The 72,089-nt window shown below is 35.1% G+C and overlaps 4 protein-coding genes across 8 annotated transcripts; 1 reads left to right on the top strand and 3 right to left on the bottom strand.

The window, feature by feature from the left end:
- Positions 1-17,667: 17,667 nt before the first annotated feature.
- On the bottom strand, positions 17,668-29,329 carry LOC132616470 (transcriptional adapter ADA2-like). Of its 2 annotated transcripts, XM_060330881.1 has the most exons (13): positions 29,162-29,329; positions 25,686-25,741; positions 24,705-24,883; positions 23,441-23,506; positions 23,135-23,260; positions 22,991-23,051; positions 22,065-22,125; positions 21,943-21,986; positions 21,400-21,495; positions 20,751-20,973; positions 19,670-19,880; positions 18,564-18,881; positions 17,668-18,326 (listed from the first exon to the last, which is right to left on the bottom strand). In XM_060330881.1, the coding sequence occupies exons 1-13, from the start codon at positions 29,212-29,214 to the stop codon at positions 18,135-18,137; spliced, it is 1,686 nt and encodes a 561-aa protein (XP_060186864.1). In that variant the 5' UTR covers positions 29,215-29,329; the 3' UTR covers positions 17,668-18,134. The 2 variants fall into 2 exon arrangements, with proteins under 2 accessions (XP_060186864.1, XP_060186865.1); XM_060330882.1 differs by lacking the exon at positions 29,162-29,329 and having other exon boundaries at positions 25,660-25,719.
- A 2,318-nt stretch (positions 29,330-31,647) lies between these two features.
- On the bottom strand, positions 31,648-36,628 carry LOC132616781 (pentatricopeptide repeat-containing protein At4g26680, mitochondrial). 4 transcript variants are annotated; one of them, XM_060331436.1, is made up of 4 exons: positions 34,547-36,628; positions 34,329-34,422; positions 32,257-32,318; positions 31,648-32,102 (listed from the first exon to the last, which is right to left on the bottom strand). In XM_060331436.1, the coding sequence occupies exon 1, from the start codon at positions 36,216-36,218 to the stop codon at positions 34,632-34,634; it is 1,587 nt and encodes a 528-aa protein (XP_060187419.1). In that variant the 5' UTR covers positions 36,219-36,628; the 3' UTR covers positions 31,648-32,102; positions 32,257-32,318; positions 34,329-34,422; positions 34,547-34,631. The 4 variants fall into 4 exon arrangements, with proteins under 4 accessions (XP_060187419.1, XP_060187417.1, XP_060187416.1 ...); XM_060331434.1 differs by having other exon boundaries at positions 34,329-36,628; XM_060331433.1 differs by lacking the exon at positions 34,329-34,422.
- A 2,420-nt stretch (positions 36,629-39,048) lies between these two features.
- On the bottom strand, positions 39,049-40,182 carry LOC132619579 (F-box protein At3g07870-like). Its single transcript, XM_060334437.1, has one exon. The coding sequence runs from the start codon at positions 40,180-40,182 to the stop codon at positions 39,049-39,051; it is 1,134 nt and encodes a 377-aa protein (XP_060190420.1).
- A 10,561-nt stretch (positions 40,183-50,743) lies between these two features.
- On the top strand, positions 50,744-58,045 carry LOC132617288 (pescadillo homolog). Its single transcript, XM_060332259.1, has 13 exons — positions 50,744-50,897; positions 50,973-51,058; positions 52,312-52,560; positions 52,654-52,779; positions 52,866-52,950; positions 53,031-53,141; positions 53,660-53,753; positions 53,826-54,106; positions 54,902-55,009; positions 56,319-56,440; positions 56,543-56,762; positions 57,051-57,269; positions 57,759-58,045. Exons 1-13 carry the CDS (start codon positions 50,874-50,876, stop codon positions 57,834-57,836), a joined length of 1,803 nt encoding a protein of 600 aa, XP_060188242.1. The 5' UTR covers positions 50,744-50,873; the 3' UTR covers positions 57,837-58,045.
- Positions 58,046-72,089: the final 14,044 nt, after the last annotated feature.

Genomic DNA, 72,089 nt, shown 5'->3' with positions numbered 1-72,089 from the left:
TTAGGCTGACTAAGAGTTGGCTTCCTATGACACAAGGTTCCCCCAAGCGGACAACTTGGGAGTGGAAAGTCCGTGGCCGTCTATTGCACCGCCGATCCACTAAATCCACAAGATCAATCCAACTAAAGAGGTAATTTAGTAGTGCACGGGCGCGAACCGCGAAGCCATTTTAAGTGTGTGAATATGTGTGAGTTTTCCAGGAGTGGAAGAAATATGAACGAAATGACAGTTTTATCAAAGCAAGTAACACATAAACAATTTATATCAAACAAACAATTAATAGCATGTAAAAACAGTTAACAAACAAATAAGTAATTAGAATAAGCACACAAAGCCTATTTAAACTAAGTCCGTTATGGTTAGAACCTAATGATTCCCCAGCAGAGTCGCCAAGCTGTCATACCCCATTTTAACCGGGTTAAAGTAGAAGTATGACATATTGGTGATTCCTCTTTTGTTTATGTTAAGGAGTCGCCACCTAATTATTTATGGTGAATTAGGACACCTAAAGTTTATTAAAGTTATTTTCTAAAGTTAGCTCTGTTTAAAGTCTGCGAAACTTAAGATTCTAGGTAAGGGTTCAATTAGTCTAAAGGGAAGGTATTAGGCATCCTTTAAGACCCATTAACAATGGTTAACCGACCGGACTTATAATTAATTAGGCTAAGTGTAAGCATAGTATTATAAAAAGAATGTAGTCTTGTAAATATGCCTAAAGTGGTGAATAGCCATGTAAGAATGCTTATTAAAAATAAGACTTGTAGAAAATAATAATTTGCATAAAAGAAAAATAAATTGAAGAAAAACGCGGGATGGTGTAATGTTTTAAACATGTTTGAAAATGACTCAAAAGGGGAGACATTAGCTGATTTTGTTTTAAAAGTAAAGATAAGATGGATTTTTTTTCTCAGTGTACATGATTGATTCAAACTTGAAGAGTTGTTGATAAAGTATATATGAGTTCATACTTACATCTTAGTGGCATTTCAAAATTTTCTAAGATAATAAGAATAGGACGTACCCTTAATTCAAAATAGATGTTCGCGACTTCGCGTCTTTGAAGATCAATTGTGTAATATAAGTGAATACTATAAGTACTATAAACAATTTTAGAAATAGATAAAATAGATAAAAAAGAAAACGAAACTGATGGAATTATTAATAGTTCTTCCTTAAGATGACTACTTATTGTTTCTACAACTACCCGTACTAATTCTCTATAATTCGTATAAACTAAAAGGCAAAAATAAAGTGTTAGTCATACAAGGTAAATAAGAAATACAACAAAATAAGATAGAAGGAAAGAAGAGCAAATGGAACAGTCCATTTTTTGGACTGCTGCTGCAGCCTATTTTGTTATTGGGCTTCGGCCCAGAAAGCCCCCTTTTTTTGTTGTTGTTGCTGTGGGCAGGCTGGACAAGAGAGAAATTATGTTGGGCTTTTAGCCCAACGTCGAATGCGGAAGAATGTGAATCCCTCGGACTCGTATGCGATGTGTCATGTATATAAAAAAAATGAAAAGGATTAGTATATGGTCAACGAATAGTGTTAACCATACGAATTATGAACTCAAAGAAAACAAATTAACAGATTGTATACTCTGTGTATATTTTAGATATATCTCATGTATACACAATTCAGCCACCACACACTTACTACGCATAAACAAGGCAACAACCAAACACAACTGAATCAAAAAGTATAACATCTATTATGCATTAGACATGTGCAAAGTTCAAGACATATATAATGACTAATATATGCACAGTATTCAGAGTATGCCTGGTATACCTGAAAGGTATACACTGATATGCGGCTCTTGTATACACTTGATGTATACTAAGGCTCATATACTATGTATACTTCGAGGTATATCATACCACAAACAGAAAATCAGAGAGAGAATATGCGAAGATAAGTCAACATGAGTATTTGGAGCATAAATGTAACCAAACAGTCAGCAAGCATCAAGGATTAGATTCTGATGATTAAATGAGTGGCCATTTATCAAGAAGACATGGAGATTTCAAACCAATTTTTCAATCAGTGTTTTGAATCAATTTTTTTTTAAAATATGCATGCAATGACAATTAAGTTCAAGAAGGGATTATTGCAGACTTTGAGCATTCAAAGATTTAGGCATGAGTGGGAGGCGATGCACAAATACATACATATGAGATTCATTTTACAAAGTCCTTAATGACACAAAACAGTAATAACAAGTCAAACAAGCAGTAACAGCAGCTGTGAAGGGGCAAAGACAATCTCATGAGTGGACTTAGAGTCTCAGCAAAAGCAGGTAACATTGAATAGTAAAGGAAAGTATGGGCAGTAGATATATGGGATCAAAGGACAAACAGGATGGGTAAGGGTGCACTTTAAAGTTCAATGACAAACTTAATTACTCAAACCAAATATAACTAGACTTAGGCAGACATGCCAAGTATGCACACTAAATGAAAGAGGTATGTTTAACTTATTTAGAGGAATACAAACGTCAACCATGATCCTAAACTCAAACGAATTTAAGAGAGTCAAATGAGTACTACAGAGTGATAGTTATATCATGGCATCTCAGGAATGGGCAAAGGCAAGCAGATTGGCAACAAGATCAAAACATGATGCAAGCTGAATGGCATATGACTTCACACAGTAAGGATGCAAAGGTAAATGCTCTGAAGTATGAGGAGGCACAGCAGCAGGCTTATTATGGATTTAAAGTTAACAATAGCACTGCAGCTTGGTTAGGAGCTCAGCACATTCATGCGGGCAATTCAGGGGTAAAGCTCTAGTCATAGCATGCATGATCAGACGCAGGTCACAACATTTGAACACATGAAACCATAAACTTAATAGCATGTTCCAGATCCAAGCATGTAGAACAATAATGGACTTAAACTGCCATGTTAGCAGAAAAACTAAGCCTTAAGCAACCCAAGGAAGTTACCACATATTAAACTAGGCAAATAACCAGTTTGGACAGTCATGCTGAAGTCCTAAAATGTTACCTCAATTTCATTTCACATGCAGGGCTCTTTACAGTTAGTTTGAGAAACACATTGCACACCTTTGCTGAGTTTAAAAACTCTTATGAGTTCATTAAGAGGGCAGACAGTTATATACTTAAATGACTGTATTAAGGTTATTCAATCAATCGTACAAAGGACCAGATTATCCACGAAATAGCATAGGCATACCAAACTTAAGTTAGACAAGGACTGAACCAACAACCAACACCTTCTATTACCAGAGCCATTAATATGTTGGTTTAATTAAGTAAGCCTCTGAGTCATTTTTTAGATATAAATTGACGTCTGAACTGATTCACATAAGTCTAATGTAAGCTAGTAATTCTCAGCTGAAACCGAACAGAGCACATAGATATGTTCCTTCACTTGGCTATATAACAAGGAAAATCTATATTGAGATTGAAACTAATCCTTAATAGCATTTGTTATGCACAAGAGTCCAATATCAGTAGACAAACACGCGAGCATGTGGTTAACTTTCATTACTAACATATTCTTGACTAAGGCAGCAAATGAAGCAAAAGAAACTGAGCTATGCCAAGTTAACCTTAGCAATATGATTTGATTAAAACAGTAAAGAAAGCACACAGAGTATAAGATAAGCACTAACCGAGATCAAATCATACACAAGAGTTTTAAAGCTGGCAGTATAACAGCAATAATTCAAACCCAACGAACACAATCCTTGATTACCATACATCAGAACATCAACACATAAACATTATTTAACTAACATAGCCGGCAAATAATTTAGAAAACATCATCGATTAAAACAAATTACCCCTTAACTAATTACTCTGTTCGAACTGGGTAAAATTAACTTGGTAAACATAATTAACTACATTAAGCTCAAACTGATACTAAACTTATCAAAGCATAACTAAAATCTAATAAAAAAAAAGTAAAAGAGATAGGAAGTTTACCTCTTGTGGTCGCAGTGAACTGAGGTATGAGTCTCGGATTCGTACTCGAACTCGAAGAACCCGATTAAAGTAACAAAAGTTTCCAACCAAAAATAGAGTAATTGTTGGCTGTTCTTTTTCGAGTAAGGCTATCTTTTGATGGTTAAAACTTGTATTTGTAGGGGATTTTGGTTCCAGATCCTTGTTCCCTCCCCCCGAATGATTCAACTCGGATTACATTTATAGGGTTTCGTTTGTATTAGAGTAAAGAGAGGAGCGTGGGAGAGAGACGAAGGAGCGGCAGAGAACGTGGGGAACAGGGGGTGTGGAGGTGCAGAGAAAGGTGAGAAGAGAGAGAGGTGAGTGGAGAGGAACGTGGGCATGGGGGACAGCAAAGTATGGAGGTTCAGAGAGAGATGAAGGAGGAGAGACGAAAGAGAGGTGAGCGGCGTGAGGTGAAGAAGAAAGGGAAAGAGAAAGGGATTAGGGTAGAAGGGAATAAAGGGGTGGGCTGGACCGGGTCGGGTAATGGATAATGGGGATTGGGCTGGTCTGTTGAGTATTTTAGTTGGGCTAAAATGTGGATTGAAAATGTGGGTTGGGTATTAAAATGTGGGTTATTTATTTGGGTAGGAAAATAATATTGTTTTTTTATTTTGGGCCATTAATTTGGCTGAAAATCTTCCTCTATATAAATTCTATTGGGCTTCTAATTTAATGACTAGTACAATATATACTATGTGGAGACAATTAATAATTAATATATAGAAAAAAAATAAAGATTTTACAAAGTGTTGTCTTGTAATTAATTTAACGATTCCCAAACCCGAAAATGAAATGATGACGAACATTTTGAAAGTTGTGATAAAGTAGTGCTAGTAACGTTGAATAGTAAAATAGTAAAAAATTAATAATAGTGAAAATAAAGTGTTTCGCTAGCCAGTAAATTTAGAAGCCCGATTAAATAAAATTAAATAAAGGAGGGACAAAATTGAGTGTCAACATCAATCTTTCTCAAGCACCTAGCAGAAGTCTTCCTATTATAATGCCTAAGTAAATCATGACACATCAGGACATTATCCACTAAGGATCTCCCTTGTACAAATGAGGCCTGAGGTTACTTAGTAAGTAAGGCAAGACTGTTGATAATCTAGTGCATAGTAACTTAGAGATGCATTTATATAACATATTACAGCAGGAAATAGGCCTAAACTGGCTAGCATTAGTAGGATTGCTCACCTTGGGGATAAGAGAAATAAGAGTGGCATTGAGTTGTCTCAGCATTTTCCCATTACTCATGAATTCTCTAGCTGCTGCACATAGATCCTTTCCTATCACACTCCAGCTAGCTTTGAAGGATCCACTTCCATAACCATCCGAGCCTGGGCTCATGTTCATATTTATACTAAACATTGCCTTCTTAATCTCCTCATCAGTACAAACTCTCAACAAGTTACATTGTTGTTCCACAGTAAGCTTAGGACCCTTATCAAAGAAACCAGAATATGTCTTGCATCTTGAGTCCCCAGTAGTACATAGTAGTTGTTGATAGTATCGCACAAACACTCCAACAATCTTGTCTTGTTCATGCTGAGCTTGATTCTGTTCATCCAAAATATGGCATACTGATTAATGTACTAGCTTCCTCTGTTTGATAATAGAGAAGAAATACTTAGTGTTATCATCCCTTAGCTTAATCCATGTGGCTTTGCTCCTCTGAATTAAGAACATTTCTGCCAATTTGGAAAACTGTTTAAACTTCATTGTAAGCCTCTTTCCTCCTGTTGTAGGACAAGATCCTTTCTGCAAAGCCTGCTAACTTTCCCTCAAAACAGTCATATCCTTTCGTGTTTCCTTCACAATATTGCTGAAATTTTCCTTATGCAGCTTCCTTAGTTCCTTCTTAAGCATTTTTATCTTTTTTACCACCAAAAACATAGTGTATCCAGCAACATTTATATTCCATCCAGTTTCAATGATGTTGTTGAAATCTAGATGCTGACTCCACACATTACAAAACTTAAAAGATTTCCTCTTCTTTTTATCCTACTGCACCATGTGGACCACAATATGACAGTGGTCAGTAACCCCTTCTGGTAGAATATTTGCTTTAAACTCTGCATCTCATCTATCCATTCACCATTAACAAAAACTCAATCAATTTTAGAGAAAATCCTCTCATCTTGGTTGTCATTCCAGGTATACTTATGTTACACCTCGGGTTTTCGCATGTTAAAGTCGTATCATGAGTTAGTCGACGGAAGTTCAAAAGAAATTATCTTGAGGTTAAAAAGGGATTGAGCGTATTAATATGAATTGTTATAAGAGTCTATAAATAATATTAGTAAGTGGCGGAAGGTTTGGAGGGTGAATGAATCAAAGAAGGATGAGTTTCGTCAAAAGTCGGCAAGTTGGGAATACGATAACTTGTACTTTTGGGTGAGATTAGGAGTGTTTCACATGCTAAGAAAGTAATGATATGAATTATTTGAATCGTATGATAGTCGTATGTTAAGTTTTGAAGTCAAACGAGTTGTGATACGAAAGTCAACAAAGGTCGTTGCAAGTTACGTATGTAAATTTCAATGAAATTTGGGTCAGATATCGAAGATTTTTTATCTCAATCTACTTGGAATTACGGAGTTATCCACCTATCAAATCGAAGGTCTACGAGTCTAGTTTCCAGCACATTTTACCGTTTGTCGATACGATATTGGAGTAGAGAGATATTCGCATTTTCGTCCATGGACGCAAACTGCCGCGGGAACAGCGAGTATGGTCGGTGGCTTCATTTTAGCCCTTGTATATATATGACCCTTGAACGATTTTTGCCCCATTCTTCAGCTCCAAAGACCAGAAAAAAACCCTATTACACTCCCTTAAACATTAAAACCCTATTACACTCCCTTAAACATTAAAACCCTATTACACTCCCTTAAACGTTCCTTCATCAATCCTAACCAAACTTAAGAGCTAATAAACCAACTCTAACGCAAAGAACAATGTGGCAATCATAGAATTGTGATTTTCTCGCTATTTCACTTCTTGGAAGGAAACCCCACCTTGAATTAACTTGTAGTTTGGAGTGTTTTTCATCATTTAAGGTATATTTTACCTTCTTTTTAATCTCTTTGATCTCCTACAAGTAACTAATCTTAGAAATTGGTGCAAAACCTCATAGAACAAACTCTTTTATATTCTTATGAAACTTTCATGAACTTAGCTTATTTGTTGGACTGTTTTGTATGGCTTTGTTGTGTTGCTTGGAGTTGTGGTGATATGGATGGGATCATATTAAAGAGGAGAAGTATAAAAGTAGAATTTGGCAACGTTTTACGAGGAAATTACGCTACAAAAGGGCTTATAAATTCACGCCCATGAATTGCTCGATTAAATGTCTAAATAAAGATTTCTATAAGCTATGACCTTGTTTTGATCTTGAATAGTACGTATTATGTACGAAATCGTTCGTAAGGCGTTCAAGGACTCGGGAAACATATATAACTCTATCGACGAGGTATGTAGGGCTTTCTCTTCTCTTCTTGGCATGACTAGAATTCAAATGAGCTTTCATTGAAACGTTATTCCCGTTAAATTGTGTCGACCACGTTCACTAATGATCGAGCTAATCTCTAGTTCATATATGACTTGTGTCAAAGTACTTTCTATGGTTCCACATCTCTTTTGGTTATCGATTGAACGACCTTTCGTTAACTTGTATCAACCACATTCTGAAATAGTTAAGATCATTTCTTCTCATGAATAGCTTATATTGGAATACTTTCCCGCAGTTCGTATCCATTGTTTGTCAATTGAAGAATGATGTTCATTATGGTACTCTTCACGTCAAAGTTGAGGCAGTTGTATTTCCATTCGTTTGAGTTGATCTTTACCTCATGTGTAATCTGTATCAAGTATATATTTCATATCTTTTACATTTGTGGTCTTCTTGATTGAAAGATAAAGTACATAGCGACAATAATGAAAGTCGGAGGGTAACTTCTTATGTTATCTCTTCTGAGGTCGGTCTTGCATTATACTTATACATATGTATTTACTTTCATTACCGCACCGTGCTATAGTCGGCGGAGCAGGCACGTAGATGTGCACCTAGATGTATTTCTTTCATTACCGTGACGTGTCAGATATGGCCGGGCAAGCACGTAGCCGTGCATACCACTGATCAGTTGGGCAGAGATGATGATATGATAATGAGCTCACCCTACAGAGGGATATATATTATTATACGACATGATCTGTTATAAGCCTCCACCGTGAGAAATGATTTTTACGAGCATGCAGTTGTATTCACGTTGTGGTTATGATTGCCCTCAGCGACTTGTTTCAGAGTTCAGGTTACCTCTATATCTCCCCTCTTGTTATTTATATTTTTTTATGCTTACACTTACCGTCCTACATATTCAGTACATATTTCATACTGACGCATTTTGTGCGTTGTGATCATGCCCACAGGTACAGGTAGACGGATTAGTGTGTACCTTTCGCAATAGAATATCAGAGTTCAGCAGGGATGTTAGCACTCCGTTCTCCGAAGTTGTTGGTCAGAGTCATCAAATAGGATGCATGCATGTATGTATATATATATATATATATATATATATATATATATATATATATATATATATATTATGAGTATGGCTATAGGTACGTCGGGGCCCTGTCCCGTTCAGTTAATGCATATTAGTGCTCTTAGAGGCTTACAGACTATCAGTCAATGTACAGGTGTTGTGTTTGGCCTTGCCGACCTTCTGACTAGTTGTCTTTCTTTGTTGTGGCCTTGTCGACCCTAGTTATGCGTATATGTGTTGTTAGGCCTTTTCTGCTTGCAGGTTGACATAATATACTTCTTACAATTGTTATTCAGTAGCCTTTTCGGCCTATGATTCATGTTATAGAGTTCAGATATCATGGTTGGTTCGCTCGACCCTTCAAGTGTCGGGTCCCGACAACACCCCTCTCCCGGTTGGGGTGTGATAGCTTACACCCACTATTAGGCAGTTCCACCAAACCACAAGTATCAAAACACACCTAGAAATCTACAATCTCTGCATAAGTCACCTGGTTACCACCAATTCTATCTCCACCATTCAAAACTGCATTAAAATCTCTCATAACTATCCATGGTCTTGACCCCATATTTAGCTGAGTTAGATAACTCCATAGTTCCTTCCTATCCTCTTTTTGGTTATAAGCATAGACGAATGTAGCATTAAACTGCAATTGTAATGCTAAGAAAGTAATTGAACAAGTCATGACATGTGCATTTTCATTTATTACCACCACATCAAAGCAGTCTTGTCTCCAAACTAACAATAATCTACCATTGTAATAGGCAGTGTGATTACTAACATACTCTCATCCACCAAACATAGCTTCAACAATACCACCAACCTTATTCCCTTTTATTCTAGTTTCTATGAAACACATTATTCCTAACTCCAACTCATTGTAGAGGAGCTTGACCTCCTTCTGCTTACTGAGGCCATTGAGGCCTCTTACATTCCAACTCATCAGCTTAACCATACCCTGAAGGCGATTGCTGTCCTCCCTTTCTAACTTTAGCAGTTTTCTTGCTTGATTCATCCTTCCCACATGGTTGAAAGGAATTTGCACCAAACACACTACCATTTCCTTTGTCTCCCATTTGAACACCACTAGTATTTGCACCTCTATGCCCACATTTATATCTTTGTGCTTGCCAAGTAGTGTAAGTTTGCTGCTTCCTCCAACCTCCTCCTCTCCCAGCTTGATTATAATGTTTCACACCCTGTTTTGCTACCCCAGTTACACTAGCCCCATTAGCACCAGTCACCTCTTTCACCTTGTCTTTCCTTTTCTTCTGACCATGACCCACATACTGAGAGTTCTGTGGTTCAACTGGTTGTGGTTCAACAGATTGGGCCTGCACCATCTTCATATTCCTCCTACACATGACCTTCTCATTATGCCCATACTTTTGGCAAACTTTACAAAGGGATGGTTTCCAATCATAGCTCACTTTTGCTCAATGACATTACCCCTCTCATTCTTAAATAGGATCACATCAGGTAAAGGAGAGTCAATCTTCAATTCAAGTAACAGTCTAGCAAAGTTCAATCTCATTTTCTTCTCTGTATTCCTATCTACCATTAGAGGTTTGCCCACCAAACTTCCCAGTTTACTCAGCCTCTTGGCACTCCATTACTTAAAATCTATCCCAGGCATTTTAATCCAGATTGGAAAAAAGTATAATTCATCCCTGGGGAACTCCATTTCAGAATCCCAAGCTTTCACAATCAAGGGTTTATTATCAAAATGATAGATACGCCTTAAATTACTTCATTCTTCTCTTCTGTAGAATCAAATCTAACTATAACTATTCCATTTTGCATCATAACCACCTTGTTAATCCCATGTTTCCCCTCACATTCATTGAATAAATTCATTCGGCACAGAGAATGGGGGATAGGCCCCAAGCACATAGCACACAATCGCATACTTTTAGTACTCTATGTCAGAAACAATATCATCCTCATCAATTTCAACAATCAATTGGAACCCTTCAGATTTCGGGCTAACATATTCAAGTTTGAATCCAACATTTGTAACTTTAGAAATATCAAAATTGTCTCACACAGATGCCATGACTTCAGTAGACTTACCATTATCAATTTCCACTTATTCAACCTTATCTGCCCAAGATTATCTTCTCGTAACCTCTGGGGTATGTGTTGCCATCAGTCATTCCCCAATTTGTTCCTTCGCTTGCACGGTCTTACTTTTAATTGGACTTGGTTGGTCAGCAGACACATCGCCTTTATTACCTTGTGTACTCATATTTGGATCTATTGTCACTATTGTCCCTTTCATTGGACCTGTTTGCACAATTTCATCAATAGCTTTCTTTCAAATTAACAGTAACTTCATCTCCACGCTTTGTTGAACCATCAAATTGTTTTGTTCCTGTCACACTATCCTTCTGGTGGCTTAATTGTTTCCGGCGGAGTTATGGATTTCGATCTCTTCCCCATGGATTGGTGCAAATTAAGCTAACGTGCGCCGAGAGAAACCCATAACGTGCGCCTTTGTAACCCTTACCTCCGGAAAATATATTGGATGGAATATTTATTCAGTTTTGTATAGTATAGTTGCATATTTAATCCATCAAATTTCCTGAATACTATGGCACAAAAACAACAATATGGCACAAAATATCATTGCATTCCGAAACATAAAAAACATTTGCAATTATAATCCATCCATCATTACATTACATCTAAATTATACAACTAAAAGAATCAAATGCAATTGCATCCATCTTTTAAAGTCTAACTAAACACAAACCAAACAAGGCAACCCAATAACATAAGATAGATTTCCCTCCTCATATTTCCGAGTTTTCCCTCAATAGAAAAAGAAGCTTCAACCTCAGCCACGACTTCCTTAAAATCCTCATTATTAATAGTAGAAGAAGTCTCAAACTCAGCCACTACCTTAAAATTATCATTATCAATAGCAGAAGAATTCGCCTCAATGTCACTAGTTCCTTTAAAGTTTTAAAAAGCTGAAAAAGAGTTTACTTTTTCCTTCAAAAGATTGTTTTCACTAATAAGAGCACCATTTTTTCTTTTCAAAAGATTTTTAATTCACTGATGAGAGAACATCCTTTTTATTTTTTAATTTGTTGATAACCTGAATAGTTAATTCTTTATGGAAATTTTCCGTCTTCCCAGTCTCAATATCTACACGATAATATATGCAACGAAACATAAACATAAACATAAAAAAAAATCATTACATATTTTCCACAAAAAAATCATAAGGAAAAAGAGATAACTTACATCAGACTTATACTTATGACACCTGAAAACAGGTCTCCCCGAATTATTTGGAGTCCGTGATGTGAGATGGAGTGCAGCAACTCCACATCCACAAAACCTTCCACGGCTGAAGAACTCGAAGCTTCCAACATTTCATAAGCAAGTGAAAAAATAAGAGAACAAAGTATGGAATTGCACAATAAGTGTGGAGTTTCAAAATACAGTACCAAAAAACAGTGGCTAGCATAAAGTGCACTATAAAAAATAAAAATAACTGAGAACTGTCGGTACTATATGTAGTTCAGGAACTTCAATGTGGATTAAATATGCCCCTATACCATCCGAAACTAAACAAGTATACCTTTCGATATATTTTTTGAGTTTCGGTTAAATCAAAGGCAGAAAATGGCTGAAATATATAATAGTAAGAGCACCATGCCCTTTCAAGTAAAAAATATATATAGATTGCTCCAATTTAGATTAGGTACCATGAGTGAAATGCTAAAATTAAAGCTGAATTTTTTTTATAAAACTATGGCGTTGAAGACCATAGGTCAAGGTCAATCATGTCAACAGTTTCCCAATTGTGACAACCCCAAATATAGAGAGAGGAAGACTCGACCTCTCCACCATTAATACTACTTGCCAATGTAAGTTTTTATAGACATTTATGTTAGATTCTATCACATAAATTAAAGTATTGGTTTCTCTCTATCACCTTCTGATATAGAGAGAGGAAGACTCGACCTCTCCACCATTAATACTACTTGCCAATGTAAGTTCTCTCCACCATTAATACTACTTGCCAATGTAAGTTTTTATAGACATTTATGTTAGATTCTATCACATAAATTAAAGTATTGGTTTCTCTCTATCACCTCCCGATATAGAGAGAGGAAGACTCGACCTCTCCACCATTAATACTACTTGCCAATGTAAGTTTTTATAGACATTTATGTTAGATTCTATCACATAAATTAAAGTATTGGTTTCTCTCTATCACCTCCTTTAATTATAACATTAGCATCAATAAGCCGTAAGATCCCACTTTGTGGGATTTTACTGGGTTTGTTGTTGTTAACATCTAACTGTAAAACCTTAGGCATGTTTCAATGAGGCTGATGTGTATAATTAAAGGTGTCATTTGCACGATTGCCCTTCAAAGGCACCCTTCGCCTAATACTCCGTGGTTCTAGGTTCGAACTCCGACTCAATAAAACAAAAAAGAATTTCGCAAGCCAGAGGTTTATAGTAAAATTAGGCCTATCGGGCAAAAGTTAGGCCTTAAGGCAGAGGTTTCCCTTAAGGCAGCCTTTTGCCCAAACTCTGCCTTATAAGGTTCAAACTCTACCTTAAGGTATAGTTTAAATCCGAAACACTCTCTGGAGAATCCAAAACTCTACCTTGCGAATTTATTTTTAATTTTTGACTGAGCAGGGTTCGAACCCGAAACCCATGAATTTTAAGGCAAAGGACAAATATTAAAGACCAACAATTTGAGGGGGAAAAAATTAAAGACCAGTGCCTTTGAAGGACATTCCGCGCAAAAAATTGTAATTAAAGGAACGTATTTTATGTCGTTAATTTAATTACTTAACTACCTAACTAGTAGACGCTTGAGAACACGCGCAAAAGTTTTTCCAAAATTTGAACCGAATGTCTATTAAGAACACTTTATCATGCGTTCAAGTGGTCACTTGGAACAACTGTGTAGTTCAAGTGTCTAAATAAATTTACTGACAACTTTAAGAAATTATCGATGTTTAATCGCCAAAAATACCAAAGTAAGATTTTCTAGGGTCTCTTCGAGAAGGTAATATCCGAACTCTTCCTTTATGTATAATAATGAAGGTCTTTGGAGTGTGTGAAGATGAGGGAATCATGACTTAGTTGAGTTATTGGGTAAACCTAGAACTAAGACACCATTACTATAAATTAATGAAGAAGACAATGAATAATGTCCTTGGTCATCTTTTTGTTGTTGAGTGATTAAATGACTCCCCTAAACTAGTAAACTACACGAATGAAATTTATAAGGTTGATTACTTGATTGAGTGCCTTAGACCCTGTTTTGGACTTGGGAAACTTGTAGTCAAGCGTTGGGGCCAAAATGGGTCTTGGGGAAGAGGGGGGGGAGGTGGGGGGGGGGGGGGGGGGCTACTTAGATTGTGATTTGCACAATTTGTTAGTGATGTTGGAACATTAGGGTATAATTCGAAAGGTGAATCAAGATATGTTGAAATTTACTATCTCCTGAATATTTTCCTCCAAATGCGTTTTGTTATCAATAATTTAGAAATTTGATTCTAATGTAAATTTGTGGGATGAGCGAATTGGAATTGCACCATGGTTGCTTGGTGAATTGTTTAAGCACATTTGGCATGATTATCAGATATAAAACATTTGATCTTGAAACTTTATTGAATAGAATAGAACTTAATGAAATATTTAAAGCTTAATCTTTAAAAATTGTTCCTTATTTGTAACATGCTTTAAACTAAATTGGAAAAGGTTTTTATATTTGATCTTGTTCAAATGATTGGATTGGTTATGGGCATCGTGATTTGCTAAAAATAGAAATATGCTATAAGGCTATGTGGTTTATCTTTTAATATCAAATATTTCGACAAGTACTTGTGTTTCGAGATTGGCTTCAGATAAATTTTGTTTGTGACAATGAAAATACACATGTTGGCATAGGCATAAGCTCAAGCTAGTGGTTGGTAAGGAACTATGACAAAGTGTTCCCACGTATGGCTATTATTGTACTATTACCGTTAAAGGTGTCAACCGGTTCATTGTAACCGGTTTTAACCGGTAACCGGACCGGTTAAATCGGAACCGGAATCGGAACCGGTATAACCGGTTAACCGGTTCCGGTTAACCGGATATTAGTTTACCGGTCCGGTTCCAAATTTTTTTTAACCGGAACCGGACCGGTTAAACCGGTTAAAATTAAAAAAAAAAAAAAAAAAAAAAAAAAGGAAAGAGCCGTTGGGCCTCGGTAATGGACCGTTGGCAACGGTCCATTTGCAAAAATGGCCGTTGCCAAACGGTCATTTTCTTAATTTTTGGCCCCCAAATTTTTTTTTTTAACACTTTAACCCCTCCCCCACCCCTATATAAACCCTTCTTCATTTTCATTTCAATTCACTCTTCTTCATCTTTCTCTCAAATCTCAATCTCTCAATTATAGTTACTTTGCAATAATTAGCCACAAAGTCTTGTGTTCATATTTTTACTTTTATTAAGTTAGGAATATAAGTATATAGGTAAGTATATATAGTATATAGTACATATATACAAGTATATATAGTATATATAGTATATAAGTAAGTATAGTATATAGTACATATATATAAGTATATATAGTATATATATTATATATATTAAGTTATACACATATATAAGTATATATATTATATAAATATATATAGTATATATATTAAGTATATATTGTATATATAGTAGATATGTATATATAGTATATATATTAAGTTATACCTATATATATATATATATATATATTAAGCTATACCTATATATAGTATATAGTACATATATAAGTTATACATATATATAAGTATATATATTAAGTTATACATATATATAGTATATATATTATGTTATACATATATTTAGTATATATATTAAGTTATACATATATATAGTATATATATTAAGTTATACATATATATAAGTATATAGAGTATATAGTACATATATATAAGTACATATATGTAAGTTATACATATATATGTGTACGAAAAGCACTATTCTGTATTGCTGACTTGTTGTTAGGCTGTTAGTTAGTAAATATTTAAACTTTAATTATAAAGTTGTATAACATATGTAAATATACCTACAATATACAAATAAATACTATAATATATATATAATACAAAAAACAAAAACAAAAAAATTAACCAATCCAAACCGGACCGGTTCCGGTTTGGACTTTAAAACCGGTTAACCGGAACCGGTTAGGCGGTTCCGGTTTTGGAACCGGAACCGGCCGGTTTCCTAACCGGTTCCCGGTCCGGTTCCGGTTGGAACTGGTTGACAGGCCTAATTACCGTGACTGTCAACTCGTACGGCACTACGAGACGACCTGAGCAAGTAAGGTATATGATACTTATCGCTACGTAAATCACCTAGTTAACCTTGAATCTTGTGTAGGTTTTTAATTAGTGAAGTACTCCCAATTAAAAGTATAAACTTATTTGTTTATGGTTAAAGCTTTTAAGCTAATTAAATACAACTTTGAAAGGTATTCCCCATTATTGTTTCATTTGAAGTGTCAAATTTATGAATTGATATAAATGTTCTTTCTTATATTGATGTCTTGCATATCTCATTGTATATATTTTATTTAAATCTTATTCTAATTCTTGGGGAAATAATTTATGATACCTACTAGGTACGTGGAGCTTAGGTCATTCCGCTATTCTACTTTTTAATTTCAGATAATAGCGTTGAGCAACACGAGTCACACGGTTAGGACAGCTCCACATTTTCTCCCATTCCTGTCTATCTTGCGGCACATGCGGTACCAGCTCTTGTTACTTTTCTTCCGTTCATACAACAGCCTCTCATCTTCTAAACTCAATTTGTAATTTTGTATCTATGTTGTCTCCCACTAGACCCTGACCACACAGCTACTGACTCATTGCATGCATATGTCATTTCATGGTCTAACCTCAATTGTATTGGGTAACTCAGGACAAACTCCATGACTCCATCATTTTTCTTCCCTTCCCTTCAAACTACTCTGAAAAAGAATGACAAGTACTACTGCATGCAATATGAGAAATTGACTGATCAAACTCAGAAGCCAGTCAGACTTGAGGAGATCTATTAACTGACGTACTCTCCCTCCAGGCTACATATTCATATGTAACATTTGTTTTTTTGTTTTTGTTTGTAATAGTATATTCTTATATTTAAAATAATTTAACTTTAAATTTTCAATTTTATCAATCATAAGATTTGTATAAAGTCATACAATGTGTATGATTTGATTTAGATCGTAAGTTTCGAAAGTTTTTCTTTCCTAAATTCTATGTTTAATCATATACTGACACATAAATTGAGAAAGCGACGGAGTATACATTATCATAAACAGATGCCCACACCCTTTTGTTGCGGCCTTTCTTTACTTTGGAAGATTGACACTTGACATATTTGTCTTATCATAAACCTCTACCGAGATCAGCATACTAAAAGAATGATCTTCTTTTTAGATTGAGAAACAACTTAAATTTTAATTTTTTTCATTTTAACTTTTTTATGACATTGTCTTATAGCTATACAAGTACCAACACATATTTACAATCACGAATTCAGAAAATATTACTTTTATTAATCATCATGTTCAATCAAACATATTTGCGTAAAATGAAATTGTGGGAGCTAATAAATATTCAAGCGAACTCAAATATTCTTTGGAGTTTTGTTGAATGTAGTTTGAAACTCAAACTACTTATTACCTCACTGAAAGCTAGGTTCTTAATCAAATATTCTTTGTATTGTCCATGTTTTGTTGAATGTAGTTGAATCTCAACTACTTATTACCTCACTGAAAGCTAGGTTCTTTTGTTACCTCATCACTATTTATATATTTTAGTGCTCAAAGAATTCTTTTATGGTACTAGATCTCAAAGTTTTTCTGACGCCAATTATAGAGATAAAAATTACTTCATTCACTTTAATATTAAATTCTTAATAATAACGAATGGTCATTTCTTCCCTAAAATATCTTGGAGATGTGTCAAACTTCCTCCAATTTGTGGTTTTGGAAACCATGCTTCCTATAAAAGAGTCCATAGGCATAAATACTCGGATTGGACTTGAAAATCTTTAAACAGTGACTGCATTTCCTCAGCACGAAACTACGCAAACATCAGGGCTAAAAAATGCAAGCACAACAAAATAGATGCTCAATCCAACTTCCCTGTTAAGAGGGGAAAAATAACAAAGGAAACATTAGTCAAAACTAGCTTTTAACCAGCATATTATTCTTAATCTATTCTTATGTATTAACCTCATGTATACACATGCCTCAGCCAATAGCATACATCTCCAACACACTACTTTCTTCCGGACAGATAACTTACAAAGCCATAATAATTACAATGCTATGGGAACGCTCTCAAAAGCTTGTGTTACAACCACATATCTACAATGGGTATCATTATAATGGATATCCACTGCACGTCTTTTCCTCCCATTTGGAAGTACATGATACCATTGAACAGCAACCTTCATTCTAACGTTTAGCTTTAGATAATTTGGAAGAATTCAAGCAAACAGGCCATCCATTTTAAACCATTGCCACTTTGGTGCAAAGTAGTGAAAGTGCTTGAACCTGCAAAATAGCAATACTATGCTTGAGTGAGGCCCTTTTTAACAAGCATCTCATACACTTTGTCCACCTTATTCGGATCAACATTGAATAGACCATGCGCATCAGATTTCTTGGTGATGTTGCCACTTAAGACCCCCATAGACATGGTTTGCAACATGTTTAGATAATGAGTCGGCAGGATTCTGATCTCATCACAAAGCTGTTTTTCCTGCATTTGCAATGCCACAAGTACAGGTTAAGATTATAAGGATGCAGCCATACACTAATAATAAGAAGTTTCAACAATTATCATTTTTCTGGGGCATTAATACTGTTAGAATTGCCACACCAATACCCATTCTCGTATATGTACGAAGTCAGATGAAATATATCGCATGGTTAATGCTCGAAAAGATGATTGTGGAAATAGAAACAATGTGTGGCAGCAGAAACAGAAGATTCTTACAGCTTCTGAGAGTAACTCAGCCCCTGAAAAGCCACTGACATCCCAAATGTCTAAAGCACTTCCAACACCATGTGGTGCAGTGGTTGATGATAAGTCCTTGCTAAGGGAATCCAGCATTTCAGGGCCTCTAGGAACTCCTCTGGGGCTGCTGTCATGCTCCACTTTAAGGTGACCTGCTCGTTGCAAATATTTGCCACTTGGACCACTCTGGGGGTTCTCCTTTAGTCTACGTACATTTTCTTCAGATTCTCGCTTTCTCTTTTGTTCAACATATCTTTCTGCCTCCGCTGAAGTTCGGCAACCAGCAGCTCGGGCATCCTGGGTGCAGGGACTAATATATCAATATTAACACCAACTTAAGAACTTAATATACAAGAGATTGCAGAGTTTAAATTTGTCACATATGCCAGAAGTACGTGCTTGACCCAATCTATGGGTCTCTGAGAATGGGAAATGTATCCCATGCAACAACCACTACCTACAACACACAAGATATGGGTGTGGCCTAATTGTCTACTAAGTGGGATGAAAACCGTAGAAGATCAGGCTTCAAATCCCGGCACACGTAAAATATACTTTATGCTTTTTTCCATCTGCCAAAATTCTGGTGAATAAAGTTGCCCAATAGTTGTGTTGGTGGGAGGAGCAGGTACTCGATGAATAAGTTGAGGTGTGTTCAAGTTGGTCCGGACAACACCATTATAAAACAAAAGAAAATGGACCACTACCTACGGTTAAGGAAACTAGTTAGCATGCTTGTAAACTTACAAATGATAGAAACAAAAATAGGAGAAAATATGTTACTATAATTTTTTATACAAAATTCTTACCGAGTATAGAAACCTTTAGATTATAAGATCTAGTGTTAAAATATAATAAGACATAATTTTTTTAAAAAAAAAAAATCATATCATTCAGTTTGTGTTTTACATATTCCCAGTATATGAGTTCTGAACCCTAAAGTTTTAGTGTGTAAAGCATGATTACAAGCTGATAATGTTCCAATATTTGTATACAGAGTATATAATTCAGAACTGATTCCGAAGAGCCTAGAAAAGAGGATTATCATTCTGGAGGTATTCTAGTAGCAAGACTTTTTATTTAACCTGAAGATCTTGTATTCGTTTTACCATCCGGTGCTCCTCAATGATGCTCCTCAGGAATTCCTCATGCTCCTCTTTTGAATTAAAACGCATGAACACCCTGTAGGAACGGCACATGTCCTTCTCCTCTGGGGTGAGGTCTTTCTCAAAAGGGTCAGGATGAAGTAGATTTCTTTCCAAAATAAAATCCTTCCTACGTTTCCTCTCGTCCAGCCTGCAGAATATTAACAGATTGAATATTTGCACAAACTAACACGAATTAAGAGTCTCACATGCCATTAGCGCGTCACAGTAACTAGCATAGACAATTGCTGACCTGTACTATATAATTGTCTTCAATAGTTACATTTTCTCATGAATGCATTGTTCAAAAATCCATATCAACAACATGATGCACGAGAAGCACCTAACTGGGATTACACCCGTCTACAATCATGGGACGATTATCAACCACATATTTATTCGCAGACAAGAGACCCAGAGGGATATCAACAGGGCATTGAAATACCTTCAATCTGAAGAAACTGAAAAAGAATACAGGCAAGAGGAACTTACACTGAATGGCATCTATTGTTCAGACAGAAGCTGAGAAATCCATCACAAAAAGGAACAGTTAAAATTTTACAAAATTTCTAGGTGGCTCTGGGCAAGATAAAGTCAACTATTCATCCACAAGATCCCCGAGAAAACTAAAAAATAGGTGGTTCTACCAGCATGCATCAGTTGCTTCAGTTGAATGTTGCATTCAATAAAACCACCATAAAACCAAGAAGCCAATTAACATTTTCAGATGTGGCAAAATAATAACATTTGCAGAATCATAGCTCTCTTCCTCAATGATTCTTGCACTTGGAAGAGGGGCAAAAAAAGGAAAGAATAACTGATAGACCTAGCATTTAACATTTCTTTTGAGCCGAGAGTCTTTCGGAAACAGCCTCCCTACCTTCCAAGGTGGGGGTAAGGTCTGCGTACACTTTACTCTCCCCAGACCCCACATTGTGGGATTCAACTGGTATGTTGTGTTGTTGTTGGGGAAAATGAGGAAAATAACTACCAACGTCACAGTTCGGTGAGGATAACTTACCTTTTAGAGTATATACGCAATACCCGAAGTTTCAGTTCACGTTCAGCATTGCTATCTGTCTCTTTAAATTCCATATCAGCCAGCATCTGCTCAGCATCATTATCATATTCAATTTCAAACTCCTCTCTCTTGGTATTATAACCACTCAATTCTGTCATAGAAGGGCCCTCATCCACTGAAGTCCTAGGCTTTTTCTCTCCGACACTCCTGTCTGCAAGACCACCTAAGTGCAATAACAAAAGCCTCTTAGCATTTCTCTCTCAGATCAAAAAGTTACCATGCATACCCTAAAGAAATTATCAATTAAAACTTCATCAACTATATTCTTGAGGTGTAGATAGTTGTGAATTATCAGCATTACAGCTATCAAATCTAAGTACTACAGCAATGGCATGGTATCCCCCGCTAATAATCAAGTAGAAATTTGAAATAAGCATAAACACGCAGAACTTTCTTTTCCATATTTGGTTTTCAAAATATTTATGAACAGCATCACTAGACAAGCAATAGTACTAAATAATCATACTTTCTAAGATTACTACATCAGTATCTGAATCCTAAAGTGAGCACCCAAATACATGATAGAGCAAAGGTGCACAAACAGTAAGCATCACCATTTTCTGTGAGTTAATGCTAGAGCAATTGATACCTTCCACTTTGATGCTATCATGATTCTCCTTACTATGAAGTATGCCAGATGTCCTCTTTCCAGCTCCTGTTAGTGTACCGGAAGCAGAACCTCCAACTGAAACCAAATCCGACACGATAGAGAAAACAAGTGAACATATGCCCAGCACAAACCGAAGGATATACTAATTTTTCCCACAGTTACCACTATATTTGCCTTCAATTCTATCGCCATCTCTCTCTCTTCCCCCTCCCTCTCTGTGTGTGCACGCGCACACACACATATATATAATATATTGCCTCTGCAGGATTTTGGGGAAAATTTTATTTCTATTTTCTTGTTTCTTTTTAGTGGGAGCCGAGTGGGGAACTGTTGAAGATATAATTAAGTTAAATAGAAGAGTGCTCTCTCTAATAGCTTAAGCTTTAAGATGAGATGGTCACACACTGCAAAATAGTATCAAAGCAGGCAGAGGTTTCGGGTTCGAGTCTCACCGCCACACATGTCAAAAAGAATTTCTACGTCAGTTATAAGGGTAGCAACTTGTGGCAGAAGCTAAACTACCTGAGGCAAGTCCAGCTGAATTTTCTTCCCGTTGATCTTCCATCCTGAAAATACATGTCCAAATGTATGAGAACAGAGAAGACTATGACACTTGCTTTTAGTTGGAACAAACCCGAGTATACTTGATTCTTGCAGAGAACGGAGACTCTTCTTTGACATTAACTCCTCCGGGAGCAGCATATCCTAACAAGAATGAACATTCAATTAGACTAAGAAACAATCTGATTCTGAGAATGGATGTTGAAGACATAGTTAACTAATAAAAGTGTGCTCTCTCTAATAGCTTTAGATGAGATGAGCACACAGTTTAACATGGTATCAGAACAGGCAGAGGTCCTGAATTCGGGTCTCACTGCCACCCATCGAAAAGATCCACGTGTTTGGCCTATGAAAAAGAATCAGTCCCACACGTGGGGGACATTATTGAAGACATAGTTAATTACATATTAGTGTGCTATGAAGCTTTCAGATGAGATACTCTCAGACTTCAACATGGTTGATATGCTTGTACTTCCTCAAACACCATCATTACTCAATTATCAAATAATGATGATATCACTACAAACCAAGCATGAGCAGACAGACCTATGAAAGAAAGCGTAAACCAGATACTTCTGGCTATTACCCTTTTTGTTACTTTTTTTATGCCTTTTGGAGAGGGGTATGCAAATGATCTTGGTTTGCTGTATAATTCATCCAATGAAAAGGAAAATTCAGGGGTCCCAGAAAGACCTGCCAAAAGTCTGTATATAACCAATATAACACAATACAGATCAATTTCTTCACTAATGGCCAAACCAGCCAATAGAAGTAAACGTCGGCCTGTCCCACATGAGGTAGGGGGAAAACATAGCTTGATTGTGTTATGCAGTGAACACAGTAAAAACTGATGCATTGAATCAAGAAAGTGTATGAAGCAGAAAACTGAGAGGCAAAACCATGATATTGTCAGTGCCCCATCCATTCAAATTAGTCCCAAATCAGAGCTTAACTTAAGAGATACAAAAAGGAAAATGAAAATACGAGAAAGAAAAGTTCTTGAGTTTACCTTGCTCCTTGGCCATGGCAAGAAGTTCCTCTCTGTTCTTTCCCATAACATGAGACATGTCCTAGAGAAATTTAGTGTGCAGATTCAGCTTTTCATAATGTTGCCTTTGATGTGATGCTGCACTGTGTTAAGAGGATTACTTACCGGAAGCGGAAAACAAGGAGAATTAATATATATGGACTTATAGTGGTCGATACACTGCAATTTACTCTTTGTTCCAACATGTTCGGCAACTTCAGCCCAGTTTGCCAATCCGTACATTTCCATACCCTGCAAAAGAAAAAGAGGACAGGTGATAAACTGAAACCAAGAGAACTTCAATCCTCCAAAAATTGTGTATAAGACCTAGATCACTAGGATACATTTAAGAGAACTTGTAAACAAAATATAGAATAGAGAAATAAGTGATAATTGAAATACTTAAACACAAGCAAAAAGATGGAACACTACCTCTAGAAGTAACATTTCCTCATCTGCATTCCAGTCAGCACATATAAGAGGAAATGACAAGTTATCCTGTTCATAGAAAATCCTTGAAGACATATCCCAGACATATATTTCAATAAAAAGTAAGAAGTTATAAAAAGGGTGAGAACATAACTAAATAAAGTAAACAGCATAAAAGGGTCCAGAGCTCCTCCCTCAAACGTAAACGTGTGAGAAAAATTGCTTTAGTTAAGATCATTGATCAGCTAAGACAGGAAGTGAATATCCATCTAACATATGACCACCCACTAATCCCGTCATTTGTAATTAAGCACAATTGTAAGCTGGCATTTCACCCATGAGCAACAGCTTCATAAGAACCTTGTCCCTATTTAAGAACACTATGGACATATTAGCAAAACCCAGGCTTTTAGGTTTGACAAGTTCAACAAATTAACCATCCCATTTTCTATTGTTTAACACCCACATAAGAAAGTGAAAACTCAATTCTACCTCTCTAAATATAGAATCATATATCAATATGAGCATTCAACTTACTTGCATCACATGAAAATCGTCTCCCACACATAAGCATCTCATTAGTGCAATTACAACAACCTTTTTTCATGAGAATATTCATTTATATCTATTATCTTTCATTTCATTATGTACCCAACTTAGCTCCACTATTGGTAACTAGGTAAAGGATTATATCCAGAATCTTTTAGTGAAATTATGATACTATTTCAACAGATAGCAGCACGCTTTGATGAACAGGATTAGATCAAAATCCATCTTGTACAAAGGATGACCATGGAGATAATTAACTATTGATTGTAGATATAGTTCTTATGATTCTGCCTGACATAAGCAGCCAGGAAGACTGCACAACCCTTTCATATTAGATGAGTGGTCAACTCTCATTTACAAAACCAGGTATAGAGTTCACCTGGCACAATCCTTTTTTATTTTATTTTTCCTTATTAAATGGTCTTTAAGATGTTATGTACTAAGCAATTTCAACAACTTCCATAATATTTTCCCAGAGTTTTGCGTAAAGCAATTAGGATACACAAAGTGATGATATCCGCTTCAGCAATGTGACATCAATGAAGAGCACAGCATTTAACAAAATCTACTGAGAATTAAGGCTGCAATTTATGACTGCTTCAAGCATTTTCACCGACTTAAATTATTTCTGCTCAGTTAAATTTAGAAACAAATAAAAGAATTCAAGAGAAACAGTCCAACATCTTGATGAAAAATTCAATTAGATGAAGTCACTCACCATAACCCTATAATGATGATTGCTTTTGTGAGGCTGCACTTCTGCTCCAACAGAAAAGCATTCCACACAAAGATCAAAGTCAGAGCACACAACACATTTAATTCGAATCCTTCCAGATATGTCTTTATTGCAATAATTGCAATGGTACAAAGCCTTTTTCCCGTCGGTCAATATTTGGCCTTCATAGGCAGAAAAAAAGACAAATTATAAGGTTCAATTAAAACGGGAACAATTTCGTGATTAGCATCTGAACAGAACACCAGGCATAACATACAGGGTTCCGGAAGTTGGAGTAGTTACAATGCATGTCCATGTCGTACAGTGAGACTCATAAATTATTCTTTTTTCTGTTCCGCCATGAACATGATTGAAAATATGAACCAGGAGATAGAAGGTAAAAAATAAATTTTTGTTCCACAAACATGGTCACAAGCTGTGATGAACAAAGAATTACTATGTACTTTCTCTTCATCTGAAATATGACTTGGCACCTTAATATGAAAGGAGTTAAATTTAAATAGTCTTATTTACTTATGATAAACAGTTAAAATTAGAATAGTTTAGTGTTTATTGGAGAAACATGTTTGGTCTTGTGTTGGATCTTGTGCTTCTTTGAGAGAAAAATAAAGCAAAAAAGTTGTATTTAAAAGAGAAAAAATGGAGTCCCCGTGAAAGAAAATTTTGTGTCATACAAAATGTAGCAGAACTTTCCTTGGGAAGAGAAAAAGGAGGTCCCATGAAGGTTTTTTGCGTCATACAAAATGTCGCAAAACTTTCCTCTTCAATCAAAAGTAAGAGTATCTTTTTGATACAGATGGAGTAAATAGTTAAAACGTGTCCACGTTTACAAGTCAAATACAAGTTTCTTTAAACTGAGGGAAGATCTTGAGGGAAAATAGCATTGCAGGGATCCTGCTTCTTGTAAATGATTCTCATTCACAAGGGTGCTAATTACCCCATGGTTAATCTCAAAGATCATACCAGCAGCTGCAGTATCAAAATTCTCCACATTAGGTGCTGCCCTTTTTCTCTTAGACCTATCAAAGAGTTAAAGGGGACAAGGGAAAAATAAGTTATCAGATCAGGCCAATAAATAATAGAATCAAATTAAATACAACTCCACATGAAGCAAGGATAGGTATGGAACTACGTTTACATAGATGCATATCCATACAAGATTTTTTTCTATAACTGTGGTGTCCGAGCCAACTTGCGCGCACCTCGATTAATTCCACAGGGTACGCTACCTCCCACCAGCATAGGTACCGGGTAACTCTGCCCACCAAGGCTTAGAAAGATGGAAAGAAATCACCTAGAGTTTTTTTTTTCTTTCCCTCCGGTGGGATTTGAACCTGAGACCCTATGGTTCCCGACCCACTTCATTGACCACTAGGCCACACCCATGGGTTACCCAATATTCATACAGGACATATAATGCAAGAAAATATAAACTTTGTCTATGCACTTGTGAAAAAGCAATGTTTGAGATCAAAAGGTGAGGATCTATCTCCGAGCAATAGCGTTAAGTATGCCATTTGGAAACAGAGCCCAAGCATTGGCTATCGCCACTGATGCTCTTTAATAAAGCCCTAACAAAGTTGTTAACGAGAGCAGGGCCTCAGAAGAAGAAAAGGAAAACAGGAAAAAAAATGAATTCACTGAAAACATAGCTTGGTTAGGTTTGTTTAACATACAAATGTGAGATGTTAAGAAACATTAGCCGGGTCCAGGGTTTACATGTCGTCGATGCTTAAATAATTCTAGTATAAATTTCACAGTTGTCACAAACAGTAAACATGGGTATTCATTTGGATCGGATCGGTCAGCTTTTGAATTAATTCTAATTGATTTACTAGGATCTTATGTTATAATTAGACAAATCGATCACAAAACTGAGATAAGTTACATGTAGTTTTAGCTTTTTCTCTTTAAAAAAAAAAAAAAACAGATTATATTTGAGAAAATTTAGAGGAAGATAGGAAAGAAAATGCACAAATCTGGAAATACACCTGTCAATTAGATTTTTGTTTTCGTGTTTTGGATATGCAATGTAAATACGTAAATAACCTCTGTACAGGAGAGCTCTGCAAAGCTCTGCACACCACCGTGAGCAGTAAGCACCCATTGGGAATTCTTATAATGGGTGCTCATGGCCACTTTATAGAATTTTTAAGGATCATCTTTGGATGCACAAAATTTTGGCTAAAGTCAATGGGTGCTTCATATCCCCAAAGTAGGTCCGCCACTCTTAAGAAATATAACACTAATTCAAGCTGAGAATGACACGTGTATCTCATTAAATTCCTTTTTTTCTGACAACTAGGATCGCATTGGCGAGCAAAGCACGGGACTATCCTCTCAAGAACACACAGTTCCAATAGCTTACATGCTTTTAAATCAAAAACTACCCAAAAATGGAAGGAAATCCAAAAAGCCCTTATAGATATTAAATTATCGATCAAAGAGCTTTCTATTCGGTTTTGCTAGAGCTAAAGAAATTTAAACTTGATTCTTTTTTTTTTTTTTGGTAAAGTAATAAAATTCATTAGTAAAACATCAAGAAGATGCAAGGTTACAGATGGGAAAAAAAATTTAAACTTGATTCTTCTGCTGAGTTGGAACATCCTATGCAGTTTTAGTAAGATCCTTCTCACATAAACGGAGGTTAAGAAACAAAATCCACATTCTTCCTTCGTATTCCATATCGAAGACCTGCAACACAACATCTCTTTTCTCCTCATATAATCATAATCAGTATCTAATATTATTATTCAACAATGCTCTATCATCATTGATTAATTGAGTAAATTTTAACTAAGACTCTCGAATCTGTCTCTCATTTTCCTTTGTATCTCCGATTCTTCTCTTGTTATATAATCTAACAACATTCACTTTCTTCCTTCGCTTTTTTGCTTGGTCAGTGTGCTTCACTTAGGTTGCTCAATTTATAATCTATCATAATTGATGGAGTTGCAGCCTAAGGCCAGTACTTTACTCCACGGAAAATAGTACCATATTCAAGTATCACGCGCGAAACAGTGTTATCAAAAGCGAAAAGAGCAAAAAAGCTCTAATGTCCATTGGGGCTTTAAGCGCAAAGCACAAGTAAAACGTGAGCTTTAATGAAGAAAGACACAAATGGAGAAAAAATACAAATACGTACTTGTAGTCCAAGATAATAATTGAAATAAAAAATATATGAACAAAGAAATTGAAAAAAATTTACAATAAAGTGAAATATCAATTGTTTAGTGTCTTACACTCATTGGCAAGGAAAAATTATGTCTTATAGCCTTGATGATGACACTGAAGTGCTCAAAATGTTTAGTGCCTCCCTTCAGGGCTTAAGCGCCTTTGACAACATTGGCGCGAAACAGCTAAACTAGGGTACATTTAAATTTTACCCTTCAAATATTTGTTAATACCTAAATAATTATGCTTCGCCCTAATTTATATTAAAGTCTCTACACCTTTTTCGCATATAGCTTCTTCCTACACCCCCTCTCCTTCCTTACAAAATCCCGCACCTGCAAAGGCTGTACTTAACCATTTTTAAATACTCCCTCCGTTCACTTTTACTTGTCACATTTCGTTTCTCAAGAGTCAAACTACAAGGAATTTGACCAACATTTTAAGATGTATTATTTTCATCATATTAATATGAGAAGAACTGCAACTTATAGTATTTTTCATTATCAGTTCTAAATTTTAGTTTTAAAATATTGAATTAATCTATTTCAATTTAGCTCTGAAGATTAGTCAAATTGACTCTCGAGAAGCACCGTGACAAGTAAAAGTGAACGGAGGGAGCAATTAAAGCAACCCCGTCAGTGTTTTCAACTCTAAGTTTACAACAAAAATAAAAGTATATATATATGTGAAGAACACAAACACTAAGAAATAATGAAAAGATCACAAACATGGTAAAACTTAAAGGTGAACTACTATAAAAGCAAATATCACGCGCGAAACAACTGAACTAGGGTACATTTAAATTTTACCCTTCAAAAATATTTGAAAATACCTATATAATTATGCTTCACCCTAATTTATACTAACGTTTCTATACCTTTTTTGCATAGAATTTAACTAGTGTTTCATCTAATTAAAGCAACGCCATCAGTGTTTTCAACTCTAAATTTTCACAACAAAAAAGAGTACATATCTATGTGTGAAGAACCCAAACACTTCGAAAGAATGAAAAGATCACGAACACAATAAAACTTAAAGATGAACTAATATAAAAAGCATGATAAACTAAATTCAAAAATTAGTTAATAAAATTCAATAAGCATGATAAACCAATTTTAACTAATAAAAGCAACCAAATCAGTGTTTTCAACTCTAAATTGACAACGAAAACCAAACATTTTGAAACAAGGAAAACAGTAAAACTTAAAGGGGAACAACTACTATAAAAGCGTGATAAAATAAATTTAAAAAAAAAAAAAAGAGACCTTTGGGTTGGATCATCATCGGTGGATTGATGAACAGCCCGAGACCGACCCATTTATATGTTAATTGGAGCTCCGAATTTCAATTGATAAGTGATGGAGATCTTATTCGTCACCGTTGTACTGTGCTAACGGAAAGGCAATTTCCCAGGACAATTTCCCAGATTTGGGGAATAAAGTTTAACTCCTTTTTATACTAAAACTAAAATCGCTTTCAAGAAAATAAAAATTATTCATTTTATCCTTATTTAAACTAAAAATATAGTCCAATTAAAGGAATTTTAGTAATTACCAAGTGAAGTCGTTACAAAAACAAGGGGATAAATAGCCTGTTTGGCCAAGCTTATTTTTCTTCAAAAGTACTTATTTTTTTCAAAAAGAGCTTATTTTAAAAAATGTGAGTTATTTGGCCAAGCTTTTGGGAGAAAAAAATAAGTACTTTTGGAGAGTAGCAACGGCAGTTTTTTAGAAACTTAAAAAAATAGTTTTTCCCTAGAAGCACTTTTTTGAAAAATACTTTTAAAAAAAATACACTTAAAAACACTTTTTAAAAGTGTGATCAAACGCTAATTGCTGCTCAAAAGTATTTTTTTAAATTAATTGGTCAAACACAAATTACTTCTCACAAAAAAAAATCTTTTTATAAAGCACTTTTCAAAAAAAGTACTTTTTAAAATAAATTAATTTTAGAAGCTTGGCCAAACAGGCTAAAAACTAATCCACCCTTCTTAGGAAAACACTATCAGCCTCTAATACTAATAGCCTGTTTGGCCAAGTTTATTTTCCCCTCAAACGTACTTATTTTTTCAATAAGTGCTTATTTGAAAAAAAGTGAAGTGTTTGGCCAAGCTTTTGGGAGAAAATAAATGCTTCTAGGGAGTAGCAGAAGCAGTTTTTCAGAAGCTAAAAAAAATAGCTTTTGCCCAAAAGCACTTTTTTTGAAAAGTACTTTTGAGAAAAATATACATAGAAGCATTTTTTAAAAGTTTGGCCAAACGCTAACTGCTGCTCAAAAGTGCTTTTTAAATTAATTGGTTAAACACAAACTGCTTTTCACCAAAAATAATTTTTTTAAAAGTACTTTTTAAAATAAATTGATCTTAGAAGTTTGGCCAAACATGCTATAAGAAACCAGCGGTAAACAAAACAATACTAACATCGATTCAACTAACAGCTAATATGATCTAACACAGTCCTCCATTCTCCTATTTTCTAATTAGTTTGGAAAATGATTACTTAGTGACAGGGAAAAAAATTGATAAAAATAATTAACTCTCTTTGATTTTTAAAAGTGGACAAGTAAAATAGAAATATTTATTTTTAATATATTGAACAAGTAAAAAAGTAATAGAGTATAAGTATCATTTTCTTTCCTTTTTGAATGTGTTTGAGTAGTTTATATCACCGGCTCCCTCTGTCCAAACTTAGTTGACACCGTTTGACCGGATACAAAGTTTAAAAAATAATTTATTTATTTTTTTGAAATGTGTGATCTAAAACAAACTTGACTATAAATTATTTTATTAAAGGTAAAAAGAGAATTTTTAAAATTAAGTTTTTTCTAATTATAGAAATATGATATGTATTTCTTAAGATATGTAAAAATTGAAAGTGCGTCACATAATTGGGACAGAGGGAGTATGTGCATAAGCATAAACCAAGTCATCCACTGAAATATTTTGGGGAAATTAAAAACAGTTTCAAATTACTCTCTCCGGATAAAAAAAGTGTACACTTAGCCATTTGCACATTCCTTAAGAAAATATTAATTTCTAGATAAAAATATGTAATTTGACTAAACTGCTCCTAATTAAATAGGTCTTGGAGTTTGATCACATAACATTTTGTAAGATTAATTCTTTTTTCATTTGATAAGTAGACACTCTTTTTTATTGAAGAAAAAAAACTAAATGAACACTCTTTTTAATCCGAAAGGAGTATAATAATTTCGGGATAGGAGTAGTGCGTGTGACTTACACGTAGAGGTACTCTATTTTTGTTTAAATATTAGTTATTACACTACTTTGATAAAGACTATAACCCAATTTAGGTACCTCAACTTTATCAACCCTTTAATCCTAATTTATATTTGAAAAATCATAAAATGAGAACCAAGGAAAACTTTTAGTGAGGTAGGGAAAATGGGCTCTCTTGCAGGTCCCCATTGAATAATCATTTTTAGACTCAAGAAGTTCCTTAAAGGGAAAAGTGGATTGACAAATTAAGATTAATCGACAAATTTATTTTGTTTACTCTTATCTTTTTTCAGAAATTTGATAACTTTTGTCTTTCAATGAATATATACTTTGAACTGTTTTTTATCGTCGCTTACAGAAATAGCAATCAAGATCAACATTACTCTCAATAGTTTGCAGTAAGTTAAATATTGATGTAGGAACTGTATATGTGGAGTAATAAATATTGTTGAAATACTCCCCCAATTATAGTAGCAGCAACGTATCTAATGCGACAAGTGACAACCACCAATAGAAATTAAATCAGAAAGATTCATTTGATTTCATTTAACAGTGCAGCTTCGAAAAGGAAGTTACCTGAATAGGATTTAGAACCAAGAAAACATATGAATATCTCCAAATCGCGCAAAAAATTTCAAATATAGAATAGAATAAAATAATAGACCATAACTAATTTATTTTCCTTTTTTGGATAATAGTTGTCCATGCCAACTTGTGTGTACTACCTTCCATGTTCATTAAACGTATCACATATCCACCAACACTTTGGTAGATGAAAAGAATGCACCTAGTGCCTCTGATGGGATTAGAATCTTGGTTTCTGAGGTTTTCGCTTCAACCATCAACCGCTAGGCCACTTCCTTAGAGACCGCTAGGCTCTTAAGTAAAACATAGTCTTGTTGACTATACTGAGGGTATGTTCACCAGACTAAGGTCCTATCAGCATCCACAGGATAGGAAATGTTAACCTGTGACATATCCAAGAGTTATAACTTGTAAGGCAGACACAAGATGAGTTCAATAAAATCTGAACAGAAGGGCTTGGCTGGCAAAGTTTGCAGCCAATAAAATCTGAGAAGAAACACAACCGGAGGGGGAAGAAACAGAGAATGAGAGGAATACCGGGAAAAAATCACATACACGTCTCAAAACAACCCTCATCCGGATGCAGTTGAGACTTTAAGCTACATAAGACATAAAAAGAAATAGCTGAAACCAAGTTGAACTTTTCATTGCCAAAAATTAGGGACTAGGAGATGAAATAATTCTACATTAAGCTGACGAACTATTGATCAAAGAGCAGGTAAATTAACAGGTTGGCCACTGGCGCAAACTATTAAACTACAACATGGGATGTCAAGCCCCTAAGTGACCACCAAAACAGAACATTATAAAACAACTAAAACTCATTAACAGCAGGATAAAGGAAGACAAACTTGAGTTCAGAAGGCAAGTCTTGATCTAAATTCTCCTACACTTGACAAAAGTTCTGGTACTCCAATTTGCATTATTTATAAATGTGCAAATAGCTATTGCATTACAGAGATCCATCCTGGTAACATATCAGAAAACAAAGGGGAGAAGGAGGAGAAAGAAATAAACAGATCTTTTAGGAACAGAAATACTAGAAGTTGAGGATAAGAAAATTTAGAGATCACTCCCACCAGAGAAGCAAAAGGAAGATGTGAAAACGATAGAAATACCCAAAGAAATAAAGGCTATTAGTGATCAGGAAATAGGGGGGCCAAAATACTAGAGCAATGCTGAATACTGGGAAGAGCAAAGTTTCCTCATCTTTTGTAAAGGCTAAGAGAGTCGAGCTCATAGTTCATCTGGCTAAGAGCTGGCAGAAGCACAACTCATTAAAAACAAAAGAGAGAGAGACCTGGCAGAAGCACAGCCCCGGGAACGGCAAGGGAATGGAAAGTACTGAAACCATATTTGCGGTTGCTGTTACTCCTACAATGCAAGGCTTTTCAAGGAAAGAAAAGGAAGTTTCTACCTAATGCAAGTGCAAAACCAGGAAACAGTATTAAAGATTTTGGGTGCAATAAACATTTACTGGACATGAGCCAGGAGATAATATGGGTTGCAAGACTTGCCACTTTGTCTTTGAGAACAGCAAAGACGGCACTAGAAGTTTGATTCCTTGAGGTATGCCAACTCACTATTCAAGTATAGTCTGGGTGCTTTCTCTTGAAAGTATACTATTTCCCACTCGCATAAAACATAGTAGAAGTCTCTTAGATGGATGCAGAAATCAAATGTTCATCCTCTTCCACCCTGTTTTAAAGTATTCACTTTGGCAAAATAACACCCAATTTTTATCTTAAGCTTTAAAAGACACTTGAATACTCCCGTACACTTCTACAGCTAGAGCTATGCCTCTATGGTTGGCAGCAGAATACTCAGGATATTTAATAAATTCATCTGTTTAACTTTTGGAGCTTGCTTCATTCTTTCCACACTTCTCTGATTTTTTTTTTTGATTAGCCACGGGTGTCCGAGTCTCTTTGAGCCCCGACTAATCCCGTGGGTGCACAGGCCCTCGGCAAGGAGTTTCCCGCAAGTGCACCACGGTTAATTCAGGGTTTCCCCAGTCCGATGGCCCTCAGAAATTGTTTGCACCCAGTGGGTTTCGAACTTGAGACCTTGAAAGGGAACACCCCAAGGCTCAAGTCAATTGCCACCAGGCCAACCCACACTTCTCTGATTTAGTCAAGAACTTTATCCTATTAGTGGGATTCATGTGACAGAAGAAAGCACCCTGAATTAGAAGGGTTAAACTACGGTGTTTAGAGAAAACACATACATACAAATATTGGATAAGTAAAGAAACAACTTAGAAACTTGAGAAGATATTATAATTTCCCAGGCCAACTGGTTTGGTTCAAAGAATTTATTGGAAATACAACCAAATAAGACGATCATAACCAATACAAGAATATAATTGAATAAGACTGAAATCATAAACATTCTGACATTTGACAATCAGCTAAATGACCTTCTCTAGCAGATACCATATTCAGTTGCAATTTATAGAAGAAGAATAATGTGTTAAAAAAGATCCTTGTTTTTTTCATTAAGAAAATAAATGTCTAGATGACCTAACTAGCTTAGAATGAGGTGTGGTTACTATTATTCATTAAGAAAATAAATGTATTCACATACAGATAATAAGGAAAAAAATATACCCTCATTGACAATCAGATGTTCATTATCCAGGTAACATTTCTGAAGTACAATTTAACAGCTGAGACTGATGTTTGCAAAACATGCTTCAACTATCTACAGGGCAAACCATTTTGGTCATGAAAAACAGCACATTGGTACCAGAGCAATTGATTTTTAGAGAATAAGGGCAAGTTACAGTTGCTTCAAGACAATGGGAACAAAGTTGTGTACAACTTACATTCTATCTTCAGTCTGTAGAAAGAAAATCCTTCGGACATTATGTGTCTAGCTTCTATTTCTTGTAAACGTTTTACATTCTATCTTCAGTCTGTAGAACTAATCATTGTTGTTTTATCAAAATCTTCGGGCATGAGGCGTCTAGCTTCTATTTCTTGTAAAAGTTTTATGATTTTTCCTTCTCTGCCGCATCTCTGAAATGCGCTGCATATTTCACTTAACATGTCTAAGTCAGGGGTAATAGATCTTTCTAGAAACTCTTTCAAGACTTCCATTGCTCCATCATAATCCTCATTCTTGATGAAGGTGGATACTAACAGAGTCAAAGTGGGCTTATTAGGGTGACAACCACCTCTGACCATGCTTTTATAGAGTTGAAACGCACGGTCAGGATTCCTTCTTGCACACTGTCCACTAATCAGAGCAGAGAAAGTAGAGGAATTAGGAACCAAATTTAACTTATCAAGTTCTTTGACCAAAAAAGCAGCTTTCTTTGTCTTCCCCTCCTTGCACAGTCCCGAAATCAATGCATTGTAAGTCAAGATATCAGCCTTCAATCCATTGTTTGCCATCTCCTCAAAAAACCGACTTCCCATTTCAGAATTACCAGCCTGGCTATACGCATTTATCAGCGTATTATAAGTGACAACATTAGGCGCCACACCGGTTCTCTTCATCTCGCTGAAAAGTTTGTTTGCTTCATGTAGTTTTCCTTCCTTGCATAAACCATGAATAAGAGTGTTATAAGTAACACTATCCAGATGAACCCCATTCTTCTCCATCGTGCTCTTAAGTTTCATCGCGACACTCAAGAGGCCCCGGTTACAATGTCCAGCAATCAAAGTGTTATAAGACACGACACTAGGTTTCAAGCTTATATTCTCCATGTCCCTTAAGACCTCAACAGCCTTTTCTAAGTTCCCCGATTTGCAAAAAGCACTCATGACCATATTAAACGTATAAACATTAGGCGAAATCCTTGACCGACGCATCTCCTTATAAAAGCCCAACGCAACATCTATCCTATTCAACTTAAGCAATGAGCTCATAAATGCATTACAAGACTCAACATTGGGAACAAATCCATACTGCTTCATACTACAAAATGTATCACTAGCATTCCTAAACTTCTTCAAATGAGCATGACACTTAAACAACGAATCAAAAACACGCGGTGAAGAATCACACATTCGATACGATAAAAGTATAGCTTCAAACAACTTAGCAGGAAAATCAACAGAACCTGATTCAAGAAGCTTCCTCAAAATAGTTTCAGCAGATTTAAACTTCTTATTCTTAGTTAAAACATGAAGAACAATGGAATGATTCTCAAGGGTATTCGAATTCGGGTTTTTACCCTCAACCCAATTGAAAAACTCAAGAGATAAAACATAATCTTTTTGAATTTTCAACAAAATGTGCTTTACTCTAAATGGGGTTAAACAAGAACCCAAATTTTCAAGCTTAGTCCAATCAGAATGTATTAAGTGACTATGAGCTACATTTATAAAATCAAGATCTTGGCCTTTGGGGTCTGAAATTGTTCTATGAGGTAATGGAATTGGGGCCAATTTTCTTTGTTTAGGGGTTAATAATTTTACAGGGATTTGGTGGGTGCTTTTGGGTGAATCAAGAAAGGTTGAAAATTTACGAAAATGTTTGAGATTCTTCATTATAAGTATTTTCTTGAATTACCAAGTTGATATTTCATTGAAGGGGAACTTACCTCGTAATAAAAATGAAATCTTTTCACTTCTTGAAGGTGGATTTTAGTGTTTGAGCTACACTGCGAGGTACCCCATTTAAGGAAACTAAATTGTTCGATATGTACTAGGATATAAACCTTCCCAAATTTGTTACTTAATGGAAAACGAGTCCCTGGTATTCTTTGTAATTATATAAGTTTCCCATATAACCAGTTGGTGTGATTTAGATATATTTGGCCAAGTTTTCAAAATCTGTTTACATTTGGAAAAGTGGTTTTCATCAAAAATGTTTTTCGAAAAAAATACTTTTGGATAGTAGTAACTTTTGTTTGTCTGTGCAATTGAAAAAGCACTTTCGCATGTTAGAGCACTTTCGCACTTTCGCTATTTTTTTGTGCTTCTGCTATATCTAAAGCATTTTAACTTGTCAGAGACTGGGTCAAATAGACTATAATTCTAGTAGGAAGAAAGTAGGATATTGGAATGCATTGATTTTAATTTAAAACGATTTACTTACTTACACTTTCTTAATTTTTTTCACATCATTATTTCAAGCATTCATCATAAAGTATTTTTTTGAAAGTTATATGAGAACTGTTTAGAGTGTAATTACAAGTAATTTCTATTGAAGATAAAATTAAATAATTTTAATATGTGTTTTATGTAACGGTGTAAACTTTTAGATGACATGGTCACACACTTCAATAGTAATGCAGATCGGGTAAAACTTCAACTTAAACTCGGGTTGGTAATGCATAAAAAAAAATGTTCCTAAAAAGTTTCCTTGTTTGTCACATTGGTCTCTTAACTAAAAGGTATGTTTATTGTAGTCCCAAGACTTATCCATTCAGCATATTACAACTTGAATATGCTAATTTGAGTTCGTTTAACACTGCTTCGCCAAAACAAAAAACAAAGCCTTAATTTATGACTCCCTCTGTCCTAATTTATGTAGCACACTTTCTTTTTAGTCTGTACCAAAAAAAATATCACAATTTCATATTTAGAAGTATTTTTTTACACGTATAACATATTTCTGAAAAAATAATATATTACATATACAATAGGTGGACACTGTAAAAATAATAAACAAATATCAATTTGGGATAACTACTTAAGTAATTTAAAGCCTGAAAACTCGACAATCCCAAAGGTAAATTTATATATACGAAGAATTATGATAATTGATCAACACTACTTGCGCAACACGTGTCAAGTGCCGACTCCTCGATAGCGTCAACGGAACACAAATAACTCGTGCAACAACCGTAGTCCCACCTAAGAACAAATTTATCCTAACTTTTTTGGGCAAAGCTTGTTTCAGAGGCTTAACTTCAATTGGGTCCTCCATTTGATGTGAGGTTGTCATTCTTTACTAGTTGTGATACTCATGTTGCACGTTTCATATGCTGGATCTAGTCTATGTGCACGTTTCATATGCTGGATCTAGTCTATGTGCACGTCCAAGGATGGCAACGAACATGTCAGTCCTTTGCCTGGCACTGAGCTTCTCGTGCATACCATCCCATCTTCAGGTTTGGCATATCTTGCCTAAGCCACTGAGCACCAAAAATTGTTAGTACGAGAAGTTCTTCAAAATTGACCCAAACTCGTTTGGCTTGAGTGTTCAGTTCCTTGGATACTCATTGAATCGGGATCACAATAGACACTTCTCAATGACCACTTTTCTCATCACAGAAGTTTCTATTCCTGCAACTCCTATATTAGGAAAGCTATAACCTTTAATAATGTAGAGCATAGAGATCATAAATTCGTAACAAGACCAACTTATTAGCTAGCTTGGGTCATTCCGTTATGCTTAACTGTGCTTGCGCAAAACATGGACATTGTATTGTACATACAAGAAGGCTCTCTTGCAAATAGTTACATCTCATAACCAGAAGTGGCAAAACAAGCTAGCATAATGGACGAATGAGCTAAATTTGATAATTTGATGCAAAGTTCCTCTAGAGAATTGATCTGCTTGTCAAGTTCTTTCTCATTACATATGAGAAAGGTTTAAATGAAGAAGTTGTCATGGTGCAAGATTTGTTTATTCAGTCAAGCCAGTAAGAGAACCTATCTGAAATTTTGCACAATCCATTTCCTTATTCGGCTGCATGTTACTAATAACGTGGTTAGATATATCATCGTATCTTGATGACATTTCTCAGAAGTTGTTACAGAGTATGTTTTGTGCTACGGAGTAGATGCTCGAAATTAGTATATACGTATGTTGTATTCCTGAAGATTATACATGTTCTACTACACAAGTACTGTCACAACATATAGTTTGTTTCAGTATCTTTTGCCTAATTGATGTATTCTTATATTTTTTCGTAGTTAATTTTTAAAATTAACTCCTGAAGGTGACAGGTGAACAATTCGCTGCAATGAACAATATCAACTTGCAATCCACCAAGTCTTAAAATATCAGATATATTCAGAGCAGGACATCCAAAGTTGTAACAGTTATTAACATGCTGCAATGATGTATACTGCTTATACAACAAACAACCTCAAACTAACCTAGAGGGGTATCAACACACATGTAATGAGTTAAATTCAAAATCACACCTTTGATGAGTTAAATCACATGTACAATGACAGTCAGAAATGTCACAAGTAGGTTAGCACCTATTGTGTTTTACCTCATGTAATGGCTGGACAATGCCTAGATACTATGTGTATAGCATTTCTCTCATACACGAAAACAACCACCTCACTCTGATCAAATCCTTGAACCAATCCCAGTCATGTTTCTGCTGAAAAAATCACTGCAGAGGCTTATGCCAAATCAAGCAAATTCAGTACTCTCGCATTTTAATAACTTTCGGGGTGAAACAAGAGAGCCAACATGAATAAAAGCCTTGAAGGACCGTGGCATTCCAGAAATACGAAGTTCGCGTAGTTTCTTTGTCAGAGGATTATAACAAAACAAAGTGCCACCATGCTGCAGCATCACTTCTCCATTTCTCTGGAACAAGAGCGGCCGGACTGCTCCGATCATTAGCCCAACTTCACTACAAACTATTTTTAAACACTTTGTCCACGACTCCTTGACACCATAATCCTTCATTATCCAAATTTCCACATAATCTTGAACCTTAAATCTAGTAGCCGAAAGACAACCTTGTAAAACTCCCAAAGTATAGTTAAGTCTACCCGAATCAAAATCAGGATGAGGAATGACTCTAAACACTTCATTTTCCAAATCAAACGCAACAATCCGATCAACAAGTTTAGGACCATCATAGCCAGAACTAACCCAATGAACAGCTCCATCCACAAACCCCTCGGAAAAATACCTACCGCGAAGTGAATAAGGAGAAGAGCCAATATGTCTCCATGAATTATCATCCCCCATAGTGTATACATAAACATTAGACCTCAAATCATCATTATCATCATCAACTATTTCCCTCTTATAATACACAATTTCCACCACCTTATATACATTCATCTTAGGCAAAAAACCAAACCCCACAACAACACTAACAGGATCCTCCAAATCCCTAATAGGGTCAGGCAAGAAAACAAATTCACCAGTACATGGATTTAATATATGAGTTAAATACTTAACAATTGGATCAAACAAGCATAGTAATCCATTGCAAGAACCCATAATTTCATAATTGTGCAAAAGGGGTAGTGACAAGTTAAAATTAACACACTTATAATCATCAGTTCCATCATTATGCACAAAAGATAACTTACTGTGCCAACAAGTTCTGTGAATGGGAATTGAACTTTTGAGGATGAGACCAGTAAAGATTTCATTTTTAGAGGAAATAGAAAGATGAGTATCAATTAAATGCATGTCATGTGTTAAATGGAACCAAGATTTACAAACACACCTGCACCTTACAAGGGACTTGATAGGTAATCTTGAAAGTATGTCAATCACAATCTCACTCGAGAGCTTATCCATTTTTATTTTTATTTTTGTGATTGGTTAATTGGTTCCTTTTGGCAGTTTTATTTAGAGATAAGAATGAAGATGAAGGAAGCTGTGTATATAGATATTTTTGTTAAATATTCAATCTCGTTCCATTGTTGAGTACTTCTTGTTAGCTCCAGTTAATTTTGAGCTGGCAAACAAAGAAAAACTGAGAATTGTTCGAGAATATTCATAAAAAATAAAGTCAAATTGTGATAAGTTTGTTTGAAAAGGCTGAATTTGTATGGGGTAACGCAGGCAAATATGTCAAATATCCTTTTCCTACTCTAAAGCCTTTTATTTTAGAATGATAAAATAAATCTGGAAAATATTTTCTTTTCTTTTTATTTTTTATTTGGTATTCGGTGGAGCTTGACCTTATTCATATTGGCGCCTGCAGGAACCATGAGGGGGAAAAATATTTTCTCGCTTTTTCTTCTCTCTGTTTTGTCTATCTTTATTGTTTTCTGAATTTAACTTTTCTATGATATTTAGATAAGGTCATTAATAAATATCTCCTTATATCAGTCATCTTTTTATTCACTTGCAAATTATTTTTCATTTTCTTTGTTCTTGGGTCAAATTTTATTTGTGAAAGGGTCGTATAATTTAGAGACAAGTTACAGAGAAATTAGTAATATAAGGACTATGATAAATATGGGGAAATTTCAGAAATATACAACTTGCCCATTTACATTACAAAAAAATAGTCCAAAATTTACATTGCAAAGCTTTGGCCTGGTAACACTTTTATACTTTTATACTTATACACTTATACACAAAAGACAGGTACAATATGTATATAGGTGTTTGAAGGTGTATAATGTGTTTGGTATATACACTAAAACATATAATTATACAATATTATACACGAAAATGCACAATTATACAATATTGTATAAGTGGGTATATACATAGATCTGGACTGGTTTTGAATAAGAATTGCACTTTTATACAAGACAGATACATTATGTATATAGGTGTATAAAAATATATAATAGTGTTTAAGAAGTGTGTATACACCTATATACTACTATTATACACTATTATACAAAAACTAACTCCAACACCACCAACGACGGAGCAACAGGTTGTTTTTTGAGGTTTGAAGGTTGGGTTGAAGGTTTGAATGTGGGGAGAAGTTGAAGGTTAAGGAAGCAAAGTGCAGAAGTCCTAAATGTGAAAAGGAAGTGATGAGCCAAGTATTTATAGAGGGAGCAAAATGCTTCCCACTCGTCGCCTCCCACGCGACTAGTCGCGAATCGACCCATCCCTCGTACTGACCAATCAGTAACTGACGCGTCCCTCGTGTCAGAAAGAAGTGACGTGATGGGACGTTTGGGTTTCCCACATATTCCCAATAAGTAGCTTAATAGCTAAGTCTGAATGGTCTCTCCGAGCAAAAATCAAGTTCGGAAAAGAAATATCGAGCTACGAACCAATTCAGGAAACTTAATTCAATTATGCATCCGAACAAGAAAATTGACATTGGTCAGAACGACCGTACAAAGCAAAACAAAAATTGACATCGGCTAAAACGACCGTACAAAATAAAATCCTAAACTCCCAAGCTCTAGACCTCATCAACTTTGGGTTCGTTGTCGCCTCCTGATAAAGTTGTTTTAAGCCGATCGTTCTCTGCCCGAAGTTGGGCAATCCCCTCCAGAAAATTCTCCTTTGTTCGGGCTGGAGAAGTATCGTCGTGCAGACTAGCAACAGCCTCTTCTTCGGGATCGTCCTCGATCTCCACGATTGGGACAAGACCTTTCCCTGGAGAAGCTCTTCGGGAAATTCGGCGAGATTTGACTCTGGCACCGATTGCCAAACCACTGGTTGATGCCTCCGGAATGGCTCTTCTCTTCGGGACCTTAGCAGAACTAGTAGCGCTTCCTTTGGCTGCGTCCTTGGTGTTTACTTTGGCAGCCCTTGCCTTTGGGGCCTTCTGCAACGGGAGCCCTGATACACGAAGAAATGAGTTAGGTTGAAAAACTGTAAATAATAGTAGCAAAAGAATAGGACTTACCATGATTCTTGCCCCTCCATCCAATTGGGCCCAGGTTTTTCCAAGAACAGCCTACGTGTTCAGTAGCACCCAACACGGCAGTTAACCATTCGAATATCCCGGGTAAGAGCTCGGGTTCAACAATAATTGGTTCGGAATTCCACTCCTCCGGTAAAGGATCGAGGTTAGCGCGTTGCAGTTGGGTCGTTCTCATCATGACGAACCGTTGCAACTATCCCCAATCAAAGTCATCCTCGAGGTCGATCAGGCCCCAAGGGATCAGATATATAATGCCCTCACGGATGACCCGTGGAATGTAAATATGGATTAAATGGGACTTCGGCCATATCAGCTAAAAACTGGATGCAATAAACGAGTCGCCATATCTGAGGAGCAATTTGTCCTACACAAATCCAATAACGTCGGCACATACCTTCGATCACCTGAGGAACCGAAAGCGTGAACCCAATGGCAAATGGATAAGTGTATACGAGAGAATGACCTGGGATATAGTGATTAATCTGCACACCCTGCCCAGCAAGCAAAATCTCAACACCGCTGTCTAAATGACACTCTCTCCGAACCCTAGGAATTGTGGCATCAACGACAAAAGATTCGAAGTGCCTCACATGGTCGTAGTGATGACCAACCTTGCAATCATCCTCGAATTTGAACTGAGCCGGAACGATTTCAGCCGCTTGAAGCTCGAGGTCTGTCATGACAGAAGAATCAGTAGGAGATGGTGGTGGTAAAGGTTCAGTAGGAAATGGTGGAGGAGAATCTGGAGGCAGGGTAGCATCGGTTAACAATAGTGGAGAAGAAGACAGCTTAAGCAAGCGTTAAAAGGCCAAGATTTTCAGAATATGTGAAGAACTGATGTTGTGCATGGCTTTATATAATGAGGAAGTTGAATTTGAAAAGGCTTCTAATAACATTAGAATACAGAAGGCCAAGGGATTCTGATAAGTGCACATTTCCAGAGCAAACGGTGGCACATCAATAATTATGCTCGGACTCAGGTTAGTTAGTTGCGCGATCATAGTAAAGCACGGTCTTGGGGAGAATGACGTCTTTTCAATCCATTTCCCGAATCCATTTCTTTACTTCGAAAAATGAAGGGACTATCTGTGTACGGTGAGAATTTTCGAAGGAATATACAGTGTGAACAACGAAGGTCCGAGAATAAATCCGAGAAGATAAGTTCGAGAAGAGTCTGAGAAGATAAGTTCGAGGAGAGTCCGAGAAGATAAGTTCGAGGAGAGTCCGAGAAGATAAGTCCAAATCTGTGCGGTTTACCTTTCACAGATTTATCTCTGCGAATCACGCCTTCAACGGACGTGTCAGATATTTTAGGAACTATTTACCCACTTTGGAGTTCGTGTCTTTTAGCTAGAGTGGGACACTAGCACTATAAAAGCATGTGTACTAGCCCCGTTAGAGGGCATCATCATCTTCATCTCAACTGCATCTCATGTTTGTCAATTCTCTCTAAATAACAAAAGCTCGACCATTATAAAGTTAATCTTCAATTACTTAGTTCGAGCAAGGAACTTCTCCCAGTCGGACCCGCCATTTATATTAACAGGCTATCTCCTCCATTTTACGTTAATTCTTTATTATTTGTTCATTTGTTTTATCTTTGTTGACAAGCTTGGTCACATAACCTTTAAACCGCGTACAAATTCAATTGTTGCTCTCTTTTGAGAGTAAACAATTACGATTTTAAATTTTACGTGGGTCTTACTACGGGAATTTTTATGACTAGCATTTTTTATAAAGTAATTACAAAAACTTAACAGGATTAATTAATTAACAATATATGATAACAAAAAATAAAAATAAAAAATACATAGGATATACCAATCAAACGAAAATCACTCTTATCTTGATTGGAAATCATTCCTATTTTGTTAGCAACCCATTACTTCCAAGTATATCGTTGAGAACTCATCTCTCCGTAACCCATTACCATTTATTTTTCCTTTCATTCACATCTTTCTTCTACAAAGCAAATTATGTACATCTGTGTATGTATATTATACCAAAGAGGCAAAGATATACTATTATATATGTGATGGGTTTTGCTAAAGTCTGTTCGGATGGGCTTATGCCTATAAGCTGTTTGCAGCTTATAAGTTAAAAAAAATAAGTTGGGGTAGTCTAAGAGCCTGTTTGGATGGGCTTATGCCTATAAGTTGTTTGCAGCTTATAAGCTAAAAAAAAAAGTTGGGTAGTCTAACTTATTTTTTTTGGCTTATAAGTTGTTTTAGATAAGCTAAGTCAAATGGGCCCAATTATTTTTTTGAGCTTATTTTAAGCACAAAATGAATTTAAGCTGGCCAGCCAAACACTCAAAAAAGCTGAAAACAACTTATAAGCCAATCCAAACGGGCTCTAACTTATTGTTTTTGGCTTATAAGCTGTTTTCAGCTTATAAGCTGCTTTAGATAAGCTAAGTCAAATGGGCCAAATTATTTTTTTGAACTTATTTTAAGCACAAAATGAATTTAAGCTAGTCAGTCAAACACTCAAAAAAGCTGAAAACAGCTTATAAGCAACTTATAAGTCAATCCAAACGGGCTCCTAACCTACAACATGAAGGTTGTAGGCTAGCATCCAACTCATTTTTGTTTGACCAAAATATCCCTTCCACTTCATTAAAATGAGAATTTTTAAAGACTTTTTGGTCTTTTAGCTAAGTTCTCCAATTTCCCCCCATCTCCCGCTCTCTTTATTTGCTCCAATTTCCGTTTAGAAATCCCTTCCGGCCAGTTGCTACGACGAAAATTCAGGTTAGCAAAACCCATATGTCATAAAAAATAAAAGATGTAGACAGAAACATTATCAACTTACATCATTTGCCGGTCTCGAGAATATCGATTTGAGCATCACTACTTAAGCATGATGTGAAGCTGCAAGCTAGAGCACTGCTGCTTGCTATGTCTAAACTCAACTGAATGATGCTAAATTTGTCACTAACTTCAGAAAGTATTTCATCCTAAAATGTTTTCATATGAAGATTAGTTCACGCTCGTAAAAAATAATTAAAGGTGTAGACAAAAATAAAATAATATGAAAATATTCTCAACTTACTTCATTTGCCGGCCTCGACATGTCAGAGCGTGCGCCACCACTATCTACAACAACATCCCTGTAATGTAGATGATGAGAGTTTAATTCAAAAAAACTCAAGAGGACAAGCACATCTGTAAAATGAATTTTTCTCAAACTATATATATATCACCAATAAATGATTATTTGGATACTATATATGACTACTCGATTTTGTAACATAAAAAGAGGATGTCGATTTTCTTCAGCCATGAAATTTTTGTTGCAGTTAAAAGAAGAGGCTATGAAAATTTGGCTTCTTATCATATTTGACGAGCTTATAACTAATTGAAACAGTTTTATTCTTTTTATCTAATATATATATTTTTTTAATCACGATTCTTTCATATGCCTTATAATTATTTTGAATTGTCAATTATCGTGACTTATAATACTTTTTACATAATTTTCAAATATGTAAATTTTATTTCAAAAAACTTAAAGATTTCATGTTCAAATTCACGATTAAAATTGAAAAGTTTGATTGTCGAAATCCAAATATGCCTCATAAATTGAGACAAAGGAAGTAGGTTATAAGAGGATATATCTGGTTGTTGTAAGAAGAGAGAAATGAGAATACATAATAAGAGAATAGAAACAAATTTTGATTTAGTTTGCTTATCCTTTTCAAATATTTTCTTAATCGTATGGATTTTCGAAAATATGCCAAAAATATAATAAAACCTGCTATTTTTGTTTAACACTAGTATTAATTATGCTAATTATGTGCTTAATATAAATCTAAAACTGTGACAAACAGTGTAATTTTCTTCTGAAATGTAAGACTATATTCGTTATAAAACTTATCATTTTAAAACAAAATGAAAAGCTATATCATTAATGTTAATAACTCTTAAAAAAAGCACATGTTGTGTAAATGTCCATTTGGTTATGAATATTTTTTATTTTTTTCCAAAACTGGATTTCAGAAATCATCTCTGACCATAAAATTTGAGAAATTTTAAAAAACACCAAAAAGTCATTTTCACTCCAAATCACTCATAAAAATTCAAAACACAACTTCAATTTTTATTCTTTTCCAAACACCACTCCAATTTTTCGCTATAAAAACCAAAAATACTTTTTCATTATACATAAGTGTAGTGGGGGTACGAACAAGGCTGCCCCCACTTGTACAATGAGCTTCACAAATTGTACATGCAATGAATGCTTGTACCATGAGCTATATAACGTATACACTTTATTCAACTATTTTTATATCCCACGTAGACATATGCCATAGTACTTAATATTTATTCCCTTCTCATGTATAGACGCATACACTTCAAATTTAATTCTCCGACACATTTATTTCCTCCGTGCACTTTTACTTGTTCACTTTTGACGTTTCGTATTCTAGCTGAATATTTATTCTCTTCTTATGTATAGACATATGCAGTTCAATTTTAATTCTCCTACATAAAATTATTTCGTCTGTGCACTTTAATATGTTCACTTTTGACTTTTCACATTCTTTAAGAATTAATAAATCCCACGTGGATATATGCCACAATACTGAATATTTATTCTCCTCTCATGTATACACGCGTGCACTTCTATTTTAATTCTCCGACACATATTTATTTCCTCCGTGCACTTTTACTTGTTCACTTTTGACTTTTTACGTTTTTGTTGAATATTTATTTGAGAAAAGACATTATTTGACCTTGAACTTGGCACGAAAACTCAGTTTGACAACTAAACTTAACTTGTATTTCTTTACCCCCCCCCCCCCCCCCCCTTAACAACTTTCATTTCAATTATTTACCACCCTGAAAAAATAATATCACTCTCACAATGGGAGGTGTATTACACTTGCGCCACGTCATTGCCACATTGTTGCCACGTCATTGCCACATTGTTGCCACGTCATTTCCATGTAAAAAATTACTAACCCTTCATTTTTTCTTTTTCTTTTATTATTTTTTCTCTTTCTTCTTCTTTCCCCCTTTTCTCTTTCTTCTTCTTTCTCCTCAATCCCCCTGTTGCCGCCGCCGTAGCGCCGCCGCCGTAGCCGTCATGATTGAACATAGCTCAATTCGTCATCCTCACCACGTCATTGCCATGTCAAAAATTACCAACCCTTCATTTTTTATTTTTCTCTTTCTTCTTTTTTTTCCTCATCCTACCATAATCACCCATAAGAACAACACCCACATCTTTAACCAACACCCAGCACCACCACCATCATCACCCCACCAAATTTCATTCCATTCCTTCTCAAATTCGTCCAAATTGGTTATTATTGTTGGCTATTATTATTATTAGCCACCCCATTTCTTCCATAATCATTATTCCATAACTTTATTTTTGAAAGAAAACAAAAATCAAAATCAAGAAACCAAAAAATAGTGAAAATGGTAAGAAAAGAATGATGAGAATATAGAGAGAAAGAGAAATTTGTGAAGAAGAAGAAGAAGGAGGAGGAAGGTGGTAGGGGCGAGCCTGTGGCGTGGGGTGGGGGTTGTGAAGAAGACGAAGGTGGTGGGGGAGGGGCTGTGGCGTGGGGTGGAGGGGCTGTGAAGAAGAAGAAGGTGGTGGGGGCGGGGCTGTGAGGTGAAGAAGAGGGGGCGGGACTGTGGGGTGGGGTGTGGGGGCGGGGCTGTGAGATGAAGAAAAGGGGGCGGGACTGTGGGGTGGGGTGGGGGGTCGTGAAGAAGAAGATGGTGGTGGGGACGGGGTTTGGTGAAGAAGAGGGCCAGGGCTGTGGGGTGGGTGGAGAGGAGTGGGTGTGGGTGGGGGATGCATTTTGATTTTTTTAATTATATATATATTTTTTATTTTTTTTAATTATATAATAATATATATATCAGCGGGCCCACCTTTTTATATTTTTCACTCTCTTAATTTTTTTTTTACTTTTTTTTGCCACGTCAACATTTAGGGTTGTATTTAATTAATATGAAAGTTGTTAAGAGGGGTAAATAAATACAAGTTAAGTTTAGTTGCCAAACTGAGTTTTTGTGCCAAGTTCAAGGGTCAAATGATGTCTTTTCTCTATTTATTTTCTTCCCATGAGCAATGAATGCTTGTACCATGAGCTATATAACTTGTACACTTTATCCAACTATTTTTATATCCCACGTAGACATATGTCATAATACTTAATATTTAAGTGCGGTGGGGGTACGAACACAGCTGCCCCCATTTGTACAATGAGCTTCACAAATTGTACACGCAATGAATGCTTGTACCATGAGCTATATAACTTGTACACTTTATACAACTATTTTTATATCCCACGTAGACATATGCCATAGTACTTAATATTTATTCCCTTCTCATGTATAGACGCATACACTTCAAATTTAATTCTCCGACACATTTATTTCCTCCGTGCACTTTTACTTGTTCACTTTTGACGTTTCGTATTCTAGCTGAATATTTATTCTCTTCTTATGTATAGACATATGCAGTTCAATTTTAATTCTCCTACATAAAATTATTTCGTCTGTGCACTTTAATATGTTCACTTTTGACTTTTCACATTCTTTAAGAATTAATAAATCCCACGTGGATATATATCATAGTACTGAATATTTATTCTCTTCTCATGTATACACGTGTGCACTTTTATTTTAATTCTCCGACACATATTTATTTCCTCCGTGCACTTTTACTTGTTCACTTTTGACTTTTCACCTTTTTGCTGAATATTTATTTTCTTCCCATGTTTCTAATATATATAAGTGACTTGGGGGTACGAACACAACTACTCGAACTTGTACCAAAAGCTTCACAAATTGCACACTTTTGACTTTTCACATTCTTTAAAAATTAATAAATCCCACGTGGATATATGCCTTAGTAATAAATATTTATTCTCTTCTCATGTGTACACGTGTGCACTTCTATTTTAATTCTCCAACACACTTATTTCCTCCGTGCACTTTTACTTGTTCACTTTTGACTTTTCATGTTTTTGCTGAATATTTATTTTCTTCCCATGAGCTTCACAAATTGTACACGCAATGAATGCTTGTACCATGAGCTATATAACTTATACATTTTATCCAACTATTTTTATATCTCACGTAGACATGTCATAGTATATTTATTCCCTTCTCATGTATAGACGTATACACTTCAAATTTTAATTCTCCTACACAAATTTATTTCGTCCGTACACTTTAATATGTTCACTTTTGACTTTTCACTTTCTTTAAGAATTAATAAATCCCACGTGGATATATACCATAGTACTGAATATTTATTCTCTTCTCATGTATACATATGTGCACTTCTATTTTAATTCTTCGATACATTTATTTCCTCCGTGCACTTTTAGTTGTTCACTTTTGACTTTTTACGTTTTTGCTGAATATTTATTTTCTTCCCATATTTCTAGTATATATAAGTCTGGGTTGTTGTTGTTGTATTTCTAGTATATATAAGTGAATTGGGGTACGAACACAGCTGCCCAAACTTGTACCAAAAGCTTAACAAATTGTGCATGCAATGAATGCTTGTACCATAAGCTATATAACTTGTACACTTTATCCAACTATTTTTTAATCCCACGTGGACATTTCTAATATGTCATAGTACTTAATATTTATTCCATAGACGTATGCACTTCAATTTTAATTCTCCGACACATTTATTTCCTCCGTGCACTTTTACTTGCTCACTCTTGACTTTTCGCGTTCTTGAAAAATATAATACGTGTGTGTCCAAATTACTTGTTCATTTATAAAACCAAAATAAAATTAACCATTTATAATAAATATTCTTGAAAATAGTCTATTGGAGAGAGACTACGACAAATGTCTAAGTGGGATAAAAAAGTAGTTGGTTAAAGTGTACAATTTATATAATTTTTAGTACAAATTTGCATTGCTATTGTTCGTCCTCTTTTCACGTTTAAAGTATTAAGAAAGAAGGAAAACCCGTTTTTCTTCTTTGTCAATACTTTACTTATCTTACTCTCCTTTGCATTCTCTGATTATTGTTTCTTTATATTATAAAATGTATTACTTTATATTTTCATTTCGGAATTAAAATTCGGTGATTTACGATATAACATATCACATTTCTAATATGTCATAATACTTAATATTTATTTCATAGACATATGCATTTCAATTTTAATTATTCGACACATTTATTTCCTCATATTTTTTAATTAATTTAATAAAAATATTTTACTGATTTTTCTTTTAAAAAATTCAATATATACAACAATGGTTCTTATGTTTGGATTTGAACAGTTAATTGATTGAGATGGATATCAACTTGTCGGTATACATATAAGATATTAAACAATTTAAAATCAAAATATTAATTTTCCCTCGCCTTCTTACTATTTTTTTTTCTTCACATTGATGAACAACTTTCATTGTCATGACTATGACAAATTTTTAAAAATTATTTACAAAATACAAACTTTAAAGACAAGCTAATTAAAGTGAATAAACTTTTTCAAATAGTCACAATTTTGATGGCCAAACAGGCCCTAAAAATCTCCAAATTGTATTAAACCCCAATCCTACAGCAACCCTAAAAAAACCTCTCTTTGCCGCCGAGCTAATCGGCCACTCCCAATTATACTCAAGTTAATTTCACAGCTATGCCGAAGCATTATAGACCTGCTGTAAGTTTCTATAATCTTCTTTTTTTCTTCTTCAATTTGGATATAATTTTTTGGCTGTTTTGTTGTTTTTTGCAGGGGAAGAAAAAAGAAGGAAATGCAGCGAGATATATGACAAGATCACAAGCTGTGAAATACCTTCAAGTTAGTTTATCACTCTTCAGGTCTCTTTCCCTTTTCTCTCTCTCTATTTTTGATGTCTATTAACAAGCATTGTGAAGAATAAGTTGTTGTGCTTCGGTTTTAGAATGGTCTTGTATTTTAAAAAATGTGATTCTTTTATGCTCATTTTTGGTTGTCTCATGAGTGGTGACGTTCGGTTGAAGAAAGGGGAAAATGATTTTTTTTTTTAAGCTGTTGAATCAATCCCCTTGACATAAGGAAAGATTCTAGTGAAGTGGCAAAGGGTTCAAAAATTGCTACTGGTTGTGTTTTTCTTTTTGAGGTATAAGCTTTTTGGTGTCTTTATCAGTTTGCAGTTAATGTCAAAAAGTTTTAGATGGAAGGGATTTAGCATAATCCCTTTATCATGTGTAATAAGCAATGACAAGTATAAGTTGTGTATGATCTTTCTGTTTGGTGATTTTGAGCTATATTGGTTGTATTAGTGGTGCAGCTAGGTTGAAAAAAGGGGATTCAAATTATACTGTTCAAATAGGGAAAAGTGATTTTTTTTTGGGGTTATGTATAAGTTGTTGAATCCTCTTCATATACGAAAAAAGTTCTAGTGAAGTGGCAAAGGGGTTCTAAAATTGTTAATTTTGAATCCCCTTGTATAAATTCCTTTAGCACACCCCTTAAGAAAATACTGTCTCTCGGAAAAAAATAGGTATTTTGACTAAACTACCCTTAATTAAAATTTGCATATTACTATTAACTTGACACTTTGGGATCTGGTCACTTAGCACTTAATTAGGACAAATCTGGAAAAATAAAGTTAATTCCTTCTTGATTATGTAAGTGGATACTTATTTTGAACCAAAATAAAAAGGCTAAGTGGACACTTAGAGCCTGTTTGGATGGGCTTAAGAAAAAGCAGCTTAGCTTATAAGCTGCTTTAGATAAGCTAAGCCAAACGAGCCCAATTATTTTTTTAGGCTTATTTTAAGCACAAAATGACTTTAAGCTGGCCATCCAAACACTCAAAAAAGCTGAAAACAGCTTATAAGCAACTTATAAGCCAATCCAAACGGGCTCTTATTATGAACCGGAGGGAGTATTAGCTTTTTGGCGTCTTTATTAGCATGCAGTTAATGTGAAAGTGTTTCAGACTTTAATTTGCATAGGAAGGGATTTAGGGACGATTCAATAAACAATGCCTAAATCTTGAACTAGTTGGAGTCGGTTGTGTCTGCTTTACTAGGGCCTTCCTTAGGGGAGATCATTTACGACCTTGTATTGTTCTCTGTGGATACAGGAAGCTATGTATCTTGAAAGGTATTTTCCCCCGTGAGCCCAAGAAGAAGGTTAAGGGAAACCACCATACCTACTATCACACCAAAGATATTTTGTTCCTTAAACATGAGCCGTTACTTGAGAAGTTCAGAGAAATGCGAGCATATGAGAAGAAGATTAAGAAAGCAGTCTCAAAGAAAAACCGGGATCTTGCTGAACGCCTGCTAACTCGCAAGCCCAGTTATACCCTTGACATGCTTATTCGAGAGAGGTTAGTTTATCCGATCAAAACCATCATTGTTTTTCAAGTGAGCTAGCAGCATGCCTGGTATTTAACTACTATTGTTTATCATGATTGTTCTAGGTACCCTAAATTCATTGATGCACTTAGAGATTTGGATGACTGCCTTAGTATGGTACACTTGTTTGCTGCATTGCCTGCTGTCGAGAGAGAGAAGATACCGGTAAAGCGTGTCCATAACTGTCGAAGGTGAAAGCATTTTTTCAGGTCTAGTTGTTTGTGTTATTTGTTTACCTGTACACATACTTATCAAACTTTCTCTTATCATGGGTTAGGTTGGGTCATGAATGGCAGGCCTACATTTCTCGCACTCACAGACTGAGGAAAACATTTATATCAGTGAAAGGAATATATTACCAGGTATTATGACTTGGTAGCCGTTTAATCCCACAAACATGGTGATATTTTTCTTAGCTTGATTTACTAGTCACTCTCTGCAGGCAGAAATAGATGGGCAGAAAATCACTTGGTTAACTCCACATGCGTTGCAACAAGTACTTCCTGATGATGTTGACTACAACATCATGCTGACTTTCTTGGAATTTTATGAGGCAAGTAACATTTGTATATATCATTATTTTGAATTGGTATTTGTGGTATTTGTGGCTTGTAAGAGTAATTCAACTTAAACCCTTTATAGTAGAAGTCTTGATCATTTCCTTGAGTCTGCTACTTTTGCTGGAGAGTTAAGCAGAATAGGAGTTCGTATTGGTGAGCCATCTTATTAACTGCATATCTGTCCAAAGGCGAAGTTGGCTAGTATGTTTAGAGTGAAATAGAAAAGTAACCTGTGTGTGTTCATCATGCCATGATCTCTTGCAATTGTGCGCAAACACTAGTTAGTTAAAGTGGTGTCTAGATTGTAAGTGCTTTTATCAAGGATTTACATTGGCAAAGTTGTTGTATGCCTCTCCCTTGAATTTGGAAGGGAGAGAATTTTTCTTGCTTCTATCCAAGTCTTTCATAGATTTACGTTGGTAGAGTTATATGCATATGTGTATTTTCTTGTTTCTGAGTTGATTTCTCTAATATATTATTACCTTGTTATTGGTAAATTTTTTGAATGCAGACACTCCTAGCTTTTGTTAATTTCAAGCTTTACCATTCAATAAATGTGAAGTATCCTCCCATTCTTGATCCTCGGCTTGAAGCTTTAGCTGCCGGTAAGATTTCATCTTTTCCTTTTCACTTCACTTTTTATCAGATGTTAACAAGTTTTATCACATTTTTTGCAGATCTTTATGCATTATCCAGGTACTTCGATAACAGAGCCTCCCTGCCAGAGTCAAAAGCTACTAGCTTGTCTGAATCTGACGCGAGTAAGGACCTGGGAGAGGGGCCAAACTATGAGGAATCTGAACTTAGACTGGCTCAACTTCAACAACAGCTTACTTCCAATGAACTAGGTGCATTAATGCACCTTGTTCAAAATGCTGCGGAAACTGATGAAGATGATTCCGAAACCAGGGAATGCAAAACACTTTTCAAGGATATCAAGTTCTTCTTGAGTCGTGAGGTGGGAGATGTTTCTTTTAAAGTGGAAGAATATATATTTAAATGGTGGTTTTTGTAATATGAAGAAACTTATATTTTCTTTTTGATAAAATATATATGAAGAATTTTATATTGACAAAAAATGATTTTTTTTTTCTTTGCATCCATCTTTTTCTGCTATCTTCTTTCATTTCCAACTGTAGTAGGAAAAAGGGATTGTGGTGGTTTGTCATTCTGTGATAGTGTAAGAGCACTTTAGGAAGGGAAGCTCAAATTGTTACCCGGATGAGATTCATTAGATTCATAACAGAAAATTGCATTTAATCCCAGAAGAAGATGATCATTTAATTGCATCAACAAGGAAATTCAAAATGTTTTATTTGTTTGTGACATCATTTTTGAATTGGTTATGGCATTTTCATTTCTAGTATAGCGCTATAGTTGATTTGGAGGCTTGGCTGTGCGGGGAGTAGAATTTGAGGGGTCCATGTAGTGATATCGAGAAATTAATCTGGTTGCTATGCCTGCTATTATTGATTTTTTTTCATTTCTTGTTTAGGGTTAAATTACCTGTTATGCATATTCATATTCATTTCATTTATTCTTCGAAGTTTTGACATTTCATTTTCACGGAAGAATGACCTGAATATGTAGCTTCTTATGTGTCCCTTTTTTGCCCATTTTCTTTCACTTATGTTGCCGTTTTTAACTCACGGTTATTACTAAAGTAATATTGTTGTGACCGTGGTGCCGCTGTGTCCTTTACTTTTTTGTTCCTCTTCTCATTTATTATGTTGGTTTTGTCTCTCATGCTTAGGTTCCCAGAGAGTCATTGTTGTTTGTTATCCCTGCTTTTGGTGGTGTCGTTTCTTGGGATGGAGAAGGGGCACCATTTAAAGAGACTGACCAGAGTATTACTCATCAGGTAAGGTTTTACAAAATTGAAATTTTGTAGAAATAAACTAAGTGCGGAAACAGTTCTAGAAATCTTACTTTAACATGTATCTTGTGAAACTGTACACATGATACATCCTGTTGATACTTCTCCTCGTGTTATCCGCTATGAATAACGTTTTTTTATGTTTTGATTTCAACATGACTTATTAAATAATGTATTTTACTCATTAGCTCAAAACCCTCCTTTAATGTTTTCACATGTAGAAAAATAACTTCACATCCTTCTGGTTTCTGCCTTCTCTTCCTCGTATTGTAAAATTTACTTGTATAAAAGGAGTTGTTACCATTTGATAGCAACAATAATTTGGCATTGCACTTCTAAAGTGGGTGTGGTGGCTCTGCTTCACATTTGGAAGTGGAAAGCATTGACTTAAAAAATTTAGTAAGTTGCATTTTATGGTCATGCCAATGAGTCCAAACCTGAGATGATGTGTGTGTATATTATATCTATATGAAATGCTTCTATCCTCTGCTCGCAAAGCCTTGATTCTCTCTCCCCTTCACTTATTAAGTGGAAAATAGTCGTGACATTTAATTTACTAGTGCCAAAATGGAGTGTGTGCCATTCGATTGACATTGAAGAAGTGTACAGTTATCTTTTAACCTCTTCGGTTTACGATAAAGCCTAATATACCTAGTGTATACTCATGTAACCATATCGAGGTATATCTGGGAGTCTAAATACAGTTTCTAAGAAATAGTCGTTTTTTAGATTATTAGTTAGTAGAGTTTATTGTGTACTTAATATCGAGATGTAGTGAATAAATTTTTTTATGAGATTTTAATGGTAAATTGGAACTTCTATTTCACCTTGTTGCTGTCTTTTGTTTTACGTGAGAAAGTTAATCCCAGCATGTGTCAAGCTTAGTTGTGCAGGAAGAATATTATAGCTGTTGGTATGCTACATGAAGCTGCGACATTTTCGTGCTGCTTTTCTCTTGTATATTATGCAGCATTTATTATAACAAAATTGATAGGTATTATTACCATATGATGTGAAAAAAAGCTGGTTATAGACTTATAGACCATTTTATTATTTTTAATGAAAAAAAGAATGATAATAGGTTAGTGTTTTAGGATGTTCCTGACCAAAAGTTTGGTTAGGATGTTCAGTCTCTAAATGCTAGGGGAAGACATCCAATGTCTAGCGTTGATAATGGAAGTCTTGTGCTTAGGGCAAGTGTTCTCTGCATATATTGAAGCATTCTTTTAGTTTTACATTCTTTATGAAATATTTGGTACTTGCATGTGGTTCATATCATCATATGCTTGTGCAGATTGTTGACCGGCCAACTCAGGGCCACAAATTCCTTTCCCGAGAATATGTCCAGCCACAGTGGATTTATGATTGTGTTAATGCACGCATCCTTTTACCAGTTGAGGAATATATTGTGGGAAGGTAAATCAGATAATGTGGTCTGCCTTAGGTTTCTATTACTATTTATTTGATAACAATAAAAGTCAACTAAACAGTGTAATGAATGCTTAACATTGTCAACAGGATTCCTCCGCCACACTTATCACCTTTTGTTGATAATGAGGCCGAAGGCTATGTTCCTGAATATGCAGAGACGATCAAGCGTCTACAGGCAGCTGCAAGAAAAGAAGTGCTTCCAATGCCAGGGGTTGGCAAAGAGGATTTGGACGACCCTCAAAATTTACTTGTGGAAGGTGTCATCGACCGTGCTGAAGCTATTGAAGCTGCCGAGAAAAAGCGCAAGGTACAGTTTTGATGAGGGATTCGATGGAATTTATATATGGTTTGATTTACCTTTAAAAGAAGGAAAAAAGTTTCACTGGCAGTGTATTGAAAAATTCTGGAGTTGCATTTGCTCGAAATCCTGACTAATTTTTATGATGTCTCTCCTAGAAGAGCAGTGGCATTTTGCACTTGCCTAGTAATGTTTTAATACTAGATACCTCTACATCTAATAGCTTTCCAGCTGATTTTTGATTTGTACTTTAGTGGTACACATTTTTTCCAGCCTAACAGAATTTGGATGGTGCAGATGTCAGTTCTTCAGAAGCAGTATCATGACGAACTGAAAAAAGAACTTCGAAGTACCCAAATTTCTGCTGCTTCAGATGGGAATAAGGAGAGTGTTTCTGAGCACGTTGATACTGGAGAAGATTCTCTTCCAGATTTAAGTCAAATTTCCAAGGATGCAGATAGCATGTCCAACGTTCTCATGCCACGTAAAAAGCAGAAGTTACTAAAAGCTATGAAGGTAATGTCTGATTCTCTCATAGTTCCACGCAATGTTATATTTGTACTTTAGCATGGTTGATCTGTTTATGTATAGCTACTGCTTTGGTTTTCTTAAAACAGTTAACTAAAGAAGCAATGCCATTGAAAATGGTAGTTTGTGCCTCATATAAAACAGAAATGCCTTAGGTAAAGTGGTAACGGTTATTGGAGTTGCTAAAAACTATACAACGTTACCTTGCATCACCTTGGAACTTGTTCTTTGTACATGTTATCTAGCCACATCTTGGAACTTACTGCCGTATACTTTAGTGTGTCTTCCCAACTACTTATTCCAGAAGCACTTATAATAGAAGCAAACACCGTTCCTTGCGAACTCCCCTTTTTAACTTGCAGCATTTTTATTCATCATCTTTGGTTTCTCATGAGGCTGATGAGACATATCTTACTGTTCATTTTGTACATTATCAAGTTTGCTTTGTCTTGATTCATGTATACAACTGTCTTGCAGATCGGCCAAGAGAGGAAACAAGCTAGTGTTGATCGTTTGAAAGAGAGGAAGAGAAAAATTGAAGAAGGAAAGAAATAAGAGAAATAAGCAAAGCAACGAGTGCCGTGATCTGAAATTGTTCACTGTGCTGTGCTGTTTATCGTTTTTTTCCTTTCGGATTGTTAGTTCTATTAGACTTATTGTACATTACTGCCAATTGGCTAAAATTTTGCTATTGTAGGTGTGTTATGTTTAGCGTTGTATGTCTTAATTGAATACCGGCTTAATACATACACCTTTTTCCTGGACATGCGAAAAAATATTCCCCTTTAGATACCCTAATTTTACAGGTGACTGTTGACGCACATCTTTTTTTGTTTTAAAAAAAAATTATTTTTTAGGCATGAAATCAAGGGTGACCAAAAATATGTTATCTAACTGATTCTTGGTTTAACATAGGGTTTACTCGTTATTTTTACGTCTCTTTTCTCTCCTCCCCCCCCCCCCCCCACCCCCCACCCCCCAACTCATTCTTCTATTTTTAGGCTTCTTTGAGTTTGTTTGTATGAACCCGGGACAGTAGACATAAATAATATTTCTTCTGTTTCAATTTATGTGAACTAATTTAATTGGATATGGAGTTTAAGAAAGAAGAGTTGATTTTTAAACTTGTGGTGTTAAGAGTCATATATAGTTTGTGTGTGTATAAATTATTGCATAAAGTTAAATTATTTTTAAATACAGTAAGAATTTTTTTTTTTTGGCATAGACTAATAAAGAAATAAGTTTACATAAATTGAAACGGAGGGAGTAATAAATAAGAGTATTAAGGATTTAATTAATCTAATTAGATGAATAAATAGTGGTATTTTTTGATAAATGCAAATTAAAGTTGATTTCTCGGGAAATCTTAATAGCTTAGTTGGTTGGCTACTTGAACTTTTTAATCAGTACCTCTTCCATTTTCCCTACCCCAAATTTGAAAAAAAGCAAAGTTGATTCCTCTCTTGCGTCATCCTTACGTTCATATCACTACTCTATTGATACTAATAAAATCATCCTTCCTCGATTTAAACATTCAAACAAAATCAAATTTGAATGGAACTGCGCAAGATTTGGCGAATGAATATATACTTCTCTAAGGTCAATTTGTGGCAAATAATTGTTCTTTTCTTGAGTTGATTAATAAAAAATATTTCGAAGAATTGTTCAAATGAAAATGTCAATATAAGAGGAGAAGGCGGTTTCCACAGTTATCCATATTCATGCAGAGACGGAGTTAGAATTTGAATTTATGGGTTCTAGATTATAGAAAAAGAAAGTTATTGAATTCTTGATAAATTATTCATATAATATTAAGTGAATTTTTTGACATATGTATAAAATTTGTGCCAAAATGACTGAACTCTACCAAACCCATAAGCGAAAAGCTAGCTCCGCCACCGTATTCATGAATTTGCATGCCGTCGGCTGTATATACACTAAAGCATTACCATCAAAACAACACATCTTACGATACACTCACACTGTAACGTTCATATCTGACTTCTCTTACACAAATAATGGACCCTAAAAAGTCTGTCATTTGGAAATTCAACTCTATGTATACAAACAACAAAACAACAGACTACCCAGCTATACATCCCCTACTAGTGGGGGATTTAGTCCATCACCAATGAGTTCTTTCAAATTCAGTATTTTCGACGCATTTCATAATATACATTTTCTTCATTTTATTTTGTATGTCCAAATTTAGTTGGACACGAAATTTTAAAAACTAATTAAACCTTTTAAATGTTACAGTTTTAATTTAAACTAGACGTCTGTATAATATAATCAAAATATCTTTTGAATTTTATGGTTTTAGACATGCATATAGGGTATTTTTGTACTATTTTTATAGACACTTTCAAGTAATTACTCAACATAACAATAGTTTCCAAAATATAGCAACTTAAGAGAATAGGTATGCCTTAATTTTAGGCTCCAACTTTGGTATATCTAATCCCTTCTTCCCAATTCTCTCTCCCCGTCCAATCTCTCTCTCTCATCTCACGTACTCCGTATCGATAGAATTCCTTCCTTTGATTCGAAGAGTTCAATTTGAAATATTCAAGCACCATGAAAAGTCACTTGAGCTTTGAAAATTTAAAATATATTAAAGATCTTGTACAAAGTCGTCCGACGTTTGTGGATGAAATACTTGAAACGATGATTGTTTGCTGTTGAACACATCTAAAAAATATCTTTATTTTTTCTTTGATATTCTCTAATGATCTTGCTCCAACAAAACATATCTGAAAGAAAAAAAATTCTTTTTGGTAGAGCAATGATTTTTGCATTGCTATGGTACAAGTGGTGATTATGGTGATCTTTAGGGGTGGTTATGGTGTTTCTGGTGGTGGTCTAGTGGTGAAATTATTGTATGTTGGATGTATGTCATTTTATATCAAGTGTATCGATCGCTTTACATGCAGTGACAGACACGAGATACAAGTAACATACACATGATATATTAGTGTATGTCACAAGTATCTCATGTGTATGTCATTTGTATGTTAGGTCACATGTATTGATTCGATAAGTGTTTTTTAAATTCATTGGCCAAACACAAACTATTAATTTTTAAAAATAATTTTTTGGAAAGCAATTATGACAAAAAGACACGCTTTTTGAAATAAACAAATTTTAGAAGTTTGACCGAACATACTAGAAATTTGTAGCTTTGTTTTGTGACCTCAACTATTTTTGTCAAGAAAATTTAAAATAGTAGGTCTTGATTATGACTTCACAATCTTATTCCTATAGAAACCCATCAAGTTTTCAAAAAGAATATTCAAATTCTATTGAGGTTATTATACATAGTTGTGCGACAAAATATCGATCATTGGACTTTCTCTAGGTTTGACATTTCCTACAAGTTCACAAGCACAACAGATTGAAAAAGATAAAAAGTTTACAGGAAAAAGAACATCATGAAACAGCCATTTCAACAGATCCATAGGAGTGATAGGACCATCAAATAGTATACTTTGACTACATGTGAATAACAACTTAGCCATCAAACTATTAGGTTTCCTTACAAAATTGTTGTACAAATCATAGGGTATCAAACTCTCTCTCTCTCCCCCCCCCCCCCCCCCCCCCCTGACCCAAGTAGAAAAATATATTTAGTAACGCAATCAAGACTTCTTTAACACAACCATTGTCTATAAGTTTTATTCAAATTTATGTTATATTTTATCTTTCAATAGCAATCTTTTAGAGTCCGGAGCCTAAACGGCATTAATTTGCCCCAAAAAAATCAAAGGGGGTTGCTCTTTCCACGATATACCAAAAGGGGTTTATCGTGGATGGGGCAACGTTATACCCCAACTTTTTTTAAACCTATCAGACGAATTAAACAAACAAACAAAAAAACTTTACAAGTAATTACAAAATAAGATTTTGCAAAACGTTGGGTATATATTATATCAGGCTGTTTTTTTTTTTTAAAAAAAAAATTCTCTGTAGTTTTTTTTTTTAACTCAAACATACGCCACAAGTCATATAATAATTAACTCAAACAAATATTCTAACTCAAACAAAGTCATACAATAATTAAAAACGTGTGATATATGTGAACATAAAAAAAATACTAAAATATATGTTAAATAAACGTCACACATTATCTAAATAGTAAATGTTAAATTAAATACGTAATTAAACAGCACAAGACATATTATATATTCTTGGAAGATTACATAAGGAAATAACGATCATACAACTTAGGAAAAAACATAAAAACCAACAAGCAACAACAACTACTGATTTTTGTCGGGGTAGCGATTCTTGTTATGACCTGTTTGCTTGCACATACTACACTTCCTAGCTATGCCAACAGGAGCTATATCCATTTCATTTCTCCTTCTAGTTGTACTCCGCGCTCCTGAAGTTCACTCGTATTCAGTGTTTGCAATTAAACTGACGGGAGAAGGTGGCCAATATGCCTCATCACCCAACAGTGAAAAATTTCCACTGTACGTTTGCTTGTGATACCTGCAACTGTGGTACTTGCTAACACATAGGTCTTTGGCTGAATTCCGCGGATATCACAAAATTTAATGGCATGTGAACATGGCATATGGTAGTTTCTCCCCTTTCCACACGAACACTTTTTCCCTTCGGCAGAGAACTTATGGATATTTCCACCCTTACTTTCGTGTGTAAATGTCAGAATCTCAAAGACCCCTTCAGCTGTATTGTATTGCTGCATGTCAGAGTGCTTTAGGGACCTCTCCCAGTATTCATCAAACTTCTTTTCAACGGCCAGCGGCCAAGACTTGTTATTCTCAATCAATAAAGCAGCAAGGGAGCTTCTTTCAACAAACCGATCAACAAGATTTTTAAACGTTAGACCGATCATGGCAGTAACAGGCAATCCACGAGCTTTTTTCAATAAACCGTTGTAAGACTCGGAGACATTCGTAGTCATAGCCCCCCACCTATGACCGTTGTCCTTAATCAATGTCTATTTCTCCTCTGGAAGATTATTTAACCACAGATACGCTAGAGGTGACAATCTTTTGATTTGTTCCATCCTCATTTTATACTTCTTCTTCTGGTGCTCTGTAGCCGCCAACCACTTAGCTGCTCAAGGTCACTGTTGAGGAACTTTTTATTAAAGTTGTTTTTCAAATGCCGAACACAAAACCTATGGTGTGTGGATGGTGGTTATAACCAATCATGTGTTTGGACACATTGCAAGATGCCCTGATGACGGTCAGAAATAAGTCCAATTCCTTGTCTCCCACAAACAACATGTCTCCACAACAACACAAGGAACCACGTCCAAGACTCAAAGCTCTCACGTGCAACAATAGCATATGCAAGTGGAAAAATGTTATTGTTCGCATCAATTCCAACAACAATTAACGGTTTCATCTCATACTTACCGTATAGATGAGTGCCGTCTATTGAGATGACTGGCCTACAATTGTTGAATCCATCGATGCTTGGTTTATAAGCCCAGAAAAGACACTTGAAGATGTGTTCGCCTTGCATTGTGGTTGACTAGTGCTCCCACTCAACAACGGTCCCCGAATTGAAATATTATAGGGCAGCCATGTACGGGGGAAATGTCTTGAAAGAGCTTTCAAAATCTCCATATACCATTTCAATAACTTTCTTACACCCCTTTTGTGCTTTTCTATAACTAGGAGTAAACGTATTGTCACACCCATTTTAACCGGGTTAATTTAGGAGTACAACATATTGGAGATTCCTATTTGTTTTATTTAAGGAGTCGCCACCTAATTAATTTAACGGTGAATTAGGACACCTAGATGTTAACTAAGGCAAACTTAAAACTAAACCTCTGTTAATAGTCTGCTTAACCAATGTGATTCTAGGTAAGGGCTCTATATTATCCTAAAGGGAAGGGGTTAGGCATCCTTTAGAATCCGTTAACTTACGGTTATCCGACCAAACTTAGGTTAATTAATTAAGGCTAAATATAATGCTTAAATTTTAGAAATGGCTTACAAGTCTAAGATTAATTGGATTTACAAAACATATAATAATTTGGCTAACTATAATGCTTAAATGGAAAATAAGGTTAATTAGATTTACAGAAAAACATATAATAATTTATGCAAGAGAAGATTTTAAATGCTGTTTTAAAATAAGACTTATAAATATCGCTAGTCTTTAAATGACAATGTTATTTTAGAGATGAGATTGGCAAAATATGATGATTTATGTAGGAGTAGAAGCTTTTAAGAGAGAACTTAGCGCATTTGAACCTAGAATAAAATTATATTGTATGAATATAATAGTGTACAAAATCTAGACTTTATTTTTGATTAGGATGCAAAAAGTAGATGAACTTTCTTTCTCATTTACTAACTCTATTTAACTACATTCTGCTAAAAAAATATGTATGATTGGATGAATCAAAGTTCATAAAATATACTTAAGTTATTATTTAGGTATTAATGACGCTTTAATTTTTTTTCTTTTTTTTTAAAGATAGTAAGCATAGATCATGATTACTTTAGCTCAAAATATATAGTCATGCTATTTTTTGAAAATCAATCACTCTAATAATAGAAAGATAACGTTATGGATACTATAAGTAGTTCTAACATAAAACGAAGAAAATGAGACTTATGGAATCAATCGTTGGTTTTTCTTTAAATTAACTACCCATTATTTCTAACCCCACTAATTTGCTAAGGTTCATCTAAGTCAAGGAAATAACAAAGTAAAATATTAGTTGCACAAATACAAATCAAATGCATAAAAATGAATAAAGGAGCGAGTGATATTAGATGGGCTCAGCCCATTTTAGGACTGCTGATCTGCTGCTGTTGTCTATTGGGCTTTGGCCCAGAAGCTTTGTTTTCTATATTTTTGTTTGTTGAGGACAGAACTGGACAGGAGAGAAGTCACATTGGGCTTTTAGCCCAACTCCGAATGCGGAAGAAGACGAGTCTCTCAGACTCGTACGTGATAGTCATGCATAAAAAAAAACAGAAGAAAAGGATTAGTATATAATCGATGAATAAGGTCAAACATGTAAAATATAAGCTCAAAACAGATCAGTAGGATTATGTATATAGTATGTATATTTAATGTATACCTCATGTATACACAAATCAGCCACCATACACTTATGACGTAAAAACAGGGCAGATTCATGATATACCAAACATCTACTGAATTTAGGAGGGATATTTATGGCATTCAGGCACATTTCAGTTCATTTTCTTTGTGTTAATAAAGCAAAACACTAATAATTGCAACAAAATATCATTTCTGCCAAGAGCTAGCAATGCTGCTCGACTAAATTATAAAGGGTAATTATCTTTTCTTCTTCAAAGTACAGACTTTCGGCCCAGCAGTACCAGTTCTAATTTCAGTCAACGTAATGCATTATTTGAACACAATATTTAATATATCATGGGATATTCCAACAAAAAGCACAAACCATACAGGACATACGCATCTTCGAACCAAAACATGACATTCCCAGCGTTCATTAACTAATTCTAATCACAGGCCACACAATTTATACAGAATTATTTAAGTCAAGGTCGGCGGCTGTTCAAAAAATGTCTAGAACACAACAATCAATAATCAATCAATTTGAACCCAAAGCATTTGTTCATTGGCATTCCCCAAGCTAATCTTATAACAGAATATAAACATTCCAGTTATGGCAGACTAAATGACAAAAGACCATGCTATCATTTTCAATTCGACTGTCCAAACTTTATGCAAGGCAGTTTCAAATTAACAAACTGAATTAAATGCATGACAAGCTGGATTGGACCACAGATTCATATACATCAATGGTATTCAACAAGGATATTCATATTTATAGACGAACATATTTAACAGACACAGAGACGAAATGCCAGGTTCAAATACAGAGGACTATTTCAGTATACTATATTCTATAAATTAATACATATGCTCCGAATTCTCAGGTTCACGAAATTCACACCTAAGCAAACTACAGTAGACATCTTTCAAATTTATTTAGCATAGGATTATCATATGATGAACCCAACAGATTTCAGACCAAACAAGAGGGCTGCTGCCATTAAACAGCAGCTGATTAAAACAGGGAAGAGATCTCAACAGGTCATTTCCAGCTTAGACAACATGATATGGGAATACAAACAGGACTTGACAGAAATCTATAGATGAAATGACTCCTAGAAATTCTATTTTTTACCTAATAATCTATTTCTTCCTATCAGTGGAGAACCAAATTGAAAATAACAGATCAAATATGCATTGATTAAATAATATCCACCAAGGCAAATGGATATATGGTAAAATTATACATGCCAGCTGATCAGATTTCCATAATTAAAAATAATCACGGTAGGATTCAATTGAAGAGCAGAACTAAGCACATTAATCTTTGCTAGTTAATTTAAAACAAGAGTAGGACATGATCTTCTCATCTTATTCAAACAAGTTTTGCTTTTAAGTTATTTATCAACAAACCTAAATTTATCCCAAAATCCACAAGTAAACATCTACTGATTTGTAAAACAAGTCGACAGACTCATTTTCGTATTATCACATTTATAAGCATAGGCGCAATCAGACATAATACCCTTTAATCCTACTTGTGAATCATCAAATGTACTGCAAACAAGATTTAGACCATATTTTCCAGTCAAAACTTATAATCATGGAAGAAGACTACTTGGCATGTCATTCACAATAACTAACTGATTTGAATTAACTAACACAAGGACAGATTAATAAGTGGGTCGTTCATACCCTTAAGCTAACCAAACTATCGTTTAACCGATTCATAACAGATTGACTAGGCCATATTGGATTAGCTTTAACTCAATTAAACTAGCATGAACCACTATAAACAACAAATAACTATACTTACTTAACACATAAACCTTTATCAAACTGCTAAGAATTGTAATCAAACTAACTAGAGAAAGGTTGTTATCTGTTTAAATAAACTAAACTAAATTACCATACCTGAACATGCTTAACCACATAAATAGACTGACACTGAAACACGCAAACAGACTTATCTATCCAACTAAATTAATTTAACCAAATTAACATACTTTAAACACATAATAACAAACTAAAATAATCCAGAGCAGCTAAAAAAATGAAGAATTACCTTCTTTGGGTGCAGCGAAGTGAGACGAAGGTTTCGATCTAACCTTGAACACTTCAAATCTACTTCGAAATGCTAGTAAAAGGAATTTTTACACCCTTCGAATCCGGATAGATGCTAAGGACAAAAACAAGACAAAATGGTATGGATCTTCGACTCGATATCAAACAATACTGCTAAAAGGACTAATATTATCTATGGGGATTTCTGCGATTTTCCGAATCTGAAACCTAATTTCTAGGGGATTTCTGCGGCTAAAACAAGTTGTTCTTGGGGTTTCCCGAATCAAAAGTAAAACTAGCTCTTGGGGTTTCACCAATCGAAAAAGAAGACTGGTTCTAGGGGAATTTCATGAATCGAAAGACCTCGTTCTTTGGGGTTTTCACCGATCCGAAAAATCCTTTCTTCTCTTTCCCTTTTGATCCCACTCCACCACATATTTATAGATCTTCTTCGGTTTTTTTTTATTTTTTGTGTTGAAGAAAGAGGAGAGGGAGCGGGGACAGCGAGGAATGGTGGTGACAGCGGAAAACGTGGGGGGAAACAGACGCGTGGGGGGAACAGGACGAAGTGGGGTGACAGTGGCACGGTGGAGTGGAGATGTCAGAGGGGTAACGTGGGGAGGGAAGAGGAAAGATGGGGCGACGGCTTTAGGGTTTAGGGAATAAGGAGAAGGGAAAGAGAGAGAAGGAGGGAGCGTGGCGGAAAAATGGGAAATGAAGGGGAACCCTTTTAGGGTTTCCCTTATTTCGCATGAAAAATGGGTCGGACCCGGTCCATTTATGGACTGGGTCGATTTTTAGACCGGGTATTAAAAGAATGGCTAGTAAATTTAAACATGGACTGGTCTAAAAATTTGGATAAAAAATATGGGCTGGTCAAAAATATTTATGAGTTGATTGGTCTTTGATTTGGAATCCGATAAATCAAAAATGCGGACTGAGTGCAAGAAATAGTTTGGCTTCTAAATTTGAATAAAAGACCCATTTTAATTAACGATATACTGAGGGTGACAAAATATTGCCTAATACAAAAAGTGTGTAATTATTAGGACTTGGGTAATAAAATTATATGACGCTATAACCGCCGTGCAATAATATTTTGACAAGAAATAAACGCTGTCATTTTTAAATATGTGAAATAAATACGATGTGTATGCAGAAGTTGGTAAAAATGCCGAAAATAATAATAATAATAATAATAATAATAATGCGGTATTAATAATAATAACAATAATAATAATAATAATAATAATAATAATAATAATAAGTGATAAATGATGATGAGGATAGCTAGTAATTGTAATAGAATAAATGCAATGCCGGTATTGATAAGAGGCTAATAATTATAGTAAAACATAATATATATTTTTTATTTTCCCAAAAATATTAGAAGCGCAAAATAGGTATTTCGTAGGAGAGGCGGGACAAAATTGGGTGTCAACACGTATACAACCCTTTTATTTTTTCCTGAACCGACTTAATACTGATGTGTGGGTCGACCATAATATATGGTATCAACGTAGTAGCAACCAGGTGATTGTTCAAATTGGAATGATCCTCCTGTAATCATCCGTGAGACAACTGTGTGGGAGAACCATTAGCTACATCGTTGTTGCTCACAATTTGTGTGAGCTGAGTCAATACGGGGTTTTCTTCAAAATCGTTACACCTATAAACATAGCAAAATTCAAGGCGTTCAAATCTCAAAAACAATTAGTTAGAAGTCTCCTCGTTTAAGTTAACAAAACATCGTTATATTTACCTTTCAGTAAATGACTCCACTTGATCAGGGCGATATCGAACTATACTGCCGCCACCAAATTCACTTGTACCTGGAGCACTACTCAGTCCAGGAACATTACAACTCTGCACAGTCCAACCAAAGTTATGTGTCTGGCTACCAACTCCTACCGTTGTTTCTTGTTAAAGTGAACCTCGTTCAAACCCAATATTCATAGTGGGAAGATACGTAGTAGTACCTCGAATATCAAACTCGTCGTCAGTGGGTTCTTCAACATGGGTAGAGCGTTCAACAGTTGCATACATATCAAGTGTCGCTATGCTGATATGATTACTAAATATATCAGGAGTTCGAAGAAATAACGATAAGGAATCATCGTCTGAAATAAGAGTTTCCTCGTAAATGGAAAATCCCCTGGCCGTAATTGACGTAGGATATCGTCCAGTGATAACCACTGAAAGGTTAGGATCAGTTATGGCCATTTTACTTTTAAAAAAGCCTTCCAGACGATCGTATTTGAGGGAGATTGGGAACCTTTGTACCGCTCCCGGACGACGGTTATATCTCACTGAACCTTCTTCGTACACAACTTCACCACCCCAATATAAATTAACTCTTACATAATTTTCCGCTATATTATTTTCAAGGGAATACAAAAGTGGAGAAGTGGAGTCTACAAGAGAGAAGTGGAGAATACAAGAGAGAAGTGGAGAATACAAGATAGAAAAGTGGAATCCTCAACTGATATATAAAAAAATGAATCACGGACTTCCAAATGTAATAATGCAGATCTTGAAAAAATTAATCTACTGTTTGATTTTACGACTGCATGGCAGATTTGACGAGTGCATGGGAGATTTGACGATTGCATGGCAGATTTGACGATTGCATGCCTACTCAGCTTTAATTAAAAATAAAATAATAAGACATGCACCGTGCGACGATTTAGAATGAAAATCCAAAATTCACAATATATTTTTTTGTAAAACGTAGACCATTCCACGTTTTACTTATAATTTTTTTTTTTTGCAAAAAAAAAAAATCGATACCTTGTCTGAGTTTATCAAGGACTATTTGAAGTAGCAATCAATTCTCATATTTCATGCTAGTGTCTTTATTACCTAGGAGATATTTTAGTAATCCTTGAATTCAAAGTGCAATGACTATTTGTCATCCTTGAATTCAAAGTGCAAGGACAATTTGTCATCCTACAAACAAAGTGCAATGAATTCAAACTGCTTGACCAACATGCCTTGAAATTAGACTTGTACTCCCTGTTTACATATAAAGTGCAATGACCAAATACACCATTTGTTTTAATTTGAAATACAAGTCTAGACATTTTTGCGTTGTCCCTTCTTTTCCCCTGTGCCACACTTAGTTTGCCGGCGCTCTCGTTTAGATCTACGTTGGTGAACCTCCTCTTGTATCACTAAGGCCAACGAAAGTAGTCTAATAGTTCCTCTGACTCTTCAGTTTGCTACTCGACGAGAATTAACCTTCGTCGACGATTAGCCCATAAATAGTCCGTACGCATAAAATTTTGTTGATCTTCATCTTTTATAGCATACCGCTTGTCACGTTTGTAATGAATAGGAACAATATCAACACATGGTCCTGGAATATGTTGCTTCCTACCAAACTGTCTGAGAACGCAGTCTACCACATGCCACTCACGATAGATTCCACAAATGAGGGGTACCTGCGCCATCCAAATAATTCGGCCATGCCGACACCACTCGGGAAGTCCATTAATGATGGCCTCTGAATAAGGCTGCCACACAAACTATGATAGAAAGAACATACAATTACATGATAGTAAAAGAAACAAATTACACATAAGCGTAACTATTATATCAAAACGCCAATAACAACCATAATTATGATAAAATACCTGACCATCTGTTAGGTTGTCCAACACATCCCTACATATGGCTAGCACATCACGTGCCTCATTTTCGCGGGCTCTACGATGAGTCCACTTCGTGCAAGAGCCGTGTGTGACTGAAGAGCCCTGTGTGATACAAGTAAAACGTTGGGTAGCCAACGTTTTACAAAATATGACTTTTTGTAAAACTACTTACAAATATATATATATATATATATATATATATATATATTGTTTAACTTTTGTAAAACGTTGGGTAGGCAACGTTATACTTACAATTTTTTTTTTTGTTTAATTCGTCTGACAGGTTGAAAAATAATTGGGGTATAACGTAAGCCCATCCACGATAAACCCCTTTTGGTTTTATTTTGGGCAAATTAATACCCTTTAGGCTCCGGACTCAATCTTTTACTCATAGCAGCAATACTCGTCATTATACGATATATTCTTTGCAATATTACCTCTTCATAACAATCTTACACAAATATCGATATATTTATTATTTTATAATAACTAAAACAAATAATGAATATATTAGATACATAACTTTAATAAATTTTGTAAGTTCCAATATGGAATCTGGGACGTCAAAAACTCTTCTTAACTTGGAACAAGAGTAATTAAAAGATGAATTTGAATTTTCTTTTTGTATTTTTTACAAAAATAATTTATTCACAATGAATTAAATAATTTTATTATCTTTTGTAACATATACAAGCAAATTGAAAATGTGAGTTTTTTTTTGTCTATAACATCCAATAAGATATAACTATCAAATACTCCCTCCGTTTCATAATAAGTGGTACATGTTTTTAGCTTGGGCATGCCTCTTAAGAAAACTACTTACTTCTAGAACGCAAGAAGTGTTTTTACTAACTTACCCTTAATCAAATGGTTTGAAAAAGAAGTACTCCCTTCGGTCCAAAATAATTGAGGTTTTAGACTTGGGCATATTGATTAAGGAATTCACTTACTCCTAAAAATTAAGAGGTCTATTGATTAAAATACCCTTAATTAAGAGGGGCTTTGAAAATATAACAAGCATTTAAATTTGTTCATTGAATTGAGAACGTGTCAAAGGTAAAAGAATAAAATAACTTATTGATAGACTAAAACATCAATTATTTTGGAACAGGCTAAATCCTCAATTAGTTTGAACCGGAGGGAGTAAATCTTTAATGATTTCTTGATTATATAAAACTCCAATTACTAAATTAAGGGTAAAATTGGAAGAAAAAATTACTGTCTTCTTGATTTTGTAAAACACTAATTTTGAAGCAAAATGAAAAGATAAAAACACCACTTATTATGAAACTGAGAGAGTATTATTATAGGCGTACAACAATCAATCACTATAAAATTAAAAGACAATAAAAGATTATGATAAACAAGGCTGTTGTAGAGAGATTTTTTTTACTGTACGTTATTTCGTGGTCAAATTTTTTCAGTGAGGCCTTAGATTCCATAGTTTTTGCATTGAGTTAAAAGAGTAGTTAGATTTTGGATGTCATTTTCTGGCATCGATTGAAGCAGCTGCCATTTCTTTTAGTTTCTCTTCTTAAGTCTTTTCTGTTTACCTTTCTTCGTTTGTTCATTTTCTGCGGTCTTTTATCACTATTGTTGTACTTTTAGTAACTTCATTTAATGATTGTTCACTCTTTTAAGTTGAGCAAATGTTATATAGTGCATTGTTTGGTTCTGCTTGTCTTTTCTATTTGCAGTTTACTGTGCTTTTACACTGTCAAATTATATTTCTCCCCTCTTTTTTCAAGTTAATGACATCACTGTCCGATCATCACGAGTTGTACTTGTTTGCTAAAAGTTACTTATTCATACCAACGGCTTATATTAAAGGAAAAATTACAGTCAAATATCATTCAATAATCTAATTTTAAAAATATGTACAAGGTATATGTATTTTGTATGGTTTATACTAATTATACATAAATATAATATACATGCCTATAGTAACATGCATATACAGCCAAAGTGTACAGGTAATGTATACTTCGACCATATTTGATAAATTAATTGGCCGAAGGGTTATTAACATAAGTTTCCCTATATTAAT

The sequence above is a fragment of the Lycium barbarum genome, chromosome 11 (genome assembly GCF_019175385.1).
Source record: "Lycium barbarum isolate Lr01 chromosome 11, ASM1917538v2, whole genome shotgun sequence".
Taxonomy (NCBI): Eukaryota; Viridiplantae; Streptophyta; class Magnoliopsida; order Solanales; family Solanaceae; genus Lycium; species Lycium barbarum.
The sequence above is the reverse complement of the archived record's forward strand: the minus strand, read 5'-3'. Positions and strand labels throughout refer to the sequence as shown.

Bases quoted from the DNA above. Each gene is read 5' to 3' on its own strand.
- LOC132619579 (XM_060334437.1), bottom strand. From the start codon at position 40,182: ATGGATAAGCTCTCGAGTGAGATTGTGATTGACATACTTTCAAGATTA.
- LOC132617288 (XM_060332259.1), top strand. From the start codon at position 50,874: ATGCCGAAGCATTATAGACCTGCT. The intron at 51,059-52,311 runs GTCTCTTTCCCT...CTGTGGATACAG, and splicing joins GTTAGTTTATCACTCTTCAG to GAAGCTATGTATCTTGAAAG. The intron at 53,142-53,659 runs GCAAGTAACATT...TTTTGAATGCAG, and splicing joins CTTTCTTGGAATTTTATGAG to ACACTCCTAGCTTTTGTTAA.
- LOC132616781 (XM_060331434.1), bottom strand. From the start codon at position 36,218: ATGAAGAATCTCAAACATTTTCGTAAATTTTCAACCTTTCTTGATTCA.
- LOC132616470 (XM_060330881.1), bottom strand. From the start codon at position 29,214: ATGGGTCGGTCTCGGGCTGTTCATCAATCCACCGATGATGATCCAACC. The intron at 21,496-21,942 runs GTAGTTTAGCTT...ATTTGGTTTCAG, and splicing joins TTCAGCTGGACTTGCCTCAG to TTGGAGGTTCTGCTTCCGGT. The intron at 20,974-21,399 runs GTATCAATTGCT...TATTGCACTTAG, and splicing joins TGATAGCATCAAAGTGGAAG to GTGGTCTTGCAGACAGGAGT.